Source organism: Acipenser ruthenus, chromosome 3 (genome assembly GCF_902713425.1).
Source record: "Acipenser ruthenus chromosome 3, fAciRut3.2 maternal haplotype, whole genome shotgun sequence".
Classification (NCBI taxonomy): Eukaryota; Metazoa; Chordata; class Actinopteri; order Acipenseriformes; family Acipenseridae; genus Acipenser; species Acipenser ruthenus.
Genome location: NC_081191.1, coordinates 8,917,396 through 8,989,484, shown reverse-complemented (window position 1 = coordinate 8,989,484; position 72,089 = coordinate 8,917,396). Strand labels below are relative to the sequence as shown.

At 39.1% G+C, this 72,089-nt stretch overlaps 1 protein-coding gene across 2 annotated transcripts; it reads right to left on the bottom strand.

The window, feature by feature from the left end:
* Positions 1-18,871: 18,871 nt before the first annotated feature.
* On the bottom strand, positions 18,872-67,449 carry LOC131709374 (D-ribitol-5-phosphate cytidylyltransferase-like). 2 transcript variants are annotated; one of them, XM_059011885.1, is made up of 3 exons: positions 67,361-67,449; positions 63,931-64,062; positions 18,872-19,752 (listed from the first exon to the last, which is right to left on the bottom strand). In XM_059011885.1, the coding sequence occupies exons 1-3, from the start codon at positions 67,412-67,414 to the stop codon at positions 19,648-19,650; spliced, it is 291 nt and encodes a 96-aa protein (XP_058867868.1). In that variant the 5' UTR covers positions 67,415-67,449; the 3' UTR covers positions 18,872-19,647. The 2 variants fall into 2 exon arrangements, with proteins under 2 accessions (XP_058867868.1, XP_058867877.1); XM_059011894.1 differs by lacking the exon at positions 18,872-19,752 and adding an exon at positions 47,656-47,722.
* Positions 67,450-72,089: the final 4,640 nt, after the last annotated feature.

Genomic DNA, 72,089 nt, shown 5'->3' with positions numbered 1-72,089 from the left:
TAAAAAAGAAGAAAAAAGCCAGTTACACTTTTACATTTTGTATTTTTTGTATTCTCTGTTGATGTACATTTCTTTATAGAAACACCCAGAGGTCTATGAAAGATGCATTGTAAAGAACTGCAAATATTTGGCAGCTACCTGTTTTATTTTATTATTTTTTTTTGGGGGGGGGGGTCTACATAATGCCACCTCCGCTTACACCACCACAAGGCCTTTGTGCCTTTTCCAGAAAGGAAATTGAAAATATGAACTGGAGTCTAGAGCTATTAATTATTTTTACTAAATTATTATTAGTACAGCAGCGCATTTGCCATTTTATGTGAAAGTTATCTATGTGATAATTTAACAGCAGTTCTCTCAAACAGGTTCCCTGTGTACTGACAGTCAGCCACTGCAGAAGAGGAAACCTGAACCATCTGAGTCCAGACTCATTAGCATAGCACCAGAAGTCAACTGAGACTCTTGTTTCCTGCTTTTTGTTAATGCTTCCCATGTCTACTACAAAATATAGAGCTGCAGAAGAAACTGAGTGCCAATGTCTAGGAAACCTTTCAAAATCATTTGAAGTGCTCACATCACTATCACCCAGGGTTTCATTAATCCAGAACTCAGACTGTATTTGAAGTGCTCACATCAATGTTACCCAAGGTTTCATTAATCCAGAACTCAGTCTGTATTTGAAGTTCTCACATCACTGTCACCCAGGGTTTCATTAATCCAGAATGCAGTCTGTATTTGAAGTGCTCACATCACTGTCCTCCAGGGTTTCATTAATCCAGAACGCAGACTGTATTTGAAGTGCTCACATCACTGTCCCCCAGGGTTTCATTAATCCAGAACGCAGACTGTATTTGAAGTGCTCACATCACTGTCACCCAGGGTTTCATTAATCCAGAACGCAGTCTGTATTTGAAGTGCTCACATCACTGTCCCCCAGGGTTTCATTAATCCAGAACGCAGACTGTATTTGAAGTGCTCACATCACTGTCACCCAGGGTTTCATTAATCCAGAACGCAGTCTGTATTTGAAGTGCTCACATCACTGTCCTCCAGGGTTTCATTAATCCAGAACGCAGACTGTATTTGAAGTGCTCACATCACTGTCCCCCAGGGTTTCATTAATCCAGAACGCAGACTGTATTTGAAGTGCTCACATCACTGTCACCCAGGGTTTCATTAATCCAGAACGCAGTCTGTATTTGAAGTGCTCACATCACTGTCCCCCAGGGTTTCATTAATCCAGAACGCAGACTGTATTTGAAGTGCTCACATCACTGTCACCCAGGGTTTCATTAATCCAGAACGCAGACTGTATTTGAAGTGCTCACATCAATGTCACCCAGGGTTTCATTAATCCAGAACGCAGACTGTATTTGAAGTGCTCACATCACTGTCACCCAGGGTTTCATTAATCCAGAACGCAGACTGTATTTGAAGTGCTCACATCAATGTCACCCAGGGTTTCATTAATCCAGAACGCAGACTGTATTTGAAGTGCTCACATCACTGTCACCCAGGGTTTCATTAATCCAGAACGCAGACTGTATTTGAAGTGCACACATCAATGTCACCCTGGGTTTCATTAATCCAGAACGCAGACTGTATGCTATGGTGATAAGGTTTTGTATCCCCAAACCTGTTTTTGAAGTTAGGAACATATATTTTTTTAGAGAACAGCTTTGGTATTACAAAGGAACAAACTGTTAGTGTTGGTAAATATACTTTCACTACCTCAAACAACCTCAAAAGTAAAATTCGATATTAGGCCTAATTTTTGTAGTATTTCATTTATTTTAATGAATGATAAAACCATATGGAAGCAGATCATATTAAATATGATCTTTATCGATGGTTTTGAATTGCTATATGTGAAGGATCTTTCCTTCATTACTTTACTACTGTAAAATAATATGTGAAGATGTGCTTGGCCATTAGGTCTACTTTATACACAGTCCATAATATTGTGGTGTTTCTGTATATGTCTATGAGAATGGCAGGAATGGATGTAGCCTATTAAGGTACAGTAGGATAAACAAAAGCTCATTTAGGTTTTATTGAAAATAAAGAAGGAAAAAGTGTAAACTATTGCAGCATACAATAATTGCACACAGTTGATTATTTTCTTTGTTATGTAATGTAATGGTGTTTTTTCCAGTTATTAGGTAAGTTAGAATAGCCTGTCCTTTGTTTTAAAGGTCTCAAAACACAGATAATCAGTCACTAATGATACTAAAAGCCACTGCATGAGATAATCACTAGCAAATTACAAAAGGTGATTGGAACTCCTGCCAACTGTGAAGAAGGGCCCACCCTGAACATTGGCTGCAAACAAACATTATAGGATTGTAGTCACGCTAGCTTGCGTTGTCTACTGCCCACAGGGAAGTTGTCTGCTAGTACCCTGCTGATACTGTTAAAAAAGAAGATGAAAATGCCCCACAAGTGGAATTGTGACAGCTTTGTCCAGGAAATATGGAACAGATTAATGTGTCATGCTAAACAAATCACTCCTTAAGTTTTGTTGAGAAAGTGGGTTTTAAACACACTCAGTTTAAAGACATTTTGAGAAAGAGCCTTGGTAATATACAGCCTGCATGTGTTGCTGGTAAACCCACAGGCTGTTTGGAAATGGTAATGGTCCGTGGGGTGTAAATGCGTTCAAAAGCTTTTTTCACACAGATGTTTCACAAGCCTGTTTTCTGCAGACAAGGAATTTCCACTTGTAGAATATATTTTAAATTATGTAAGTTCATATTTGTTTAGCTTAACGTACTGGTCCTCGTATATTGCATATTGTCTGAAACAGAGGTCAAAACTACAATCTGTAAAAGAGCATACTGAATGAAAGACCTGCCCAGGCAAGACACCATAAAAAGCCCAATAGAATTTGTAAGTATTCCACTTTGTTTGAACAGTTGACATGGGTTTGGTTTTATACAAAGAAATCTATCGAAAACAATAACTTTGATTTAACAACTCAAAATATTGAGCCAGTAACCAATAGTCAGCCTAGGTATCAATATTCTATTATTTTACTTTTTTATTTATTTATTTATTTTTTTAACAATTTTCCAGAAGACAATCTCTATCTTAAAAAAAAAAGAATCATAATTTGCATGTACTGTTCAGTTCAACTAGCGCTGGAAGTTATTATTATTATTTATTTCTTAGCAGACACCCTTATCCAGGGCGACTTACAATTGTTACAAGATATCACATTGTTTTTACATACAATTACCCATTTATACAGCTGGGTTTTTACTGGAGCAATTTTAGGTAAAGTACCTTGCTCAAGGGTACAGCAGCAGTGTCCCCCACCGGGGATTGAACCCACGACCCTCCGGTCAAGAGTCCAGAGCCCAAACCACTACTCCACACTGCTGCCCTAGACAAGTTGATTCAAACTTGTCTAGGTTGTTTTGTACAGTTTCCAAATCATAGTTTGTGGTTTATAACAATATTGACCGTGGCTGTATTATTTATTATTTGAATACAGTACATAGATACACTTAAATGTTTATTGCATATTGTACATGTAGAATTACTACACTGTATGGTATTATGTAATGTATATATTTCCATAAGTTGGTTATGAGTAGCACAGAATTAATAACTATTAGAAAATGGTAACTTCGGTGTAATAGCAAGTGGGTAAATGTGCCTGTTTTATTGATGTGTTCAGAAACATTGTTTCCACAAAATCTATGTCACAAACCATAATACCAACTAATATAAACTAGCAATTGATTTAGTTTTTCCAATATTATTTAACACCATAAAGAAGTCAATATTCAAGTTCATGTGTAAAATTGGTAAATCTATAGATTCACCAGTAAATGTGTAGATTTACCTGCTCAGTGGTCAATGTATAAAATAATTAAGGAGATGGTAGTAAACAATCTCTTTCACTTACACTTAATAGAGGCATGAATAGATGTCATTATAGAGGCATGAAGAGATGTCATTATAGAGGCATGAAGAGATGTCATTATAGAGGCATGAAGAGATGTCATTATAGAGGCATGAAGAGATGTCATTATAGAGGCATGAAGAGATGTCATTATAGAGGCATGAAGAGATGTCATTATAGAGGCATGAAGAGATGTCATTATAGAGGCATGAAGAGATGTCATTATAGAGGCATGAAGAGATGTCATTATAGAGACATGAAGAGATGTCATTATAGAGGCATGAAGAGATGTCATTATAGAGGCATGAAGAGATGTCATTATAGAGGCATGAAGAGATGTCATTATAGAGGCATGAAGAGATGTCATTATAGAGGCATGAAGAGATGTCATTATAGAGGCATGAAGAGATGTCATTATAGAGGCATGAAGAGATGTCATTATAGAGGCATGAAGAGATGTCATTATAGAGGCATGAAGAGATGTCATTATAGAGACATGAAGAGATGTCATTATAGAGGCATGAAGAGATGTCATTATAGAGGCATGAAGAGATGTCATTATAGAGGCATGAAGAGATGTCATTATAGAGGCATGAAGAGATGTCATTATAGAGGCATGAAGAGATGTCATTATAGAGGCATGAAGAGATGTCATTATAGAGGCATGAAGAGATGGCCTTATAGAGACATGAAGAGATGTCATTATAGAGGCATGAAGAGATGTCATTATAGAGGCATGAAGAGATGTCATTATAGAGGCATGAAGAGATGTCTTTATAGAGGCATGAAGAGATGTCATTATCATTAAAATATTACTTGAAGCCAGAAGTGCCATCTTAGTTTTGTGAACCCATCTCCAGAGTTACAGTATGTCCAGCTCCAAATAGGACAATAATAAAGAAAATCAAAATGCAATGTCTCTGATTGCCTAAAATAACAAGTACTGTAGTAATAATAGTGTGCCACAAGTAAAGGTTACAAAAGTATTACTTTGAAAATGGTTTCCAAGTACTCTGATTATATGCATACTGCACAGTGTCTGGTGGAATAATTAACAACATGCCTTATCAGGCAAATCAAGGATCCCATTCTACCCCTTTGTTTAATTGCATTTAGAATTGTTAACAAACACACGCACACACATTCTGTTTTCCTACAGTTTCTTTCTTTAACTCCTCAACAAGCTCTGTTTGATAAATGATTTGTGTATTGGCATACTTCAACACAGACTCTGTTGTTATTAAATATCCTTTGAGTGTAAATTCATGCAATAATTGTGGTGAACATGTGTATAAAGAAACGCTAACATAATAAACAAAAAAAGTGGCACCCAGATTGCAAAAAATATTCTGTTTATCAGTGCTGGAAGGAATCGCTGGTCATTAATGGTAATTATAACCAGCTATTCTCAAAACAATCTCCATAGAACTATATTCTTGTTGCTAGATTCTGCTATGTAGAAAGCTTTAACCATGGCAAAAATTAATAATGTATTTTTCACTGTGTTTAATATTCAAAATTCACACCCAGTACATAACTAGATGTTATTAAAAAATAAGATCTAGCTTTAGCACAAAAAAAACATGAAATACACAGAGACAGAAATTCATATTTTTTAAACGAGTATTCACTGGAACCGTTGTTAATGTGTGGCATCTTTACACTTTGTTTTTTAAATAATGCTAAACAACATACTGTAGACTGAAGATGTTTAAAGATGGCTCTCACATTAAAAAATGGGAACAAGTGGGACTGCACAGGATTCGAAACACCAGAAAAAAAATAAAATGTGACAATTTCAGAAATATAGTTCCATCAAAGGTAAAAAAAAACTTCTATAGTAAATACAGTACTTCATTTGTGATCGTCACTTATGGGCAACATTTTCATCTTTTAGACCCTTGTCTTTTAACTGTGGAAAATAAGTAGCCCATAAAAAAAATATTTGTACTCCTTTTCTGGTTTGTTGTGTTTGGGGGTGGGCCCTTTTTTGCCAACTGTACCCCACTCTATATTAGTGTAATATACTAAAAGAGTAGAGTCATGTGCAGATAGTTATTGGATAGATTCGATTTGTTTTGCCTAATGGGATCAAAGAGTAATACAGGCATAGTTTTGTAAAATAAATAAATAAGTACAAATAATCTGCTTATTTCTGATCAAATAGCCATTGCACATGAATAATCTATCAGCATTCAGCTTTGTTTTCAAAATGTTTCTTTTCAAGGAAGCGTTTACAAGTTTGCTGTGCTGCCATTCGGCCTATCCCTAGCTCCTCGTACGTTTTCAAAATGCGTGGACGCTATCCTGGATCAGTGTAATAAACTATCTCGACGACTGGTTGATCTGTTCCCAGTCGCGAGAGGGAGCAGTGTTCCACACGGCGGTCGTGACAGAGCATCTGGCGAGGCTGGGCCTCACCATCAACAATGCAAAGAGCTTACACCGGTGCAGTGCGTACTTGGGGCTCTGGCTGGACTCCATTACGATGCACACATACCTGTCGGACCACAGAGTTGCAGCTATCCAGGGTTGCCTCTCCCTGTTCAACAGGGATCACAGGTTACCCTCCTATTGTGCCAGAAACTATTGGGTCTGATGGCCGCAGCCATATCAGCCATTCAGCTGGGTTTGCGTCGCATGCGCCCGCTACAAGTGTGGCTCAATGCGTTCCACCTCAATGCCAAACGCGACAGACACCGTTGGCTGACTTTGTGTCACGTGTGCTCGGCAGCTCTACTCTGGTCGAGGACGACCTCTCACATGCACGAAGGTGTGCGAATGGGAGTAGTGTTGAACAGCCAAGTGGTGACGAGGAGCGGTCTGGGAAGGCAGAGGAGTACGCAGATCCTGGCCGGACCGCTGGACATCCCTGCACATAAACATGCTGGAGCTGCAAGTGGTATCCCTTGCTCTCCACCACTTTATCCCAGTGCTGAGCGGTACACATGTGTTGATCCGGACGGACAACATGACAGTGGTGGCGTATGTCAACCACCAGGGTGGCCTACAGTCCCCGGGGTTGCATCGCATGGCCTTCAGGCTATTGACATGGGCTCAGAGGAACTTCCTGTCCCTACGGGCGACGCACATTCCTGGAGCAGTGAACTGGGCAACGGACCTCCTCTCATCTCCAAATGGCTACCTGTTTTCTTAAAGGTGCTCAGCGATTATGCCCTCTCAGGAGGACTGTTCTCCCCGAATGGAGCCTTGATTTTGTACTGGAGGCTCTCACGAAGGTCCCGTTTGAGCCCATACACTCCATAGAGCTAAAGCACCTGTCTATGAAGACAGCCTTCCTCTTGGCTATCACCTCCGCTAAGCGGGTCAGTGAGCTGCAGGTGCTGTCTGTGCACAGCTCCTGCATGCATATTTGGGAGGATGGCAGCAGGGTGTCTCTGCGCACCAACACTGCTTTCCACGTGGAAGGCTGTGATCACAGCCTTCCACGTTAATCAGTCTGTGGGACTGGAGTCCTTCCATCCACCTCTGTTTGCTTCAACAGAGGATGAGAGATTGAATTTCCTCTGCCTGGTGCAGGGCATTGAGATGTTACGTGCATAGGACAAGAGCTCTGCGTCAATCTGACCAGCTCTTCGTCTGTCACGGGACACAGACCCTAGGACAGCCTTTCTCTAAGCAGCGTCTGTCACATTGGATTGTGGAGACAGCCTCGACTGTGTATGATGGTGCTGGCTTGCCCCCATCTGGTAGGGTAGCCGCACACTCCACTAGAGGGTTGGCTACATCTTGGGCCCTCTTCAGAGGTGCCTCAATGTCTGATATTTGTACTGCCTTAATATGGTAGGCCCTGCCTTGCCTTCTGTAGGCACAAGGGTCCTTGAAGGTGTAAGCTCACACCGCTAACCTCAGGGTTAGACAGTGCTTGTGCGTCCCTCATATGCTGCCGTTCCTTCTCCCTCGCGATGGCTCTGGTATACATTATCCCATACGTAATGTCATTGGTGGTCGTCTTCAAATTGAAAGGGAACGTTAGGTTACTTCCATAACCCTGGTTCCCTGAAAAAGAAGACGACCACCAACCGTGAGGTCACATCGGTCGCCCTCACGGGTTCGATGAAAAAAGAGAAATGGCTTCCTTTGGATGATAGTTTTATTCCCTCGGTGGGCAGGACAGAGTGCATCATCCCAGGAAGGGGCCTATCGGAAGCTCTGGTATAGAGAGCTCAGCAATACCTACCCAATGGGCAGGCATATTCTATACGTAATGTCATTGGTGGTCGTCTTCTCTTTCAGGGAACCAGGGTTACGGAAGTAACCTAACGTTTTGTCCCAATAGTACAGATATGTGTATAGAATGAAAAAAAAAAAAGTCAATTTTTGGTTTAATATACTGTATGTGTGCGAGATTATGCTTTCAGCAAACATACAACATTAAGGGCAGAAAGCTTCAGAATCGAAATCCTGCGCCTGAGCTATCATGGTCAAAACTAAAGCATGTAAAAGCTGCATATACAGCCCCAATTGCCAGTTCCTATTGTTTTTTCTGTTTTTGTTATGATAAAAATCAGGATATAATAATTGAGCAATAGTTAATTTGATTAATATTCTTGTTTACTGAATTGCAGAGTTCTTTGAAATTCTTCAAAATAAATGTAATTGACATATTGACAGTGGTTTCAATAGAGCATTTTATATACTAGATTCATTCGAATTTAAGATGCAGCCCAAATGTCCCACCCTCAATTTAAGAAAAAAATAAAACATCAAATAAATCTGCATTTACAAAGATACAACCTCAATTACGCATATGGAGTCAGTTTGCGGCCATCTGCTGTCACACAGAGTATTACAGTTATGCGCTGCTTCTCATTTCCAGTCCTGATTACTCACACCTGTTTTTCTCCCAATTTGTGAACTGTAGTATTGCTTGGCATGTCAAAAAATACGGGGGTCCGATTAGCATTTCCGATCTGTCCAAGCCTAGTAGTGTTTGTTAAAACAATGAAATAGTAAAAGCTTCGCTTTGAATTCCTCAGGAAGCTAATGACGCTTCTTTGAAATTTGCTGCCTGTATGTCATGTATGATTCGAGATTGGACAGTAACATTTTAGTTGGTATTTTCTCTGCAGTAAGTCACGTTGCGGCTGACACCATGGGTCAAGTGCACCAGAAATGACCACCAATAACCTAGACTCCAGATAACACTATTGTATTTGGCAAATTCACAATGGTTTTAAGTTTATACAGTTGTATTTGTTTTGTGTAACTGTAACAGGGAGATGTTACCTGCATGGATCATCACTGAATAATAATGAGTCAGATACAGAGCACTAGTTGTCGACACGACGCACAGATTTAATAAACAACACAGGCTTGCTGCTAGAGTACTAGGTAATCCTAGTGCCTGATTTAAATAAATAAATACCAGTTTGCCACACACGGTGAGCACTAGCTCCATTAAAAGACCCTCACTGTATGGGCAAATCCACACCAGATGCCAATCCACAATGTTGCATGCTTGCCTTTAAAAAATGATATCACTCTGTTTTAGTAAAGAAGCAAGTACCTCTATTTTTAAGCTTTTATAGTGCTCTGAAATATTAGGTGTATTTAATGTTTAAACAGGTCCGCAAAATGTCAGTGAAATCCTAATTATAATCCTAATCCTAATTCGATGATTTGACCATAGGCGTATGATTGAATCCATTTTTTCCCCCACTGCATTCGGTACTTGCACTTCCTTTTTTGCTTTTTAGTGACAGGCTCGTCAACAACACCAGCCATCATGACACTTCGCCAGTAAAACGGGACGCACAGGCGCGCGCACCAAGAAAAACACATGACGCATACCACATCATATGACTGCAGGTTAACGTGATTGGATAGCCGCATAGATGCAATGCAAACACCTCACTCAAACAACACAACCTAAACCAGTAGAGTATGCTGTTGAACCGCGAGACAATACAGCAGCCACATATATGAAATTTCATAATGAGAAAATAAAAAAAATTCACATTTTACGCCTGGGTTTTCAACGTTTACTCTGAAAATCTGGACAAATTATGTCCCGACAGTACCTCAATCGGGACGTGGGACAAAGCCCCTAATATCGGGACGATCCCGATTTCATCGGGACGTTTGGTCACCCTAATTTGGTTTCTCAGAGATGTCTCCAGCTCTCTCAGCGCATGCTCTTTACACAGGATCCTTCCTGGCTACTTCTCCCTTCCTGGGTAATGACAGCTTCCTTTTGACTCTCTAGGAGGTGGGAACTTCCTGTTCCTAAACCAATCAATTGAGGCCAGCTCAGTAGCTTCTAGAACCCACCAACATGCCTGTTTTTCCTAGACTAATGGCCACTAGTGGTGGGTAGGCCAATTAACATCACAACTTAAAATCCCCATATACAGTCAGCACTTGGATATCCATTCCCCAGATACACGTCAGTCGTGTTTTACCACCCTTGTATTAAAAATAAAGTCAATTCCCAGTATATATATATATATATGTAACAAATTAACGCACTTACCCATCACACGTGATTCCCAACTCCGTCACCAGTATTCTGATACAAAGCCTATCTCTTCAATGATAAAATTTATCTGAAATATTCGTCACAGGTGTTTAAAAAAAACCACCAGATTTAAAAGTATGTACTGTATTACAGTTAACGTGCCATCTCTTTAGTTTTGGCAAGTGATATTTTCAGAATCCTATCGTTCTGAATTAAAATACTACTGTTAAAAATATAGTACTGCACCAACAAAACCAATACAGTACATCTAAGTGGAAGCCTACTTATTCTAAAACACAGTCCTTTCAGATGTGTATTTTTGATATTTTCCATTTTTCAGGGAACAAAAAAAAGATACAAGGGTTGGAACAGGCTAAAATGAAATCATAAGATATGCATCACATGCATTTAACCATCACTGAAGTCAAAATTTTATAGGGTCGGATATGTGAGTGCTGACTGTACTGTGACAATACCGGTAACATGAAATAAATCACGCTGCTGCATTTTGCACATTACTGTACAGTGTGAAAATAGCAAAAGATTATTTTTAATTAAAACTAAATTATTTTAGTGCATTTTCTTTTTTTACTGTAGCCGACTTAGTACACAATTAACAGAAAACAGAACACACACTTTACAGGAATAATCATTTTTAAATGTACATAGAAAATTTGACAATGTGCTTATTGCAGTTTTTTAGATGTTCTTTTCTTCAGTTTTTGACATCCAGGTGTGTGTTTCTTTTCATTTGGAGGTTCCAGAGGTTCGACAGGTTGTTGATGGTTTAAAATCGTATAATTATAACAGGCATTTAGGCGTTATGATAATAATAGACACTATGATAAGTCTTGCTTGTTGGAAAGTAAATGTGTCAATTATACAATGTCTTTAAATGGCACATTTGTATAATTGTATGTCAAGATCAGCTAATAGCTTTCGTCTTTATGAAGAACTGGGGAAGACTGCACTGTATGCATACAGGTTAGTTTAGTTTAGTGAACACTAAACATTTCTAGCCCTAAAGGATAGGTGGCACAGAAATAGTACATTTAATATTTGCACTTTTATTTCTGTATGTGTATGAGCCCCAGGCAAACACGCCCGGGTGCTGACGCCAACCCATATTACAATATACAGGGTTTCTTCTTTCTAACTATATAGTCTCAAAAAAGAAGGACATTCTTTGCAAAAAACTTTTAATTGATATTAACTGATATAAAAAATATGGCAATGCAATGTTAAGGTTCAACCCTAGCTTTGCACCCTCCCCTTACAAGCAGCAGAAGGGGCAACACAAGCAACCAGACATCCATCATCAGGTAAGAAAACCACATACAACTCCCTGCAGATAACGGGGGGGAGGGGGTTAGGGTTAGGGGGGGCGCTGAGCTGAGCCAGCACTCACATTCATAGTGAATGTGAGTGCTGGTCCTCATACCAATGTATGAGGTCCACTGTTATGATACATTGTTTACAGTGAGTGGAACGTGCTGTGTCATGTCAGTTTGAAAGGGCAGCACCAATAACATTTGTGTATTCCCCATTTGTCCAGTGTTTTAGGATTATATTGGCAGACAGCACCGACATTGTGTTCTGTAAATAGCCAGCCACAACCCCGGAAGCCTCCCAGAAGCCAGAAGGTCTCTAGGAAGCACTTTGGACTGCAGTACATGCAGTGCCCTCCCCCACCCCCCCACCCCATGGTGTCCAGCATGCGGGCGTCCCGTCCCCCCCCCCCCCCCCCCCAACACATAGCCGCGGACCTCATACACCTACAGGACGATGGATGTCTCTTGTGTTATCTGCAGAGAGTTGTGTGTTGTTCATCTTACCTGATGATGGCTGTCTGTGGTTGCTTGTCATTTTAATATCAACCCTAACTGATGCATTAATGAAGATTTTTGCAAAGAATATATATATATATATATATATTACTGTACCACTTACTTTTTTATGGTGTTCACAAGCATTCAGAGTGGTTCTTATTGCAATTACTCAGATATAGTTGTGTGGTATTCACTTTTTTATATAGTATTTTTGATAAGGTATTGACCTGAGTTCAAGATGAGCTCTTGAGTTCTAGTTTCCAGATTCAATTCTCTTTTCCCATAGACACATGTAACACAAGCCGTATGGAAAATTGTCTGCCAAGATCACTTGAATAAATAATGAAAGCAATTGCAATCTTTTTTACAACCAACAGAGTTCAGTGTTGTCTAAGAAACTAAAAAGGACTTCCTTGTGAAGAACAGAAGTACCTAAAAATGTTATGGATGAAAACATTAATGCAGGGGTTTCCATTTTTTTCATATATTTCTCTTGTTACGTGATGCAGCTTTCCTTACAACAGGGAGTGCTTATTAATAATGTTGTATTGCTGACAAGACAATAGATCGCTGTTCAAATATATGCAAATGACTTTAATAAGCAAGCCATTTCACAAATGGAGTGATAATCCTGAATGTGTTCATTATTTAGGAAGGGTAACCTGGGGGTGGAGCATTTATTTTCCATTGGACCTCTACAGTAAACCCCTTGTTCGAAAAACATCTTGGTATCCCTGAACAAGTACATAATCATGCCATAACATACAGTGGTACCACAAATGTTATCCGTTTACTACCAATTCAGAACGACTGGTGGATAGAAACTTGATGGATAGAAACAGTGCAAAGAGGCCATACGTAGCTGTTTAACAATCCTGTGTATACGTTTGAATGTGGTATGTGTGTTAATAACAAAGATCAGTTTAATACGGGTCACAACAGATATAACTTATTTATTTTATCATGGCTGAGATGTAATCTCTATCTTAGCAACAAACACTACTCTCCAAAGGTATCAATTATTATAACAGTGTTGTGGATGCTTTGAGCTTTCCAGTGTGGTTCTTGAAAGCAGTTATGTTGTGTGGATGGTGCCTAATTGTTTAATTCAGTATTTTATTAAAGTGTTAATAAACAGGCTGTAGGGTTTAAAACACAACGCATTACTATCCCTAGATTTAGATATTGTGAAAAGTGTTGAATTTAAATCAAGGGAAGTAATGTTAAAACTTTACAATGCATTAGTAAGACCTCACCTAGAATATTGTGTTCAGTTCTGGTCACCTCGTTACAAAAAGGATATTGCTGCTCTAGAAAGATTGCAAAGAAGAGCGACCAGAATTATCCCGGGTTTAAAAGGCATGTCGTATGCAGACAGGCTAAAATAACTGAATCTATTCAGTCTTGAACAAAGACTACGCGGTGATTTGATTCAAGCATTCAAAATTCTAAAAGGTATTGACAATGTTGACCCAGGGGACTTTTTCGACCTAAAAAAAGAAACAAGGACCAGGGGTCACAAATGGAGATTAGATAAAGGGGCATTCAGAACAGAAAATAGGAGGCACTTTTTTACACAGAGAATTGTGAGGGTCTGGAACCAACTCCCCAGTAATGTTGTTGAAGCTGACACCCTGGGATCCTTCAAGAAGCTGCTTGATGAGATTCTGGGATCAATAAGCTACTAACAACCAAACAAGCAAGATGGGCCGAATGGCCTCCTCTCGTTTGTAAACTTTCTTATGTTCAAGAAGCTTATTTCTGCTTTGTTGTACATATTCCTACAATATATATATATATATATATATATATATATATATATATATATATATATATATATATATATATATATTTCAATATAATCACAATCGTTTTGATATTTAGATTAACATATCCCTGGTCATAGATCAGTTTTGACCAGTTATGCATCGGGTCTTCCAGTCAAAATGTCTTCTGAATTCACAACATCAGCTTAAAAAATGCAACCTGTTCAATCAGAAACATTTCATTGGTTCCTGACATCTCAAAATTCAGCATTTTTATTGGTTAATTTGTCCATCATCTTTGCCAGGATCTTCCCGGCTCTCTCCTCAACAGGTTCAGGAGGGGCAGAAACATGTTTATGAATATTATTATTATTATTTAGTCATTTAGCAGACACTTTTATCCAAAGCGACTTACAGAGACTAGGGGGTGAACTATGCATCTGCTGCTGCTGCAGAGTCACTTACAATAGGAGATCAGTTTTAAATCTCATCCGAAGGACAGAGCACAAGGAGGTTAAGTGGCTTGCTCAGGGTCACACACAGTGAGTCAGTGGCTGAGCTGGGAACCTCCTGGTAACAAGCCCCTTTCTTTAACCACTGGATCACTAAGCATGATAAGCCCCATACAATGGCAATAAATAAATCACATTTTGAGTACAAACATAAATACGAATATGGTTGGAGGTACGTCCCCTGTACATCTTTCATCTTCACTCTTATCGGGCGGGGGTCTGTAAAGCGGAAGTTGGGATTATACAGTGATTGTCATGCTTGTTCATAAACCTGATCTCACCCCTTTGAAACTGTGCTAGAGTAAGCAGGTTGGACAGATGAACAAAATGCTGAGCTTTGTAAGAGGAGTTGGGAACCAGTGAATTGCTTATGATTGAACAGGAAGTGGTCGATGTGACTGTAGAAGACATTTTGACAGGAGGACCCGATGCATACCAATATGAAAAGAACACAACTGACCAAAACTGTCACAGTCGAAAAAATGTTGCCGGAATACATACAACAAAGCAGGAAGCTGGGGAAAGCAATGTGTTGTGTTTTAAACCCTACAGCATTTCAGTAACACTATTAACAGTATATCCAGGCAGCACAATGACTGACTGAATAACTGAAACCACAGAATGTCAATAATGACTCCTAAGGCAGGTATAGATAGTATTGAATGTAGTACTAGTCTAGGCAGTCAAAATTGCAGACATTGGTATCTGTTGTTCAGTTTAATTTATTGGTAAGGACAGTAATCCCTCAGAAAGGTTATTTCAGTCATCAGACAAGAAACAGCAGGGGAAGGATTAGGAAAGACAAACAAGCCCCAAGAGTTAAATCCATATAAATTCTGGAGAAAAGCATGTGAAAATGTTGCTTACATTTTTGAGCATCTTCAGTTCAAAGGAACCGATCCCTTAGAAATCATTTGTCATTCAATCAGTTACTGTATCTTCATAAAATATCCACTAGGGGGTGCCCCTTTGTTCCTTTAAACAAGCCTTTCCTGCTGAACTAATTCATTCAGTCAATAGACAAAATTCCAGGTGCAAATGGCAGGCTGACTTCCTTAAAACCCAGAAATAGTACAAAGCCGGATTAAAATCTAGCCTGCAAATTGTAGTTATACTAGACTCGTCTTAGTTAGAAAATAAAAACAGAAAATGTGATTCCCTTACTGTGCAGGTGAAGGATTATAGTCTATATTTAAATGCACTGTCAAGCATAACTTCTCTGATCTGCTGACAGAGTCCTTCCTACTAATGCATGTTTTACAAACACAATGTAGCTTTTATTATCTTTCCCTGCCTAAAGCATTTCAAGTTGCTAGTTCTTTTTGTTGTAATCGTTTATACATTAGGGCTGCAACAATTACATTTTGTAAACCAACTAAAATCAGTAGAACGGCTGAATACTTGCCACAGGAATCCAGCTTCATTTTTAAATAAACAAGACCTTACACCCAATGTAATTAATAGGATAGAGATGTTCAGCTTTACCTGTGCATTCTTTTCACCCACTGTCCATTTGTATGGGCCTATATACTGTGTCAAAACCAGGCCTCTGGAGATTGCTGATTAATATTGATATCAGCTGCAGCACCAGGTGTCTCATCTATCTTCTAGATCAGGGGTGGGCAATCCTGGTCCTGGAGGGCCGGTGTCCCTCCTGGCTTTTGTTCCAACTGTGCTCTAAATTACTTAATTGTACTGATTATTGCCAATTATTGGTCTAATTAAGTAATTTAGAGCACAGTTGGAACAAAAGCCAGGAGGGACACCGGCCCTCCAGGACCAGGATTGCCCACCCCTGTTCTAGATGTATTTACTGTAGTAGTAGACAATGGAAATGTATTAGATCTAATTAATTCATATAATTATATTGTTAAATTGATTACTTCAAAAAAGTATTTAACTTCAGAGACCTGTGACCTCTGACCTAGGAGTTTATGTTGACTCAGAAATGTCTTCATCTAGACAGTGTGGGGAAGCTATGAAAAAAGGCCAACAAGATGCTTGGATATATTGTGAGAAGTGTTGAATTTAAATCAAGGGAAGTAATGTTAAAACTTTACAATGCATTAGTAAGACCTCACCTAGAATATTGTGTTCAGTTCTGGTCACCTCGTTACAAAAAAGATATTGCTGCTCTAGAAAGAGTGCAAAGAAGAGCGACCAGAATTATCCCAGGTTTAAAGGGCATGTCGTATGCAGACAGGCTAAAATAATTGAATCTATTCAGTCTTGAACAAAGAAGACTACTGGGCGATCTGATTCAAACATTCAAAATCCTAAAAGGTATAGACAATGTCGACCCAGGGGACTTTTTTGACCTGAAAAAAGAAACAAGGACCAGGGGTCACAAATGGAGATTAGGTAAAGGGGCATTCAGAACAGAAAATAGGAGGCACTTTTTTACACAGAGAATTGTGAGGGTCTGGAACCAACTCCCCAGTATTGTTGTTGAAGCTGACACCCTGGGATCCTTCAAGAAGCTGCTTGATGAGATTCTGGGATCAATAAGCTACTAACAACCAAACGAGCAAGATGGGCTGAATGGCCCCCTCTCGTTTGTAAACATTCTTATGTTCTTGTGGTGAAATATTAATTGAAGGCTTGTTCAAATGTATTTATTTATTTATTGTTTTAATTCAACCACACTACCCTCAGGTAACAATTTACAATAAATTTGTATTGGATAGCCCCGCACTAAAGTTTTGTCTCATTAACTTTCTTGAGTTTATGTTTCACGTGTCCAGCAGGTGGCAGTGATATAGTGTGTTGTTTTAAACTCACTTGACCACTTTTGAACTGATGCTGAGGAAAAAGAAAAGCAGAAAAATGAAAAATGGTGGTGTCAAAGATTGCGTAACAAGATTTTAAGACAACCACTACAGGTTACAGAAACTACTCAGTGAAGCCTGTAACTGTTGAGGCAGGTTCATCTTGTGACACCCATGAGACCAGCTTAACTTACAGTTCAAACACAGCTCTAGCAGCCAGTTTCTCTTGCATGGCCACAGTCGCATGACTAGAGACTGGAAATCTTCCTCCGTGACAGTCGCATGATTGATGTATGAACCAGCCTTTATAACTTCTGTCACAAAGTGTAAGGCTTCCGTGATCCAACACAATACAGTACGCAAAACACCTGATGGATAGCAGAGGTGCAAAGAGGCAATAAGTGGCTGTATAACAATCCTGTACTTACATGCAGTAGACTGATCAGTTTAATACTGTTTGAAGGTATAAATAATTTTTCTTTTCATGGCTGAGTTCCAATCTGAACCTTAGCAACAAACACTGCCAGCCGCAGGTGTAAATTCTAAATGCACTGTTCTGCACAGCAATATATTTTGTTTTTCTGAACTCTGTTAGTGACCTTGTTTTGTTCAGTTAAAAAATATGTATCTTCAGGGCACTATCGACGCAAGTGGACAATGCTTTGGAAAAATGTGTGACAAAGAGCTTGTGAAATATGACTATCCCTCAAAACTGTAAAGTATTTTAATCCTGTAAATAAAAAACATGGTGGTGCAAAGTCTTCGATCATAGTGAATTTACCGAAATATTTAGCAGAACGGTAGCATTTTACTTTCATAGCACCTTTTGTAAAAATGTTAGCTTAGTTTTTCTCCACACAGTGTAAAACCACTGTGTCCAATTTATCGCAAATGTTTCACTCACAGTAGTTTCTAATTGGAGAAAATATTTTCAACTCGTTTGGCATAGCAGTTTTCAGTGGAATGTTATCTATAAAACGATCATTTAATTGCTGGTTTCTGACTATTTATCTGAACAAACACATCTTGAAAACGGAAAGGGGCTTTCTGGTTCACCAAACAAACTGGATGCATCTAAAAACAAGACTAAATTAGAATGCAAGTTTGTTTGACAGTAAGATAACAACGTCCTACTTCAGTTAACCCCCCTCCAGAGCTAGGCCAGTCTAAACTGGTAAAACTAACTGACAGCTAAACTAAAGGTTATCATTTGCTGTTAAATTGTATCTTTTGAAAGTGGTTCGATTTGATTGCTGTAACTGCTGGGCATGTATAGGACCTTTCATGGACAGATTTAATGAAAATTGTGAATGAGTTTAATTGTATTGCAAATGACATTTAATAGAGAAAAGTGTAAAGAATTGCACGCAGGCAATGCAAATGTGCATTATAAATATCATATGGGAGATACTGAAATTGAAGAAGGGATCTATGAAAAAGACCTAGGAGTTTATGTTGACTCAGAAATGTCTTCATCTAGACAATGTGGGGAAGCTATAAAAAAAGGCAAACAAGATGCTCGGATATATTGTGAGAAGTGTTTTATTTAAATCAAGGGAAGTAATGTTAGAATTTTACAATGCATTAGTAAGACCTCACCTAGAATATTGCGTTCAGTTCTGGTCACCTCGTTACAAAAAGGATATTGCTGCTCTAGAAAGAGTGCAAAGAAGAGCGACCAGAATTATCCCGGGTTTAAAAGGCATGTCTTATGCAGACAGGCTAAAAGAATTGAATGTATTCCATCTTGAACAAAGAAGACTACGGGGTGATCTGATTCAAACATTCAAAATCCTAAAAGGTATAGACAATGTCGACCCAGGGGACTTTTTTGACCTGAAAAAAGAAACAAGGACCAGGTGTCACAAATGGAGATTAGATAAAGGGGCATTCAGAACAGAAAATAGGAGACACTTTTTTACACAGAGAATTGTGAGGGTCTGGAACCAACTCCCCAGTAATGTTGTTGAAGCTGGCATCCTGGAATCCTTCAAGAAGCTGCTTGATGAGATTCTGGGATCAATAAGCTACTAACAACCAAACGAGCAAGATGGGCTGAATGGCCTCCTCTCGTTTGTAAACTTTCTTATGTTCTTAATATCTTATTTATTTTCAATGCATTTACTGCGCATCCTATAATTGCAACATTAACCAGCCTTTACTGTAAACAAAGGCAATCAGATTTGGCTTGATAGTATTTTGTAGTAGTTTCCTCTTAAATGTACAGTTGTATTTAATTTAAATGTATCGGGTAATAATTTGGTACTAGTAATGTACATTAATGAAGACAGCATCTTGAATGATGAGGAGAAGAGCCCAATCCATGATTTTGAAAATATTTAATGGAAACCAAAGGTAAGAAGAGCAGTTGTGTCGCACTTTCATGCAACAAAGAGCTGCCCATCTAGGACCGCGTTCCTGTCCTTGATGAGCGTGCCAGCGATTAAACATACATTTTCCACAGCATCGTTCCATTTCTCTGTGCCCTAAGAAAGAACAAACAAAAAAAACCATTGAATCCCTGATAAGATTAAGTGAAAAAAACATCAACAAAAAAAAACAATAGTAAACATTAGCATGATTAAACATTTAATTAAATATCTGTAGGAAAAAAGGATGCATATTTTACTTCAGCTACTTCCATGGCTCAAATTTCTCCCCACTGCCCTCTACTGTGTTAAAAAAAAAGATTACACAGAAATCTAAACCGCTTCTTATCCCCTTTCCATGGCACAACAAAATCTGTCTCTAAAACCACCTTACAAAATTACACTTAGCTTGCTGACACACAAGATTATTGAATTATTAAAGTTCAAACTTTTCACAATACACGTTCAGGTATTTCCAATAACATCGATGGTAGTTATTTTATTTGGATGAAATGCTGTCACACTGTAGCAGATGATAAATGTTCTAAAACAGAATGTGTTTCAATTGCTAACTATCACTGCTGTATTTGTATCTAGTTGTTTACTTGAATGGCTGAAACCAATCCTTAAACTTCTGAAGATACTAAATTGTTTCCAGACATGATGCTTGCTTCCAAGGTTAATCCTATTGTCAAATCCATGTGTTACAGCTGGTCTCCAAAGAAAATGCACTCGGTCCTTTAACATAATGTCTTCTGTTGCACCCATAAGTTTCAAAGTAATAACATAGTGGCGTCAAATACAGTGTTTTGTAGGAGAAAAGACTTATGTCTTTACCAATTAAAGGCTCCAATTTTAAAGTAATATCTTTACAGCCTTAATAGCATTCTTCTGTGACTATCTGAGAGATTACATTCCTTCTAAGGTCTCACATTTTGGGGAAATTAGATTTTACAGAATGTAAATTCCTAGTTCCAGGAATACAATGTTATGCATAGAGTAACAACTAAACATTAGTTATTAGTGTGTAGTCAACAGCAATAAAAACAACACCGTGTAACATTTTTTTTTTTTTTTTTTTGGTTCCTGGGTAGTAAGTGTTATTTCCTAATTGCTTATGCCTCAAAAGTATAGAAAATGGCTATTATTCCCCACAAATTTTGCTTTTGTGACCAGGACAGTGATATTTTGAAATTCACCTATTTTCCAGAACATTCCAGATAGATTCAGTGCTGAGTAAACTTGGAGTAACTTCTAGAACTTTCTAGTAATATAAATAGTAGTATAAATACAGGGGCCTTAAGCCCACCAGTTCAGTTTAGTTCCAGCTGCCTAAGTGGATACATATCTGCATTTTTCTGAGATGGCATCAAGGTCATAGGAGACTTCAAAATGGTGGCATTCCTGATGGGTTTCTGTGACAGGCTGGCTGCAGGGAGGAACTCAGACCAGAGAGAGAAACATACAGACAGACGGTGATGATGAGAGAAACTGAGTGCGATGGTTGCACTCAGCGTTTAATAACAAATAAATAAAAAGGTTTAACAAACAGAACACAGGACACGGCACTTCACGCCAAAATAAAGAGACAAACAAAACGGACTATACAGTAAACAGACAGTGCACGGACAGACACACAAACAAACACGTGAGTTTTAAATAAACAAGTATCGTGCTGGTCCTACCAGCACGTAATAGCAATTGATATTTAAACTAACTTTTATTTCTCCTTCTCTCTCACCTGTTCTCCACTCTCTAACACCCAACCCCGAGAGAAAGAAATGTGCATCTATATACAGACGTTCTCAAATTTGTTGGTACCCCTCCACAAAAAACGAAGAATGCACAGTTTTCTCTGAAATAACTTGAAACTGACAAAAGTAATTGGCATCCACCATTGTTTATTCCATATTTAATAGAAATCAGACTTTGCTTTTGATTTTTTATTCAACATAATATTGTAAATAATAAAACAAATGAAAATGGCATGGACAAAAATGATGGGACCGCTAACCTAATATTTTGTTGCACAACCTTTAGAGGCAATCACTGCAATCAAACGTTTTCTGTAGCTCTCAATGAGACTTCTGCACCTGTTAACAGGGAGTTTGGCCCACTCTTCCTGAGCAAACTGCTCCAGCTGTCTCAGGTTTGATGGGTGCCTTCTCCAGACTGCAAGTTTCAGCTCTTTCCATAGATGTTCGATAGGATTCAGATTAGGACTCATAGAAGGCCACTTTAGAATAGTCCAATGTTTATTATGCTTATCCATTCTTGGGTGCTTTTAGCTGTGTGTTTTGGGTCATTATCCTGTTGGAGGACCCATGACCTGCGACTGAGACAGAACTTTCTGACACTGGGCAGTAAGTTTCGCTCCAGAATGCCTTGATAGTCTTGAGATTTCATTGTGCCCTGCACAGATTCAAGGCACCCTGTGCCAGGCGCAGCAAAGCATCCCCAAAACATAACCGAGCCTCCTCCATGTTTCACTGTAGGTATAGTGTCCTTTTCTTTGAAAGCTTCATTTTTTCGTCTGTGAACATAGAGCTGATGTGACTTGCCAAAAAGCTCCAGTTTTGACTCATCTGTCCAAAGGACATTCTCCCAGAAGGATTGTGGCTTGTCAATATGCATTTTAGCAAATTCCAGTCTGGCTTTTTTATGTTTTTCTTTCAAAAGTGGAGTCCTCCTGGGTCTTCTTCCATGGAGCCCACTTTCACTCAAAAAGCGACGGATGGTGCGATCAGACACTGACGTACCTTCACCTTGGAGTTCAGCTTGTATCTCTTTGGCAGTTATCCTTGGTTCTTTTTCTACCATTCGCACTATCCTTCTGTTCAATCTGGGATCGATTTTCCTCTTGCGGCCGCACCCAGGGAGGTTGGCTACAGTTCCATGGACCTTAAACTTCTTAATAATATTTGCAACTGTTGTCACAGGAACATCAAGCTGCTTGGAGATGGTCTTGTAGCCTTTACCTTTACCATGCTTGTCTATTATTTTCTTTCTGATCTCTCCTTTGCTTTCTCTGGTCCATGTTCAGTGTGGTGCACACAATGATACCAAACAGCACAGTGACTACTTTTCTCCATTTAAATAGGCTGAATGACTGATTACAAGATTGGAGACATGTGTGATACTAATTAAAGAAACAAAATAAGTTTGAAATATCACTATAATCCAGTTATTTATTATCTTTTCTAAGGGGTACCAACAAATGTGTCCAGGCCATTTTAGAATATCTTTGTAGAATAAGCAATAATTCATCTCTTTTCACAGCTTCTTTGCTTTATTCTATGACATACCAAAGGCATTCAAGTATACATGATAAAATAGCTTTTAATTTCATCACTTTTCAGGAGGAATGAATCATTATTTCAATGAGCTGTAAGGGTACCAACAAATTTGAGCACGTCTGTATACTGTTGTGCTGGGATTCAATTACTAATTAATTATTCACTTGAATCCCAGCACGTGAATTAATTCTGTGCAACCCCGTGCTCACATACTATACTTTAAATGCATGTGAAGTGCAATCCCGTGCCTAAATACAAATAAACAATTTTAAATACACGTGAAACACAGACCCGTTTATATCCCGTGTACCAATGACTATACACCAACATTAACACACGTACCATACAACACATCACACAAATGCACACAGGGGCGGGGCACATTGCCACAGTCTCCAAGGCGGTTTTACCAAGTTTCCCTGCTATCTTTGCCTTTGGGACAGCAGGGACACCAAGGCGCACTACTACAGGCGGGACTGGCCACAGTGGACCGAGTTCTCTGTGTGGAGGAACAACGTCAAGTGGGAGCCACTGGTGGACCCCCGGAAGGTGCTGATGCCACCACTGCACATCACATTGGGCCTTATGAAACAATTTGTCAGAGCTCTAGATAAGGAGTCGGCAGCCTTCAAGTACCTTCAAGACTTCTTCCCTAAGCTGTCTGAGGCAAAGGTCAAAGCCGGTGTCTTCGTCGGACCACAGATAAAGAAGATCCTGGAGTGCAATGAATTCCCCAAGAAGCTCACTAGTAAGGAGAATGCGGCTTGGAACAGCTTTGTCGCAGTGGTTCGGGGCTTCCTGGGCAATCACAAGGCCGAAAACTATGTGGAGCTGGTTGAGACTCTGGTGAAGAACTACGGCACAATGGGCTGTAGGATGTCCCTCAAAGTCCATATCCTTGATGCTCATCTTGATAAATTCAAGGAGAACATGGGAGCGTACTCGGAGGAGCAAGGCGAGCGCTTCCACCAGGATATACTGGACTTTGAATGCCGCTACCGAGGACAGTATAACGATAACATGATGGGAGACTACATTTGGGGGCTGATTCGTGAAAGTAATTTACAGTATAATCGTAAATCTCGAAAAACTACTCACTTCTAAATCTTTTGTAGTCATTTTTGTATTACTTTAGTATAAATACATGTTAATTTGGATTCATATGTTGTTTTTTTCTGACTTTATGTGAACGAAAAGACACAAATTTGCCCGTTTTCTCATTGGAAATAAGTAAATTTCAAAATATCACTGTCCTGGTCACAAAAGCAAAGTTTGTGGGGAATAATAGCCATTTTCTATAATTTTGAGGCATAAGCAATTAGGAAATAACACTTACTACCCAGGAACAAAAATTGTGTTACATAGTGCAATCATTCAAAAATATTTTAAAACTATTAATCTTACCACTTACTAAAGCCAAGTTTGCTTGACAACAATACTATAGTGATTGCTTATGTAATTAGAAGTAAAGTGCACATGCTTCAGTGAGATTTCATATTTTGGTTAATGTCTTGTAATTGAACAGCAGTACAAAACTGTACAAAAAAAATGTGAAGTGACTTTTTTATTTGAAGAATTTAATGTTTCATATTCTTATAATCCCCAGACACAGCCTTCAATAGAGCATCCAATTTTGAGTTACTATAACATATTGCATGATGAGAAGAGCTAATCCATGATTTTGAAAACAAATATTGACACAAAACGAGCTGTCCAGATAGGGCTGCATTCCTGTCATTGATGGCTGTGCCAGCAATTAAACTGATATGTTATAGTGTAACACAAAATTGGTCTAACTTTAATTGGTCAACAAACCTGTTTAGTACTCATAAAAGGTAATCATAGCCTATATTATGCCAAAGGTCCATATAAAGTTTAACATGATTGGAAGAGTGGCACAGTTCAAAACTTCTAATAATTTGCTAAATTGATTCAAATATACAAATAACCTTTTTGGACCTCACTCTGCTTTAAATATGTAGCCTATAACATAAGTTATGCCACATGTAAGCAAGGTATATTTTAAAAACAGAGAGTCTATGGCAATATAATAAAACACATGAGATCTCTCCTTTGTATTAGAGTTTTTTTTTTTAACTACCAGTTTCCAGTGTTTTCAAGTCTCAGGTCATTTTAAACAAAAATACGTGTTTGTGTAACCGGACTAAAAGGAGCTAAATATAAACAACCTTAAAAAATATATGGTTGTGGTTTTGTTTCCCATACTGTTCCATACATGTCTAAGTTATGTACAACAAATCTATAGCACAAACTGCTGGCCCTGCTATCTCACTGTACATGACTATGTTGTATGTCAGAATGTTGTTAAACCATAAAAGCCCCGCACATATAAAAATTGGAACTTTTCAGTGTCTTATTACATATTATCTTCAAAACCACTAAATGTACAGTAGGTATGTAGCAGGGTGAGGTCTGTGCTGGCTATCGGACACATGCATTCTCCTGCAGGGGGGAGCTGATGGCCCTATTGGACCTGCCTGCCAATCATGGCGATGACACAGAGCGGTTAGGTGAGGGTGTGTCACCTGGTTCTCTCTGACTGGCTGGGAGGCGGGTCTTTGGGGGACGATCAACCAATAAAAATTACGTGCTATGATTCCCTCTGTCTTGCCCATGTAGGAGAGAAGCCAGCTGGAGGCTGTTTCGGAGAGTTGGAGTGAAAGAAAAGACACCCAGAGACCAGAAAAAGAAAGCGTGGCCAGTTTGCGGACAACACTGGGGCACGATTTGAAAAGGCAAAATGACAAGACGGATAGCGGAGGAAGACAGCCACGAGGCAGCACCACTTTACGGACCCAGACCGACAGCCAGACGGTGGCTGGGACGTACAAACCCTAGTTAGCAACAAGGACCCTTGTAAAACCCTGTTTCAGTTAAGTGGGGAGAGACCGAACTATCATGAACGTTTGCGCCTTATGGATTAGCGGAGGCACTGCTGGTAGCAGAACTTTTACTTGTAGTTTTTCTTAAAAAGTATTTGTTTTCTCGTGTTTTGTTTACCTTTGGATTACAATTATTATTTTCATACCACACCTAGGGAGGAATACCATTGTTGGTAAACCTCCCAGGCACATTCCTGGTGCCACCCCACCGGGGTAAAACAACAAAATAAATCTTGTGCGGCGTTTTCTGTTATCAATATCTGACTCATGGGTGTTTAGTGAATTCCCCACACCCTCCCACACGTGATGTCAGAGAAGTGGGATTCACTGGTTCTGCTCATACACGGCAGTATCATACACGGAGAGGCAGAATGGACCCAGAACAGTTTGCCGCAATGATGGACCTACTGCGCCAAATCTTGACGGCAGCCGTGCAAGGTCTGTCAGACCTAATCCAAGATTACAGCAGCCAACTAAGATGACAGCAGAGGACCGTCCAGAAGCTTATCTGGACGTCTTCGCGGCCTTGGCGCTCTTGACCCGGTGGCCCCAGGCCCAATGGGCTAGTTACCTCCTGCCACAGTTGACGGGGGAGGCACAAGCAGTGGCAGAGAACTCTGTCCCTGGCCAAAATGATGGATTACCCCACTCTGAAAGCAGCTATCCTCACTCGAGTGGGGGCTACTCCCGAGGGCTTCTGAAGAAAGTTCCGGGAAGAGGTCTTTTTGGCAGAGGAACATCCCCAGACCATCGCCTCAATGATTATGCCATGGGCTAGCTTAACCCAGATGTGACCCCCAAAGCCAGGCTGGCGGAGCTGATCGTAGTCGAGCGGTTCGTGGAATGCCTGGCACCAGGGCCCCATCTGTGGGTGCAACGACAGGCACCCGAGACCTTGAACCAGGCAGTACAACTGGCGGAACGGTACCAGAAAGCAGAACTGACGCACGCTAAGCCGCCTGGAAAACTGGGTACTCCGGCATCGCCCCCACGGCTGGCCCAAGGGAGAGGGGCAGGGTGGGGTTACCCACGAGCTACTGCAATGTCCACCCTACAGTCGAGTCCCTTTAATGGCTCCTGTTTTCCAACCTCCTGGTGAAGCTTCATGGCGAGTGTTGGACATGCCAGGAGGATGGCAACATCGCTCGGGATTGCCCCGCTATGGAACATGACCTTATCTGCCCAGGTAAGACTGTTCAGTTACCTCAGTCACTCCAGCAGACGAGTTTTGTCATTCCTGTGACAGTGGATGGTACACAAACCGAAACTCTCTTGGATTCAGGGTGTGGTCAGTGACTAATAAAAGAAGGGTTAATCTCACCGGGTCATAAACAAGTAACGGGACAGGTTCATATTAATTGCATTCATGGGGATATGTGTATTTATCCAAAGGTTACTGTAAACTTTAAAATTGGCCAGCAGGTGATGCGAGTACAAGTGAGTTTGTGTCCTCCAGTCCAGTGCCTGTCATTCTGGGGCGGTACTGTGAGAAGTTAAAAAATTGGTTAGCTGCTGTGATGGCCCCGTCCTCCCTATTGGATAAGAAAGAGGAAGTAGTTGTAGAGATCTTCCTCTTTCGTGACCTGGCGTGGTTTTGCCATAGATTTAAACACTGAAAAACTAAACAGGAATGCCGTGCCGCTAAGACTGAGTGCTGGCAATGGAGGGAGTCTGAGAAGTTTCAGGTGGGGGTGATTGGTGAAGGTCCTGGGTTGGAGACCGTGGAGCCAGCACAGCAGTCTGGTGCGGCTGCCTCCGCTCAGGACCAACCTACTTCCGAGTTGGAAGCCATGGGTACTTATTTTTTGGCTCGCTCCCATGGCTTCCGCCTCGAGCAAGGGTGTGACGATGTCCTGGACAGGCTCTTTGACCAAGCCATTGTGATTAATGGTCGGGTGGTCGCGCCGCCACGTACCCTCACTTTGAAATTAATCGAGATCTCTTGCATCGTGTTGAACAAATACCCCACACGGGGGAAGAGTGTCACCAGTTGCTCATTCCTCATCCTTTTAGGGAAGATGTATTGCAGTTGGCTCACGCTATTCCCGTGTCTGGTCATTTGGGAAGGGACACAATCAAAGCAAGGCTTGTGACAAGGTTCTATTGGCTGGGGCTGGATGGTGCTGTGCGGCATTTTTGCGAACACTGCAAGGAATGCCAGATGGCCAGCCCTAGAGCCGTTCCACAGGCCCCTCTGGTGCCGTTGCCACTAGTGGAAGCTCCGTTTGAGTGTATTGGAGTAGATATAGTCGGACTGCTAGAGAGGAGTGCGGCAGGATACATGCACCTATTGGTTATTTTGGGTTACGCTACACGTTATCCGGAGGCCATCCCACTCCGCTCTGCATCTGCTAAATCTGTTGGCAACGAGCTAGTGAAGGTTTTTGTCTCGGGCAGGGATCCACGGGACCAACTTTATGTCCCAGCTGGTCCGCGAAACATGCAAAGTGTTGGTGATTAAGACCATTAGGACCTCAGTTTACCACCCCCAGTACGATGGGCTTGTAAAACGTTTTAATAAAACCCTGAAAAACATGTTACATAGATTTATTAAGAGTGATGTGCGCTGCTGGGACCAGCTGATTCCTCCCCTCCTCTTTGCTATCAGAGAAGATCCCCAGGCTTCCACAGGGTTTTCTCCATTCGAGCTGCTGTATGTTCGAATGGGAGGAGCAGAAGGATAATTCGACCAATACTGTCCGGTATGTGTTGGACCTGCACAAATGTCTTGAGTCGCTTGGTCGATAGGCGCATGACAATTTGCAGAAAACTCAGCACAGACAGGACAGCCAATACAACAGGGTGGCCCGGTAGTGCACGTTTCAGCCGGGAGATAAAGTTCTTCTATTATTATCTAGTTTGGAGTCTAAATTACTGGCGAAGTGGCAAGGACTTTTTCAGGTTACATAATGGGTTGGAATGGTGGACTATGAGATCTTCCCTGGTTGCAACAGGAGGTCCTGTTAGTGGCACAAGCAAATGAGGTCACAGACCTGGGGCCTGATCTTTGTGCTTTGGTGAAAACAGAGTCGGTACAGATTGGCAGACTCGAGTAGCCCATCATCACATTGCTGTAGAGCCGGGGGTGCAAGTTCACCAGAGGCTGTACCGTATACCGGATAAGCCAGATGGATCGACCCGGTTTTGCATTGACTTCAAGAGAGTCAATGAAAAATCGAAGTTCGATGCTTATCCCATGCCCTGGGTAGATGAACTGCTGGAGTGTCTAGGCATGACTCACTTTATGACGACACTGGATTTAATGAAGGGGTACTGGCAGATACCCCTGACACCAGAATCCCGAGAGAAGACAGCATTTGAGACTCCCGGCGGACTATACCAGTTTAATACCATGCCCTTTGGGTTGCATTAAGCACCAGCCACTTTCCATCGGATGATGGATTGCATTTTGCGACCCCACCAGCAATATGCCGCTGCTTAGATTGATGACATGGTCATCCACAGTGAGGATTGGGCTCTGTGTAAGGTAGCAGCAGTCCTGAAATCCTTGCAGGAGGCTGGGCTCACTGCTAACCCAAAGAAGTATGCAATTGGGAAGAGTGAGTTGGAATATGTGAGGTATCGAGTAGGGAGCGGCCAGATGAGACCGCTGATTGCAAAGGTGAAAGCCTTGGCTGACTGGCCGATTCCTACAACTAAAACCCATGTGCGCTCCCTCTTGGAATTAGCGGGCTACTATAGGAAGTTCTTCCTGAACTTCGCCACGCTCGTTGCTCTGTTGACGGACCTCACCCGGAAGGTTGCCCCAAATACGGTCCAGTGGACGGAGCCGTGTCAGAGGGCCTTTCTCGCTTTGAAGTGAAGGATGTGTAGCAAGCCAGTGCTATGCAGTCCCGATTTCAGTAGGAGGTTCACCCTGCAGATGGATGCATCAGAGACTTTGGATCAAGTAGCATAATCTTAAAAAACAAAACAATCTTACACAGGTTCATACTGTATGTTGGCTTTATCCCAGTTTCTGTTTGGTAATTACAGTGTCTTTCATCCAAGACAAAATAAATAACTATATGATTGATTAAAATGCAATAATAGAATGCAGTGTCTCACTGTTTAATTCTATTTTACAAATCATATAATCCATTAGAAACTGAATCACACACATTTAATTCATATATTAATTTGCAAACATTGATCTTGACTGCCTGAAGCTGGCAACAACAGTCAGTAGTTCATCAGTTCTTCAAATACATTTAAATAAATAGTACAGTGCTAGCAGATCAAAACTGATGTTTGCAGTGGTGGTTCTAAAGCCTAGCCAATGTTCAGATAATTACAATAAGGACTTCTAGAAATCTAACATGGCCACTATGTTCTTAAATGCTTACTAATAAAATCCAGTTTCCAAACTCATATGACAAGGATTTTCCACCATGACTACTAATGTTTTGGTCCAAAAATTTGGCTAGAGCGATTGCAGTCGTTCATTGATTAAAGTAATATAAAATTATATAAAAAATATAATATGAATGCTTTGAACATGATCCAGAACTTTGTAATTTTGTACATGTCCTTTTATTAAAAATATGTTTTTCTTTGTGTACATTTGGCTCAAGTTTTAATACAGCAAATAATAAAGGGTTCCTGTTTTCTTTTAAAGCTAAGATACTGTTCTGTGTGCTGATTACTAAAATGTAAGAATGGGTTGCAAGCCAATGCATCTGTGAATTGTCAAACAAAATGTTGTTGAATTTGCATTCTACCATGAAAATGTTGAGTCAATATCCTTCAAAAGTGGCACATTCCTTTCCCTCATAACCATCCTGTTTATATAACAGGAATGTGGACCCTTTTATAGCTATTGTATATGCACCAGTGTGATAGCAGACACAAGTCAGCCAGGCAGGAATCACATGAGGTGTGTTGATTTATTTTTATTTTGTATAACAGTATGCATGTATTTGAGGTACTCACAATCGTGTTTCAATTTTAACAAATGTTACAGGAGAAACTAGGCACATAATCAATTACACAACATACAATAAGTATAAATACATACATCTAAAATCAATGGTCTTTTCATTTCAAAAGGGGGAGGGGGCAGCTAGAAACAAGCTTCACCTAAGACCATGCATATTTAGTTAAGTATAGGGGAACTGTCACCCTGCCTCATACAGTATACACACAGGTTTGGGACTCCATTATAAGAGGGGGGATAACTAACTCCGTTATACCGCTATTTTATGACGTTTGCCTTCATTGTGAATGATCCAGAGTTTTGTTGCTTTGCCTATTTATTTGTTTTGCCATGACTACTCAAGAACCAGGAACCAAAAGGATATTTTTTGTAAGGCTAAGGCAATGCATTGATTTATCGATGCATCGTATTGTTTGACAACTATCGATAGTCAAGCCTGTGCATGTTTTTATGTAAAGGGTTTACACAAAGGAAAGCTTTTGTTTTTTATTAAATTTGGAAATCTGCAATTATTTTTTGCATTAAGCTGCAGAGCATCTCTGCTCCCCTCAGGTCTGACTCACTGAATTTGCATGCAATTCAGCTCACCTTCTCCCCCTTTCCCAGTCCACTGTGAGTGTTTACCGATGGGATTGGATCTGTGCAGGAGTCTTCAAAGTAACAGAGCAAGTTAAGAGCCCCGTGTTAGAATTACAAATACTGTATCGACTGGGCTACAATGCCTTTCAATGTTTGGCAATTATTTTCTAAAGTAAGACGGCAAGAAAGAAAAGTAAAGAAAGTAATGTTTGGGATATTCCGGTAACACAACTAATTTGTGTGACCATTTAATGAGATGCAGAGGTCGCGCTAACCTTAAAAAATTAGCATTTGTAAAAAGCATACCATCTCAGAATCTGCATTTTCAACCAGAACATCTGCATTTTTACATATTGCATCAGATTAATGAAGTTAACATGCAAAACAGTACACAGTATAAATAATGGTAGTAGAAATAGGCATAAACAAGTTCACCATGAAGCATGTTCTTTTGAAAATCCCTCGTTCACAACATAAAAATCAGTGCTGTGGAACATGTACCAATGTCTCTGCGGGTAGCTGTCAACATCATAACGGTTTACAGTTTTGCTGTTTAAAGGTTCTTTAAATGTTCCTTTTAGCACCCAAGACCAAAATGACTCGCGCTCTTTCCAAATCAAAGTCTTAATAATTCTCAGGACCTTCCATTGAAATTGTCATGTTTTAGGTGATCCTCACATAAACGAGAGTGTTTGCTGGTCTGCACTCTGTTCTGACACCTAAACCCTGTTCTGCTGGTATACATACAAGCATCGTAATTGCAATTGCTGCAAGTTTTGCGAAAGCAGGAAAGATGTCGGAATAGTTCTTAATAAAAACCCTGCAGGCCTCATCCATGGTCTTGCATGTGTTTTACTTGTCCAAATTCTTGCCTGAGAGTGTCAACAGGTAAGATGCTCTGATACAGACTACTGAGTCACTCTAATACCAGGGACATGCGCAGTGGTATATGGGATACTGAGACCTCCACAGGATGCAGGGAGCAGTGGAACCATTTTTGCATGTTGCATTGCATAAAACTACTTTGTAATATAAACAAAATTATTGGATAGGGATGAAAAGGGGAAATGTTGTCTTTTACATCTGCGTTTTAGAAACGCACTGCTGTTATTATTTTGTGTTTTATTAAAATGTCCTGCTTATATAATGCAACATTCTGCGTAAAAGCGACCTCTGGAGATGGCACCCTACAAATCTTCAAACAAAATCTGCATTTATTCATTTGAACTACCCTTGGGTAAAAATTAAGAAAAACAACCAAGATCGTTTCAAAAGTTGTATCTTTGGTCAGAAGTATTAAGCATCCTGGCAACGTCAGTCCCCAGGTAACCCCTACCCCACCCGAGCAGCGCACAATTGGCCAAGTGCTGCTCAGGCGGGGTAGGGGTTAGGTCAGCTGGGGAGTCCTTGGCTAACCAAACACCAGAGACCCCTGTGACTGGCCAGGCACCTTCATTGAAATGTAATAGGTGCATTGTAACCCAAGTCTAGTATGGAGAAAATATGAAATTTCAGTAAATGCTTTTGTGCCCTTAAAAACAGGTCACTTAGGTGTGATTGGGGCTTTTGAAATAACCATTTTTTCCACACAATCTGATTTTAAAATAAATTTTGTGCCTATGATGCAATAACTTCAAAGATAATCTTATTTAGAATTAAGTGAAAAGGATCAATCAACTACTGAATAAACAAGAGAAATGTTATACTACAATGCAGTAATCTACAAAGACATAGCAAAATGAAAAACAAACTAAGCTTTAGCAATAGTGGCTAGCAACCCTAGTGGCTAGAGCAGAGGATTGGGAGACATGTATTGGTTTCAAATCACATGTTCACAGGTAACTGCGATTTTGCAGAATTGTTTTATTAAAGGGCTTTGAAACTTGTGTATGTTCTGTACTATATAGTACAGGGGTGTGGCTTCCAATGACCGTTGTGTAAGCAACATAAAAGCCCACCCTCCTTAAACATCTCATTTGCTTGGTCCCTATTTGAGTATTCAGTATTTCAGGGCTGACAGATTATTTTTGTGTGTGTGTGTTGACATTTTATTAAAAAAAAATAAAAAAGAAGCAAATGTTCTACATTTTTTAATGTTCCATACATCAAAGCGCACTTTGGAGCTGATAAAAAAAAAAACAAAAAAAAAACTATAAACTCTATTCAATTAAATTCCCAGATGCCCCGTGAGTTCCTGATAAACCAAGGAAGTGTACGGTTGTACTGAGTCAGCATCTGCAAAAACACTTTAAGTGACAGTGTGCTTTGGCTGGCGGAAATAAAATCTTAAAACAACAGTTGCATCATTATAGTTCTGTTGGGGCAGTCGCAACAAGATCATTGTTTAAAATGTATATTTGATTTGAGAAGAGTTAAACAAAAAAGAGAATGTTGTATAAAATAATCTAAAATATGAAACTGTAAATAGTGTCAGGATGTAAACATTGAAAAACAAAAAGAAAAAAGACTTAAAAGGTCCATACATACAGTATATTTGTTTTGTAGCCTTACAACAATTGCTCTTTAATGTTTTTTTTTTTACAATAACTGCTGTGTGTCAGTTTTGAGTGGTTGACAGGAGATTAAAAAACATTACTACATCTGTAATTTGGACAACAAGACACATTCTTGTATTCTTTTTTAACAGGTACAGACACATGCAGTCCCTAATTAATTCCAACTGGTAATTATAGTGGTGTTTGCGTTACATAGTTTATGAACAAAAAAATCATTTAACACTGCCAAACTGTTATAAATGTACTGTACATACATGTCTTTTTGATTTTGAAGAATTAGAATGTAAAAAAGAAAGTGAGAACACTCTTTTATTGACGAGTGCCAAATTTAAAAGAATGGGAATTAGCTCAGTGTACATGTTAAGACTGAGAGCACTGTATGGATGTCTTTATTAAGTAATCAAAGTTATGTTCCCAGTAATTATGTGAAGTGTTAGCGAAACTTCCTTCAATTATCTACAGCACAGTGTAATTTATTCTGGTTTCCACTTCCTCAACTGGAAATGCTTAGCCAATTTTAAGACCACCAACAATCACTCAGGGCTCAGCAGAACAGCATGTGAAGATAAACAAATCTACTAAATATATGCACATTTGAAACCAAGCAATGACATTACTGTTCGAGATTATTTAACTTACTAGTTAGACAACGATTATTACTACTATTACCCCCCACCCAATTTATTTATTTATTTTAAATACCTTTGGAGGTAACAAGATCCTTTTGATGTTACAGAGAAACACAATGTTATACAATCACTCTTGAAACACAAACTTAGTAGATATGGATAACCACAAGAGGTGAACAACATATAATGAGTTGCAGGAGTAAATGAGGAGAAATAAACTACTTCCTTCTGAGAGATATGCTGAGATAAGACTGCAAAGTCAAGTGGGTACATGCTATGTGAAATCATTTTACGCTGTTATAAATACAAAATATCGTGTACTCAGAATCACACAATGGAATTCCACTTTTGAATAATAATCTCACAGTATGTATTAACAGTTAGTTCAGCTTGTAATTAAGCTGTTAATGTATCTTTTGGGTATTTTATGTATAATACAAATATATACACATCCAACTTAAAAAGTATGTCCTTGTGGCAAAGTGGTGAGTGAATACAGGTGAGTGCAGTGCAGAACGAATATAAAACAGACAGACAATGATTTCCAGGTGCAAGGGTGTTTATTGATTTAATTAATAATGTCCAGAGCCTTATGGCAAACATCTGTAAAAAATAATGTTGGAGTGATATAGCGGCGTGTATCACTCGGTATTTGTAATTCCCCGGGTTTGACCCGTAACCAAAAAGTCCAGTTTTACACACCAACACTAAACACAAAACACAACGGCCTAACGGCACTCGAAACGGTGAATTATTTTACCGATTCAACACTTACCGTGGTTTATCCCTTACGTAACTGTTCCCCCATCGAAATGTCCTTTGTGCTAGAGGTCTCTAGCTCGGGGCCCAAATCATCCTCTATATTGCCTGGGGCTATAAATAAGGTCTCCCTTGCCTGCCAGGGCTTTAATAAATTGATATGATAAATTTATTTTTCATTACGGGGATCGGGCTGTCTAATTTCATAATTCACCTTTCCTATAGCCCGAATCACTTCATATGGCCCCTGCCATTTAGCGCATAGTTTTGATTCTGAGGAGGGAAGCAGCAGCATTACCTTGTCTCCAGGTCGAAAGGTTTGAATTAATGCATTTTGATTGTAATGCTGCTGTTTCATTATCAAGGGGCAATTACTGTATAGAGTAAACCTTGCCACAGGCACAGGACAGCCTGTAACACAATTATTGGTTCCCCCGTCTTGTCGACTGGAGGTCATGAGGCTGGCGCATGATATCCCTTTTGCGGGGCACCTTTCCCTGAAAGGCGAACTGCAGGTACTTCCTGTGTGCTGATTTTATGGGGATGTGGAAATAGACTTGAGGTCCACAGTGGTGAACCAGTCGCCTGGTCTGATTGACTGCAACAGCTGTTACATCGTCAACATTTTGAACCTCCTTCTACTCAAATACGGGTTGACCTGTCTGAGGTCGAGGACTGGTCTGAGGCAACCATCCCGCTTGGGAGTGCCTGGAGTAGAACCCTTCCTCCAACTGGAGGATGTCTATCATCCGAATAGCCCGTTTTTGCAGCAGAGCTGCTACCTCCTGAGACACCACCGGTTCTGAACACCACCTCTGGCAGCAGGTGCAGCTGGCTGGACCAGTCTGGCTGTGTGGTCCAGTGGTTAAAGAAAAAGGCTTGTAACCAGGAGGTCCCCGGTTCAAATCCCGGCTCAGCCACTGACTCATTGTGTGACCCTGAGCAAGTCACTTAACCTCCTTGTGCTCTGTCTTTCAGATGAGACGTAATTGTAAGTGACTCTGCAGCTGATGCATAGTTCACACACCCTAGTCTCTGTAAGTCGCCTTGGATAAAGGCGTCTGCTAAATAAACAAATAATCTTAGGAGGCTGATGGGGCCTAGGGCACCAGATTGCTGCTGGTTTGCACACTGAGGGTGGTTGCTTGGGAAGCAAGCGCACCAGCTCCTTTGTGGATTCCCGCGCTGCAGCATCTTGTCCACCGCAGGACCAAAGGTATGCCATGGTGTAATAGGGGCATCCAACAGTGGTGCTTTGTCCCCATCAGGCATGCGTGCCTGGGAAAGCCAAAGCTGCCTGTGTGCAGCTACCAGCGCAGCTAGGTTTCTACCTACAGCCTGCCCATTCAATTTTGACAGATGGAGCAGGTTCTTATTAACACTTGAGGATAATCTCGAGACGCGGCACGATTTGTTGGAGCAGATAGCATACCTGGACAGGAGTGTTAAATTAGGCACCTAACTAGCGTGGCAATTGAAGCCTCTACCGGCAGAAATTGGGCCAGGCCCAGCTTCTTAGCATTGTGCATCCTATATAGGGTGTCCATAGACTGTGAAACTGTAGCCGGGTGACCCCAGGATGACTGGATCTCAAAAAGAAAGTCTGGATGCACTGGGGGGGAAATGGGAGAGGTGGTAGGCTCATCATCAAAGATGGTCTGCCTTGTCTCATCTTCCCTAGGCCAGGGCACTTGCAAGACTGCAGTGGCCCTTTTGATCAGTGGAAGAAGCTCTGCCGACAGGGAGAGTTAACCGCAGGGGATGTGCTGTCTGACTCCACGTCCTCAGACGGGAACACCAGCTCCTGTTTGCCCACCTCCTCAGAGGCGGCAATGGACAGCATAACATTCAGCTGCCAATCTGTGCTCGTAGCCCCCTGGGACTCCAAGGGGACAGGTGGGGCAGGCACTGCCATATGCTCATGCAGTAACTCTGTGAGCACCGTTCCTTGTTGGGAAACTGCTGCCCAGAGCTTCTCCATCTGCTCTGAGTCCACCGATCGCGTAGAATGGTGTCTCTTCTTCCTCCTTTTCCTTGGAGAAGGAAAGGCAGAGGAGGATGAGGAAGACATTAAAGACGGCTTCCTGCGCGGGCTACTTTCCCAGGTGCGTTGTCCGCTGTCCCTTGGCACAGAGCCAAGGGGGGAGGACGCAGCCACCTCTGTAACAGAGATTGATGGGGAAGAGCTCTGTGCAGGAGTGAGGAACGCAGAGCGATATGTAGAGCTATGGCAGAGATGTTTCTCAAGCAACTGGGTAAACCACTCAGACTGAGGGAAGCCTGCTTGTTAGAATGAACTAACAGCCCTCGTAGAGAGTGCAATCAACCACAACCTAAACAGCCTCTTGGTCCTGCTCAGCGCTGCTGTAGCCCAGCATCTGCTCTCACTACACGTGTGCAGCAGCACGCAATGCAGAGAAGCCTGTGTTTAGTCTCTGTGAAAACAGAAAAACACAATGATAAAAGAAAAATATTTCTCTCACGCAAAATACACTAATAACAATTACTTTATTATACAAACAAAGCCAAAACGAGAATAAAATAACTCCAGCTGGAGCTATTGCAGCCTGGGGGAAGAACACAAAGTCAGTCTACCTACTGGGCACAATGCCGCTGCAGGACATAAAAAGCAACAGACTGTAGTGCACAATATATGTGTAATTAATTCTAACAAAAAATGATTACAGCATAAATAAATTATCGCATAAATTATGTAAAACACAATAATTAACAAAAGGCTCCTCCTCAAGTCAGTCTTGAAAGGAAAAATGGTGCTGTGAGGTCTGTGAGCGCTGTCATTTTATGCCCTCGGGGGCGGGCCATGACTGCATCACAGGCTCTGCAAGAAGCTTTGTTATATTTTATTCAGGTTTTGGGTCTTTCGGAGGTAAATACCCATTCGTAATGGTCACATTTCGTACTTGAAAGGAAACCTACTTTTAACACCAGCGATGTTGCTATGTTTGTTTGTTTGTTTATAATATGCCGCCAGAGCCGCCTGTTTGCACACACAGGTCTTAAAGATTTCAGAATCAGTGAAGCAGAGGTATTAAATAAGCTACAGGTGCTAAAAAATAACAAATCACCGAGCCCAGATGAGATTTATCCAAGGGTGCTTAAGGAAACAAGGGTAGAAATATGTAGACCACTGGCTACTATCATGAGTAGTTTTATAAAAACAGGTGAGGTCCCTGAAGACTGGAAGCTTGCAAATGTTGTGCCATTATTTAAAAAGGGGGCTAAGACAGACCCAGGTAATTATAGACCTATTAGTTTAACTTCCGTAACATGCAAAATAATGGAATTAATATTAAAAGGTAAGCTTGAAGACAATTTATACAGAAACAATATTATTGGGGATAGTCAGCATGGATTTAGAAGAGGGATGTCATGCGTAACTAACCTACTTGACTTTTTTGAGGATGTTACAGCTAATGTAGATGATGGCAATGCTTATGATTTAATTCATCTACATTTTCAAAAAGCCTTTGACAAATGAAACACTTATACGTAAATTAAAATCAGCAGGAATACAGAGGAGGACATGTAAATGGATACAGAACTGGTTAAAAAAGTATATATTTAATGAGGTGTCACAAGGGTCTGTACTTGGACCCTTACTGTTCCTCATTTATGTAAATGACTTGAACCAAGATACACATTGCAAGATTGTTAAATGTGCAGATGATACCAAAAGTTGGGGGAGTAGTGGACTCTAAAATCGCAGCTCAGCTAATTCAAAGGGATGTGGACCTTCTCTGTAACTGGGCAACTTGTGCCAAATTAATTTTAATGTTAAGAAATGTAAAGTATTGCCTATTGGTCATAATAATACAGGTTATATGACTAAATGAATGGTATGGAAATAGGGGATGAGGACTTTGAAAAGGATCTCGGGGTTATAGTGGAGTCATCATTAAAAGTATCTCGCCAATATGGTGAGGCAATTAAAAAGGCAAATAGAATGTTAGCGCAGAGAGGTTATGCTAAGATTATACAATGCCCTAGTTAGACCCCACCTAGAATACTGTCTGCAGTTTTGGTCACCTTACTACTAAAAAGACTCAATCATTAAACTCGAGAAGGTACAGAGAAGGGCAACTAGGCTGATCCCAGGACTTAATGACATGAGCTATGAAGACACGTTAAAATAATTACATCTCTTCATCCTAGAAAAAATAAGGGAAAGAGGAGACTTGACTGAAGTCTTTAAAATCATAAATGGTATAGATAAAGTTAACCTAAGACATTACCGGTACTTCAAATTGAGTGAGAAGAACAGGAAGCTGAGTAAAAGTAAAGTTTAGAAGAGAAGGATGGAAGCACCTTTTTAAACAAAGAGTTATAAATGCATGGAATAGCCTGACATAGTAAGATCTAAAACACTGGGAACATTGAAAAATTACACACACCCCCCAAGGAACAAACATTGATGGGCCAAATGGCCTTTTCTATTAATCAATATCTTACTTTAAAAATGATACTATTGCTATTTTTCAAATGTACACTGCACAATCAGCCTTGGATTGAATCTGAGGTTAAAACAATATATGGTATATATACACTGAGTGTACAAAACATTAGGAACACCTGCTCTTTCCATGAAATAGACTGACGAGGTGAATCCAGGTGAAAGCTATGAGCCCTTATTGATGTAACCTGTTAAATCCACTTCAATCAGTGTAGATGAAGGGGGGACAGGTTAAAGAAGGATTTTTATGCCTTGACACAATTGAGACATGGATTGTGTATGTGTGCCATTCAGAGGGTAAATGGGCAAGACAAAGGATTTACAGTAAGTGCCTTTGAACGGGGTATGGTAGCAGGTGCCAGGCGCACCTGTTTGAGTGTGTCAAGAACTGCAACGCTGCTGGGTTTTTCATGCTCAACAGTTTCCCGTGTATCAAGGATGGTCCATCACCCAAAGGACATCCAGCCAACGGCAGGCCAGTGGTCGAAAACGGCTCATTGATGAAAGAGGCCAATGGAGGCTGACACAAATTGTGCAGAGCAACAGACGGGCTACAGTTAGTCAACTGACAGTCCAGTACAACATTGGTGCTGAAAGACCCATAAAAGAATGCATAACTCGTCGTACCTTGACACAAATGGGGTATGGCAGCCGACGACCTAACAGAGTTCCACTTCTTTCAGCAAAACACAAGAAACTGCGGTTGCAGTGGGTTAAGGAACGAAAACACTGGACACTGGAGGATTGGAAAAACATTGCCTGGTCTAATGAATCCTGGTTCCTGCTGTTTCACGCTGATGGGAGGAATATGGTATGGAGAAAACCACATGAGTACATGCATCCATCATGCCGCATGTCAACATTGCAGGCTCATGGTGGTGGAGTGATGGTGTGAGGTGTGGCACACATTGGGCCCCTTGATAAAAGTGGAGCAACGTTTGAATGCCACAGAATATCTGAACATCATTGCAAATCAGGTGCATCCCTTCATGGCAGCAGTGTATCCATCTGCTAATGGATTTTTTTCAGTAGGATAATGCCCCATGCCACAAAGCTAGGATTGTCCAGGAATGGTTCCACGAACATGACAGTGAATTCAGCTTACTGCAGTGGCCTGCCCAGTCACCAGATCTCAATCCAATTGAGCATCTGTGGGATGAGATGGAACAAGCTATTCGGAATAGAGATCCACTACCAGCCAACTTGACAGAACTGTGGGAAGCATTGGAGTCAACATGGGCCAGCATCCCTGTGGAACGCATTCGACACCTTGTAGAGTCCATGCCCCGACGAATTGAGGCTGTTCTGAGGGCAAAAGGGGGTGCAACTCAATATTAGGAAGGTGTTCCTGATGTTTTGTACACTCAGTGTGTGTGTATATATATATATATATATATATATATATATATATATATATATATATATATATATATATATATATATATACAGTACTTTGCAAAAGTTTTAGGCAGGTGTGAAAAAATTCTGTAAAGTAAGAATGCTTTCAAAAATAGACATGTTAATAGACTATATTTATCAATTAACTAAATGCAAAGTGAGTGAACAGAAGAAAAATCTAAATCAAATCCATATTTGGTGTGACCACCCTTTGCCTTCAAAACAGCACATCTTCCGTTTACCTCAGAAAATGTTGTCTTTAACCTGTAACATTATTACATACTTTATATCACATATTGTATATAGGGCTTGAAGTTTAGTGATTGTAAATATAAAACAGCTGTAAAGATGCTTCTACAAATGCATATTAAAGTTGTTCTTGTGCATAGCAACTGCCTAAGGCTTTCTTACACTGTGCTGTATGTGCTCCATGTGCTGCCATTGCTGGTTGTGTCACGTGAGCTATTCAGTGTGTTGATATGTAAATAAATCCTGTTATCACAATTCTCGGATTCAAAATGCACCCGGTTGTCCTACATTGCTGGAATTCTAATGTGGACATCCTCACTTCAACACAGTAAGTTAATGTTGGTATATGTATTAATGTATTAGTTAAACGTACATTCAATGTATCATAGAAACTGAAAATTGATGTGTTTGAGTGGTGTTCATTTTTAATAACCGAAAATAACTGATTTTGCCAAATAATAATAAAAACCGATAACCCCCCCCCCCCCCCCAACTGAACAAAAAATAAAAAAAAACCTACATATATATACCTTTTTAAGACTACTGTACAGATATGATCTTATCTCTGAATATCAGCTTTCTGTGTGGTAAAAATTAGGAGTTACATGACATATGCCTGCCATATACTAATCATGAATTCCCCTGAGTTCCCTTCAGCATTCCACCTCTGTTTTCTCAGAATTTACTGATAACATCATTACATATGGCTGCTTCAAAAACATATTTGCCTTTAATGTTTTTGGACCTAATTAAGGAGTTTGACATAATTGATCATTCTATTTCATTCTTAAACTATATCCAAGGTTCCTCGCACACAATAGCTTCCTGGATCGAATCTGTATGTTTCAGATCATATCTAACCGAGATAATGTGTGGGAAACATCACTGGAAGTCGCTTGGTTACATTAAAATCATAACTCAAAATTTCCTCAGGACTTCACTACCTAGTTTATAATACACTGTAGAAACTGTTTTCTTATGTCCCCAGATAATTCTAAAACATTGTTTAGTTTTTTTAAACAGTATGCAAATGACTTGCGTACAGTCAGCACTCGGATATCCGTTACCCATATAACACGTGTCATGTTTTACCGCCCTTGTATTACGAATAAAATCAATCCCCATGATTTATGTAACAAATGAATGCACTTACCCGTCACACGCGATTTCCTACTCCGTCACTAGTTTTAAAAGACATCTCTTCAATGTTACAATTTATTTTAATATCCGTCACAGTCCGAGACAATAAATCTACCCGCTACCAAACCACGCCACAGTCTTGAATGCTCATGGATATGCATGCAGTGGCAATTGCTTTATATTTTATCTTTATCTTTAATTATATATTTGTTGTATATTACTGTATTTTGCTTTATATTTTACTATTTGCGTTTATTTTTGTGTGCGTTTTTATTTATTTATTTATTTTTTGTGGTAAATAGTGAGACCCCTGTGCAGTTATACAGCGCTTCCTCTAGTTTCACCTGACGAAAATGCAGCCAAAACAAAGCGAAGAGACAAGCTACAGTAACGTAACAGTTAATGATTAAATTGTTTTAGATACTATGTCTTTTTTTTTTTTTTTTTTTTTAATAATTTAGTCATTGCCCATTAGTTTTTATTATTTTCTCCCCAATTTGAAATGCCCAATTATTTTATTATGCTCAGCTCACCGCTACCACCCCTGCGCACTCGGGAGGGGCGAAGATGAACACACACTGTCCTCCGAAGCGTGTGCCGTCAGCCACCCGCTTCTTTACACACTGTGATCTCACGGTGCAGCCGCCTCAGAGCTACAGCGTCGGAGGACAACGCAGCTCTGGGCAGCTTACAGGCAAGCCCGCAGGCGCCCGGCCAGACTACAGGGGTCGCTGGTGCGCGGTGAGCCGAAGACACCCTGGCCGACCTAACCCTCCCTCCCCCCGGGTGACGCTCGGCCAATTGAGCGCCGCCCCCTGGAAGCTCCCGTCCACGGTCAGCTGTGGAATAGCCTGGACTCGAACCCGCGACGTCCAGGCTATGATACTATGTCTTTTTTTATCTGTTATCTTTAGTTGTTTTGTGCATTTTCATTTGCAAGTTAACTATGACATTAGGGCCTTATCGACCACTATATTCTGCAATTTTGAATACAGGTGTTACGACGAATTCAATGCCCCCTAGGATTCATGTGTCCCCGATGGATGTGCGCATGCGCTTGCAACAAACCTTGCTATCTGCCAACGGGAGCATGTGATTCCTCGCTCACGGCGCAAAGCGCGTAATTAGGCTTCCAAGCCAAAGGCTGGGGAAGCCTATTGTTATTGTTATTATTATTATTATTATTATTATTATTATTATTATTATTATTATTATTATTATTCCCAAACCACATCACAGAGTTATGAAAACGCATACATAAGTAGATGCCTATGGCTGAACAACCAGACTGGCTTTCCCAAATGAAAAAGTCACATGGTTCGACCGCCATCTTGGATCTCGTGGAAATTTTTGGAATTTTTCAAAACTCTTGCCGTTAAAAACAACTTAAGGAGGAACTATGACAATGGCAGCAGATAGTGCAGCAATGGCCTATAAAAACCATACGTTCAATCGAGGTCGATTGAACAATTACTTTGGCTGCCACGCTGGATTGGCGCCAAATATTCAACAATCTTCTTTTCTTAAACCGCAACGTCAATCGACACTTAAATTGGCACGCATGTTCATGACCAGGTCCTTTCTACCATTTGTAAAATCCACGCTTTTTCGTTACAAAACATGGCCGCGAAATGTACGAAATTTGACACGGATGTAGAGGACTATGGGATGTTGTGCCATGGTCAATATGACGGCCTTTGGTCACATGGTGTGACAGCCATCTTGGATTTAATGAAAATTGAGCAATTTTCTAAAATCTTCTCATGAATTGTAAGTACCACAGCTGTGAAAAATGTTGTACATAGTGCGCTAACCAATTCGCTTAAATTTCACGATAACTGCTTGGAAGCCTTTATAGTTGCTAGTAACTCTAGTTTGTCATTGTAATCCACTAAAATGGGAACAAGTTTATTTTATTTGGACGGAAGATGTTTGTGTAAACTTGTGATTTCGGCAATTCTACATCCAGAATAGATTGTTTAAATACAGTAACAACAACAACCATATATTGTGTTTCTTGAAATGTGTATAAATTAGCTAGTTAAACTTACTCTTATTAGGACGGAAGTATTGTATGTACTCTTACTATATTGTGATTATCGAACTGTACATGTATATATTTTAGTTAAAGTTATTTTTATCAGGACTGAAGTGAGTGTATATTTTATCTGCTCTTACAGTATTGTGAAATGTATATTTTGTGACAACTGTAAGTCGCCCTGGTAAGGGCGTCTGCTGAGAAAATTATTATTAATAATAATAATAATAATAATAATAATAATAATAATAATAATAATAAAAACAACAACAACAGCAAAACGCAACGGTAATTAAATGAAGTCTTGTGACAAATTGTACCTGTATGTTTCACAGACCACAATAAACAAATTGAAACACTCTCGTTTATATGTATTTATTATTATTACTACACAAGTAATCTACCACGTGTAAATTAATCCAGTAATTTTATAGTTCAGTTAAATGCAGTACAATCTTCTAAATGTTTATTTACTTATTTATTTGTAAGTAATTTCACTCTTCACAACTGTCACACACACAGATAAACCAATAGAAACGTTGAACTTGAAAGGAGATTATAATTATTTTTTATTTGCCATCTGAATGCATACTCAGCAACTTTTGTCACTCTGCTGTGCATTTGCTCTCAATAAACAAGGGGGCACAGTTTTTTCCAGGGGCACCATTTTTCACAGTTGCCCTGGAATATTTGGTGCCCCCTCTGTAAATCAAGCAGGAGCTTTCCAAAAAATACCAAACTTATACTGTTATTGTGTCTCTCTCTCACCTGCATACTCAACAACGTTTTTGTGATCAAATGTTTTTATTGGAGGAGCAAACAGTACAACATAACAAAAAGGATTGCAACAAAAACTCCCCCCCTTTTTTATTTTCACCCTCCTTACCATAAAAATCTAGAAACCTAAGCATGTATTTTGCCCCACTATTTAGTAGGAGTTAAAAGAAGAATCATTGAACTAATACAATATTAACAGCAATTTTATTGGCGGGGGCACGGTTCTAGCGTGGCTGGCCCAGTTGCGCCGGCATTTGTGTGTCCTCACATTGTGCATGCTACACAAAAAAGGTGAATCTGAAAAATACAAAGGAAAGTAGAGGGTGTAGAAAAACTAATGTAGCGTAGAGAGTTTAATAAGGAAATCGTTACCAAGTATGGAAACCATGTACATTTCATTTGCATACACTTTTAGAAAACATGTACTAAAGTTATTTATTTATTTATAATTTTGAGTCGAAGATGTTTGGAGTTGCAGTTGAAAAAGTTTAAAAATACAAGTGTTCACTACTAAATTACCCATTCATCTTGTGACAGTGCATCCCCCAGAGTGTCCTGCTCTCCACAAAACAGGCAAAGACTGCTCAGATCATCTGTGGAATAATCATATTTGGGCGCATATTTGAGAACGTGCACAAATAGGCACATCTCAGGTACTCTTACCTGTTCTCTAATTGATCATCCCCCTCCCATATATAAATGCGTAAATCCATCATAAGTCCATTTGTCTTTCTTTAAATATTCAAGACTGTATCAACTATTCATTCTTCGGTAAACACTCATTCCTGACAACAGCAACTTCTTAGTGGCCCCCAGACATTGCAGTCTCACATGTAAGTTAGAAATAGTTAGAAACCCCACCACCAGACTGTTTCACTACTGTAGATTAAGTAGTTTGTTGTTCATGTATGTATTTACCAATCATTTTAAATGTTTAGCTGCACATTATTTTCTTTTTATCATGAAACATCACTATACTGTACCATGGACAATACAAGATTAACATGGCAACGCTGCTGCTCACCCAAAAAAGTACAATTAAGTGATCAATTTTAATGCAATAAACCTGGCTAGATTTAACAAGCACACTGAACTATTACTGTATTGTCAATTGTGAGAATTTGAGCTAAAACTAACTTATTAAAGGCAGCTTCATGAACCAGGTCCCAAATTAATCTGTGCAGTAGAAAGAGCTTAGAATATTGCAAATGCATCATGGGTGCCATCAGTATTAACTTTCTCATACTGTACTATTACCCTATATACCTGATTCCCTTAGAAGGTTGATCGCCATTTCCATTCGGATAATGGCAATGGACTCCCTTCGGGGGGAAAAGTTGCTCTGTCTGCCTTCAAGAACATCCTCTGCAAACTGAGAAAATAGAGGGTTTTTTAATTTATTTTTTTAATCATAAACTGGTACACGTTATGTGGATAGTTTATTTTATATTACTTAAAGAAACCATTTAATGTCACCCAGTGTGGCTGTATTTAAATAATCATTGAAGAACTGATATAGTAGCTGTACTGTATGCAGACGTTACAAACAAAAACACCACATGATGTGCAGTCTGACTGTATTGGGTGGGAGACAGTTTCACAACTCCATCTTGAAATTTGGCACCCTTTTGTTCTCACGAAGGCCCCGAGGACAAGATTAGTATTTGTTAATTTATTAGTCTGCATGTAAAAATAGGAAAGGTCTTCTGGATAATCATGTCTTTCATTATATCTTTTTTTTCCTTTTGGCAAAAACAAACAAAAAAGTCACACAAAAAGTCACTCTTTTTGGGTAAACAAAGTTTCTGGACACACAATACCAAGGTTTGCTATTGCTTTTATAGCTTGTGCTATTATCAAAATGTCATACTGTAGGAAGTACCTACCAACATTTCAATGTTCAATTTCAAAATTATGAACTTTATACCTACCATAACCTACACACAAAACCACCATTTCTACCCTAACATGCCATAACTACCACCCCAAACACACCCTGCAATAAGATCTAAAAGTTATTTCTTTATTATTTTCTAGCATTTAAACTCTCCCCAGCCATACCAACCCTGCCCTTCCATACTTACCCTGCAATACCACACCTTGTCATACTATACACCTGTACAATTTTAGTAGTATTATGTTAATATTAAGTCTATGAAAATGCTCTTACATGCAGACAATGTATACTTTTGTGATGCTCCAAAAGTAACATTGACAAAACATACATTTTTATTATTCTGTTTGGGAACTCAGCTATATTATTATTACAGATTGCTAGAGTCTCAAAATAGCAATGTCATTAAAGGCAAAATGAAAGATTTACCTTGTTGTCTCAAGGCACTTCCTCACTTTTTCTTTGGACTCTCCCAGTGGATCCAAGAAAATGGATATATGACCTGAAAATAAATTAGCTTTTTAAATATATCACACACACGCATGCAAATGCACACCAGAGTGACACATGTTGTTGAGTATGCAGGTGAGAGAGAGACACAATAACAGTATAAGTTTGGTATTTTTTGGAAAGCTCCTGCTTGATTTACAGAGGGGGCACCAAATATTCCAGGGCGACTGTGAAAAATGGTGCCCCTGGAAAAAATGGTGCCCCCTTGTTTATTGAGAGCAAATGCACGGCAGAGTGACAAAAGTTGCTGAGTATGCATTCAGATGGCAAATAAAAAATAATTATAATCTCCTTTCAAGTTCAACGTTTCTGTTATTGGTTTATCTGTGTGTGTGAGTTATGAAGAGTGAAATTACTTACAAATAAATAAGTAAATAAACATGTAGAAGATTGCACTGCATTTAACTGAATTATAAAATAACTGGATTAATTTACACGTGGTAGATTACTTGTGTAGTAATAATAATAAATACATATAAACGAGAGTGTTTCAATTTGTTTCTTGTGGTCTGTGAAACATACAGGTACAGGACTTCATTTAATTACCGTTGCGTTTTGTTGTTGTTGTTGTTTTTATTATTATTATTAATTTTCTTAGCAGACGCCCTTACCCAGGGCGACTTACAGTTGTCACAAAATATACATATTTCACAATACAGTAAGAGCAGATAAAATATACAATAACTTCAGTTCTGATAAAAGCAACTTTAACTAAAATATATACATGTACAGTTCGATAATCACAATATAGTAAGAGTACATACAATCTTTTTTCTATTTTAGTTTTTTAAAACACTGGTAAACAGGCTGTCAATATGCCGTCTGAAGGTTTTTGACGTCCAAAATGACCGACAAGCTGCTGGCATGTGACTTGTGACATCAGGTGCAAATCATGAATAGCTAATAAAAAGCCGGAAAATAGTGGAAACTGTTACTCAATTCATGTTGACCACCCTTTTGCCATTAAAAAAAAAACAAAAAAAACACACTACGACTACAACTACGACTACGACTACAAAAAAAATCAAACTACCATTCCCAGTGCAGCTGGGCAATGTCCTTCCTTTGTGACTTGTCATTGATTTGTTCTGAATATGTTAAACCCACCCCAACTACTGAGTGGCAGCACATTCCTACATTTCAACTGGAGACTCCGCTTGCCAGATTTAAAACAAGATTACAATTAGGAATGGAGGCTGGTTCGCAGGATTTAAAGTTGTATTACAGTTAAGATACGGGGGATTTAAAACAGAATTGCAAATTGTGGCGAAATGTACAAAAATGCCTTCACACAAAAACCCCAGAAGAATGTGCCGTGGATTTCGTTGTGGAAGACAGCACAGGAAAGAAGGTACAACTTAAGTGTGCAAGTACTGTCAAGTTACTATACATATTTTGACAGAAAAAAAAGCACCAGTATTTTGGAAAGTAACCGAAAACAATAATTTCATACAGTATATAAAAAGCGATAGCCCCGAACAAAAACAATTTACATAAAACCCGAAATTAGCAAAAAATAAAAAACGAAAAATTAAATTAATAAAAAACAAAAATCAGAAGCACTAATTATAATATAGACTCTATATTTGTGGCAGTGTATACTGCATTTCATTATTTGCACATTTTTTTTCTTTAATGATTAGTAACAGGAGAAAGCATGTATACTAGGTGGGAATTTCAAATAAGATATTCAAATATACAAAGAATAAAAGTCTCGAATACTCAACCTCTAATTAACAGTGGCAGGTCCTTAGAACGTATTAGCAGCAACCACACATAGGAACACATAGATCTTAATGTAGCTAGCGATGAACACAAAGGACACCACGGATCCTCTCATACCCACAGATTAAGGTTCTGTGGTGATGGGAGAACATCATATGTTGACCTGATCATATGTTGACCTTCCATAGGTTTTGCCAGCCGATCTTGCGTTGTTCCACACTCTCCCATCTCGTCCATTCTCCCTGCTTGGCCTGGGAAACTGCCTTTACGCACATCATCCTCTCCTCTTGCTTTTGCACCTCGTTGACTACCAGCTTCCTCCGTTGAGCTGGGGCTGCTTTGTGCCATGTAGGAGGAGCTGAACTGAGACCAAGGCCTCCTCTTCCATGCTGTATTGCCCCATGATATCACTGATACGAAGGGCAGCCTTTGCATCTTCCTCAGCTTTCTTTGCCGCCCATTTGGCAGTAGACCAAACTGAAAGTATCAGAGTTTAAGTTTGCCCAGTAAAGTACTGCTGTCTATATTCTTCAACCCTTGCACTGCTTGTTGTCTCACTTCTCCCACACAAACTGTGTCCTTTAGGTCCCCATCATACCCCATCATGAATTGCGTTTGTGCCCATTCAATGTGATTGATTAGTTTGCCCAATAACCGATTAGTGCAGGCTACTGTTTTAGTCATGATTGTCATGTCATCCATGTATTGGTGGCAGTCGCATTCCAGAAGCCAAGCGTTCTCCTCCCACTACCAATTTTACATAATAATTACTTCCATTGCCATGATAAAAGCCAGTGGAGAAATGGTGCATCCTACCATTATTCCAATTTCTACACATTGCCATGTAGTGGTGAATTCTGAAGCTGAAAAACAAAATTGCAAATCTCAGAAGTAGGCTTTCACTAAGTTTGTTATTGTCCTCAGTACACTGAAAAAATCAAATGCTGCCCAAAGAAGCTCATGTGGTATTGAACCATATGCATTAGCTAAATCCAGGAACGTCACATGGAGCTCCTTCCTCTCCTTTTTAGCTGTTTGAATTTGCTGCCAGATCACACTGATGTGCTCTAAGCATCCTGGGAAACCTGGAATACCGGCTTTCTGTACTGAAGTGTCAATGAAGCAGTTCTTCAATAAGTAAGTTGACAATCTCTGAGCAACAATGCTGAAGAAAATCTTGCCTTCCACGTTCAACGGGGAAATAGAGCGAAACTAACCGATACTCGTAGAATCTTTTTCTTTGGGTATAAAGACCCCACCTGCTCGGCGCCATGCTCTTGGTACAACCTGTTTTTCCCATGCTACTTTCATCAATTTCCACAGGATTCGTAGAACACCAGGGACACGCTTGTACACTCTGTACAGAACTCCATTAGGCCCAGGAGATGATGAGGCCCTTGCCTTTTTCACAGCTTGCTCTACTTATTTCCACTTAGGTGCACAGTCTTCTATTTGGTATTTTGGTGGATTGATAGGTGGGATGTCTGAAGGAATCGACATAGGCTCCTGCTTTTTGAATCTGTGTGCATTTCCTCGAGCTATCTCTCCAGCTCAGACTTAGAACATAAGAACATAAGAAAGTTTACAAACGAGAGGAGGCCATTCGGCCCATCTTGCTTGTTTGGTTGTTAGTAGCTTATTCATCCTAGAATCTCATCAAGCAGCTTCTTGAAGGATCCCATGGTGTCAGCTTCAACAACATTACAGGGAAGTTGGTTCCAGACCCTCACAATTATCTGTGTAAAAAAACTGCCTCCTATTTTCTGTTCTGAATGCCCCTTTATCTAATCTCCATTTGTGACCCCTTAGTTGATTTTAATTAACTAAGTGACACACATTGACGAATAGCTTACAGAAATTTAAAATATTGGTACATTTTATGAATGCATGTTATCAACAAGGGTATTCTGTATGCCTTGTATACTGGCTTTCACCACTTGATTAGATGTAAAAGGTATTGATTAGATAAAAGAAAACATACTATAGTCAAGCTTAGCTGTGACATGTCTGTGAAATATCCATAGGGTGCGCTGCTGAAGCCCATAAGTATTGTATCTATTATGTGTTTAATTAATTATAAGCAGATATACAGCTGTGTGTTTGAGGCCTTAGAGCATTCAGCACTTCATCACATAGTGACGTTAACATTGGAGCAAAGGATTAAGCTTATTAATTTGATATGCACATATGGGCTTCAATGATGCATTTCATTCCGCAGCCTCAACAGAAGCAACAACAGTTGATTCCAGGCTATTATACAAAATATGAATATAATAACTGACAATGCACAAAGAGGTTTCCAGGAGATGAGGGCACGAGAATAAATACACTAGTTCCTATAAAAAAAAGTATTATTTCCACAGCTCTTACTGTACATATGGCACCAGATTGGGATTCAATCACAATGATGGGATAGTGCACTGTAGTACGAAGTGATTCTGTTTTTCTTGTGTTACAGTCTTTTAATACATAACATTTTGTCCATTTCAAAACTCTTGACACATATTCTATGAAACAATAACCAGATAACTGAAAAAGTACTTCTGGCTTTTGTTTTAAGGAAACATCCAACAGAATATGGTGCCTGGTTGTCTGCATTCCAGATTACTTTGTATTTCCATTCAGCCAATTTTTTTTTTTTTTTGTTAGTTTAAGTATGGATACGCTTTAGCTTTTCACCCTAGTGCTTTTGTATATCCATGACTTACTTCATCATTTCTGGCAGGAATAATCAGCAATTTATTGACTCACAGCTTTCAGGTTTCCTTTACACAATTGAATTCTTTGTAGTGTACTTGTCAAGGTACACTGGAAATGCACTTTTTTAGTATCTACACACATTTCCGTACTGGACCAGTGAATAAACATATCTATAGAATTCCACTTGTAAAAGCCAAACAAGAAAAGGTTATCACACTGATTGATTTTAAGAATAATGGTATTTTATTCAGTACCGTTTACAGTAAACTGTGGATCTAAACCAAATGTAATAGGTATTGTACAATAAAAATAAAAAAAAAAAAACAGAAGGAAATAGGGGTTTCTGCCTGCAACTGTGAGGAATTGTTTTATTATTTTCTTAAATGTTATTGAATGTAACATATTTGAATACATAGATACAATGGTATAATAATAATAATAACACTATGTAACACAATTTTTGTTCCTGGGTAGTAAGTGTTATTTCCTAATTACTTATGCCTCAAAAGTATAGAAAATGGCTATTATTCCCCACAAACTTTGCTTTTGTGACCAGGACAGTGATATTTTGAAATTGACCTATTTCCAATGAGAAAACGGGCGAATTTGTGTCTCTTCGTTCACATAGTCAGAAAAAAACAACATATGAATCCAAATTAACATGTATTTATACTAAAGTAATACAAAAATGACTACAAAAGATTTAGAAGTGATTAGTTTTTCGAGATTTACGATTATACTGTAAATCACTTTCACGAATCAGCCCCCAAATGTAGTCTCCCATCATGTTCTCGTTATACTGTCCTTGGTAGCGGCGTTCAAAGTCCAGTATATCCTGGTGGAAGCGCTCGCCTTGCTCCTCTGAGTACGCTCCCATGTTCTCCTTGAATTTATCAAGATGAGCATCAAGGATATAGACTTTGAGGGACATCCTACAGCCCATTGTGCCGTAGTTCTTCACCAGAGTCTCAACCAGCTCCACATAGTTTTTAGGCCTTGTGATTGCCCAGGAAGCCCCGAACCACTGCGACAAAGCTGTTCCAAGCCGCGTTCTCCTTACTAGTGAGCTTCTTGGGGAATTCATTGCACTCCAGGATCTTCTTTATCTGTGGTCCGACGAAGACACCGGCTTTGACCTTTGCCTCAGACAGCTTAGGGAAGAAGTCTTGAAGGTACTTGAAGGCTGCCGACTCCTTATCTAGAGCTCTGACAAATTGTTTCATAAGGCCCAATGTGATGTGCAGTGGTGGCATCAGCACCTTCCGGGGGTCCACCAGTGGCTCCCACTTGACGTTGTTCCTCCCCACAGAGAACTAGGTCCGCTGTGGCCAGTCCCGCCTGTGGTAGTGCGCCTTGGTGTCCCTGCTGTCCCAAAGGCAAAGATAGCAGGGAAACTTGGTAAAACCGCCTTGGAGACCCATCAGGAATGCCACCATTTTGAAGTCTCCTTCAAAGACCTCCCAGCTGTACTCATCATACTTCAAGGCGCCCAGCAAGGTCTTGATGCTGTTGTAATCCTCTTTGAGGTGCACCGAGTGAGCCAGGGGAAGAGACAGGTACTTGTTACCATTAAGGAGCAGCACGTCTTTGAGGCTCTGAGGCTCCTGGATGAGCTGTCAATGAAGAGGCGCCACTCATTCAGGCGATTCCGATTGCCTCGAACAGACTGGTCACATTGTGGCAGCAGAGCCCATCTTGACGGGTGAAGAAGCTGGAAAAAGGTTGGTGACGCTTCCTCTGATCTGCGACTTGCACACTTTCATCCAACAAGTCCACTGCTTGAGCCTAGACGTCAAAAGCTCGGCATTGGACTTGGTGAGACCAAGATCTCTAATCAAGTCGTTGAGGTCTTTTTGGTTGGGGTAGTATGGGTTTCTCTCCTCAGCTCCACCTCTGAAATTGTCATCTGGATCTACAACGTCTTCCTCGCTCTCTAACTTGCTGCTCTCTTCTAAAGACGGCTGCTCTCTCTCTGGAGGAGTGGGTACGGGGAGCTCATGGCAGTGTGGCACCGGGGCGATGGATGAAGGAAGGTCCGGATACGTGATAGCAGGTGCATTCTTGCCAGTCCGACGTTTGGAAGGGTCCAACATGCAGAAGTAGCAGTTGCTTGAGTGGTCAGTGGGTTCCCGCCAAATTCTTGTGATAGCGAACTTCATGGCTCTCTTTTCCCCTCTGTACCATCCTACAAAAATACATTTATTTCACCCAGCACTGAATCTATCTGGAATGTTCTGGAAAATAGGTAAATTTCAAAATATTACTGTCCTGGTCACAAAAGCAAAGTTTGTGGGGAATAATAGCCATTTTCTATACTTTTGAGGCATAAGCAATTAGGAAATAACACTTACTACCCAGGCACCAAAAAAAAATAAAATTGTTACACAGTGTAATTAAAATTAGAATTTAAATATCTAAGGGAAAAGTAAAAAAAGAAGAAATCACAGAGAAAATCCTCCTTCAGAAAACAGAAGTTTCACCAATGAATGACACACTTTTAGTATTCACTACTTACTGTTAAGGATACAAACTTCCAGTACACTGTGTTCTTTTAATGTCATCAAGGTGTAGCTGTGCAGTTCAGTTCAGTTCTGTTCTGTTCAAAAGTCTTAGACATGTTGCATTTTTCTATTCTGATGCATTATGAGCATCAACAGTTTACTCAAAGCCTCCACTAGTGTTTTCTACTTTTATAATAACCTTGACTTGCATAAACAAGGAAAAACATTGAGTGAAATAGCTCGCATCAGTCGATTTTCAAGGTGTGGTATCCAAAGTATAATCAACAAGTACAGAGAAACATTATCTATAATTGACAAACCCAGGACTGGACGAACCAAAAAGCTGTCTAACAAGGATGAGCAACACTCAATAGCCTTAAGGAATAGAAAGAAGACAAACACTGAATAGACAACAGAACTGGCAGAAGGCACAGGTGTCGTTGTCCATCCAGCAACAGTACAAAGGTCACTCTTGAAATCAGGACTTAAAGGATGTGTTGCAGTAATAATATCTCTGTTAAGAAAAGGGAACAAGACTAAAAGGCTAATATATGCACAAGAACACAGAAATTGGACTATGGAACAATGGTCAAAGGTGTTTTGGACTGTTGATGCAGTGTACATCGATATAACTACTGGATAATCGATTAAATAATTACATTTTTGTAACGTACATAGTTAATAACATTATTTAAGTTTATCAACGAAGCTGCACCGAACGCCCTGCCTTGCTATTTACAGTATTTCTGCCAGACAAGCAGTGGGTGTGCTTTTCTATTCCTGCTCGTGTTAACTAGCATCTGATTTACTGGTCCCATCCTACCAGCGAATCTGTTTTGAAAATGCTTTGCAAGTACGCCGCTCTGTGTATTCAATGTAAACAAACAAAAACGTGCGCAGCCTTGAATCCAGAGCAGGACAACAGGCTTGTATTCCTGGCAAACAGCCTGTAAATAAATTGTGCACATTGAAGAAAACGGACTGTATATAGTGTAACGACCCGGCAGTTTGCGCTAACTAAAAGGACTTGATTTGCTGTTCGGACGCAGAGAGTGTTGAGCAGCAAACACTCCAGACATTTTGAAGAATGGGAGCTTGTGTGGGTCTACAGCCCCCAGCAGAGGAGGGGCCGCCATCCCAAACTCGACAGCCACTGGCTTGGGCCATGCCAGGTCCTGGAGAGGATCGGGGAGGTGGTCTACCAGGTTCAACTACCTCCCAGAGAGCAAAGGGTGGCCCTCCACCGACCGGCTGGCCCCCTACAGAGGACAGGACCTGGCAGAACCTGACCCAGCAGCTCCTGTCTCCCCTTTGCCTGACAGTCCCCTTTCCCCACTTGCTCCCCCTTTCATCCCTGTTTCTGCCCTACCAGGAGTTTCCAGTTCACCCAGGGCTGACAGTCTGCCAGCCACGGCTGCTGGGAGATCAGGGCCACCAGCACTACCAAGGCCCCGACGCCAGCGCAGACTCCCGGGTCATTTTTGGGACTTTGTTGGTCCCCTTGGAACGAGGGACTCTGAGGGGGGAGCTGTGTAACGACCCGGCAGTCTGCACTAACTAAAATGACTTGTTTTGCTGTTTGAGATGGAGGGGAGCTCGGGCTGGCAATGGTAAAAACGGTAGAAGGGTTTAGTCTTGAGAGAGAGGGGAGCCAAAAACCAGTGTTAAATCCAGTATTACACTTAAAAAAAGAGGATCATCATTAACCAGTGAGGTTTATTGTTTTGGAGGCGTATTATTATTATTAGGCATGGATTTCCACATTGTGTGTTTCACAGATAGTGAAGGTTAGGTGATACAGTATAACAAGATGCAATGCGTGATGCTGCAGCTGTCACTGAATAAAAAAATATGTCTTTTACTTAACTGCAATGATATTAAAATAATCACGTTGGAGGGAGAAGGAATGGAGCAAAAATTTATGTGTCCGGTACAATCATCAATATTTATTCGAACAGTTCGATTTTCTGTGCCCAGTTAATCGATTGCTATTTGGAGGCTTAACTGGCAGCCCTAATTTGCACAAAAGACCAGGGTTTGTTCAGTACACAAAATCTCAACAGAGTGTATTATTAGATAAATAAGAGCTCTCGTTACAAGTGGAAAATGCTGTACAAAAGCTGCCAAGTTATTTAGCAATGCAATAAACAACATGGAGCAAATTAACTTTTTAAGTCTAAAAAACAATATGTTTGATTTTCAGTGATATGTTTGATTACCGTGTCTACAGATTGTGATGATATTGAGGTTAAGAATGATTGGAAACTGAATCAACATAATGAACAGAACTATGCAACTATTACATTTAACCAAAAAAATGTAACAAAACAGTCAATTGTGCAAAGAATACTAAAGCATACAAAGGGGGCTAATCACAAAGGCTAAAGCTTTATTTTCCAGTTTTAATATGCAAACAAATTTGTCAAAGCTCTATCTTGCTCTCCCTGTATAAGACACTATCTTATTAAAATATGATTGTCTTCATTTCCAATCACAAGCCTTCAGTAGCTTTCTAGTCTATTGCAGCCTTTGGCTTCCAGTCAAGTAGTTTCTTCTATTATTTGTTTATTTAGCAGACACCTTTATCCAAGGCGACTTACAGACTAGGGTGTGTGAACTATGCATCAGCTGCAGAGTCACTTACAATTACGTCTCACACGAAAGACGGAGCACAAGGAGGTGAAGTGACTTGCTCAGGGTCACACAATGAGTCAGTGGCTGAGGTGGGATATGAACCGAGGACTTTCTGGTTACAAGCCCTTTTCTTTAACCACTGGACCACACAGCCTTCTAGTTTTATCTCTATATTAAACTTCAAGTAAAGCACTGGCTATCCAAACCTGGGAATGTTATGTCGACCTGTTCCTATCCAAAATGGAAAATGACCTACATGGTAACAGTATCCTGGCAGACAGTCAGCATAGTTTTAGGAAAGGGAAATCGTGTCTAACCTACTTGATTTTTTTGAGGATGCAACATCGACAATGGATCATTGCAAAGCATATGATATACATGGTTTATTTAGATTTCCAGAAAGCTTTTGACAAATTCCTGCATAAAAGATTAATTCTCAAACTGAACGCAGTAGGAATTCAAGGAAATGACATTTAATAGAGAAAAGTGTAAGGTACTGCACGCAGGCGATAAAAATGTGCATTATAAATATCATATGGGAGATACTGAAATTGAAGAAGGAATCTATGAAAGACCTAGGAGTTTATGTTGACTCAGAAATGTCTTCATTTAGACAATGTGGGGAAGATATAAAAAAGGCCAACAAAATGCTCGGATATACATTGAAAAGTGTTGAATTTAAATCAAGGGAAGTAATGTTAAAACTTTATAATGCATTAGTAAGACCTCATCTATAATATTGTGTTCAGTTCTGGTCACCTCGCTACAAAAAGGATATTGCTGCTCTAGAAAGAGTGCTAAGAAGAGCGACCAGAATTATTCTGGGTTTAAAAGGCATGTCATATGCAGAAAGGCTAAAAGAACTGAATCTATTCAGTCTTGATCAAAGAAGATTATGCGGCGATCTTATTCAAGCATTCAAAATTCTAAAATGTATTGACAATATCGACCCAAGGGACTTTTTCGACCTGAAAAAAGAAACAAGGATCAGGGGTCACAAATGGAGATTAGATAAAGGAGCATTCAGAACAGAAAATAGGAGGCACTTTTTTACACAGAGAATTGTGGGAGCCTGGAACCAACTCCCCAATAATGTTGTTGAAGCTGACACCCTGGGATCCTTCAAGAAGCTGGTTGATGAGATTCTGGGAACAATAAGCTACTAACGACCAAACGAGCAAGATGGGCGAATGGCCTTCTCTCATTTGTAAACTTTCTTATGTTCTTATGTTATAATAACATTATTTATAGTACATACACTGCATTCACTAAATAAACTGCAGTACTGTACATGCATGTGACTGACCATCAGGGATGCAAGAGTTCAACACAACTTACTGTACAAACTGCGGATGTTGGAACTGAGCCATGCTTCCTAGCTCCAGTCTTTTGTCCTAACCCTTGTAAGTTTAGGATTTCAAGGTTTCGAATGCTACCTGTCCTCCTGAAGTTAGGTCACCCTGAACTCCCACACACATACACACCTTCAGAGACTGCAGGGGAAAATAATATTATATTGCAGATCTCAAGTGGACTCCTGCAGAAATTCTGAACCTCATTTTCAAAAAGCTAACAGTGAAAATTTTTTATTTGTTTTTAAAAACATATTCCATCTAGACCTATCAGTTGCAAAATCATATTTAAATTTCAACACATTTCTTAATGGAGTGGAGTATTTGATTTGTGTGGGTGGTCATTTCAAAGTCTTCAACAAAAACCTGGCTAAAAAAGAATTAATCATGTATATTTGTGAAAATAAATTATTCTTATGCAGATCTCGCAATGTGGCTCAGCTGTTTAAAATATTTAGGAAGTCATACTGTATACCAAGGATCACCAGTATAAATTTTTTTTTTTATATTTTTTTTTTTTTTAATTGCTTTAGGAATGTTGTTCTAGAATTATTCATAATTATTTGAGACCGTGAAGATATTAAATGTTTTGTGTTTGTGCTGTTTTCAATCAAAGCTGAACAAATAGTAATTTATACTTCTTTTTTAATTACAAATGTGTAACAAAACCTACTGCATACTAAACACTGTGTATTCCACATAAACAGCCCATGTTATTATTCCTTTGACTCTACTAGTGATGTCACGGTATACATTTCAAGTTCACGGTAAAGTAGTTGATATGTTTCTGTCCGTATTGGCTAAAAAAGTTCAGATGGGGTAGCGTTGTACCCCAGTCTCTCTCATTCCTTTTACATAAAAAGTATATTGCTTATGGCTCCCTGTGGCAGGATGACAGAGGTTTGAGGCTCAGAGACAGTGAAAGGGGCAAAATAATGATCTTTATTAAACAAAAAATATCAAATAAATAGGCACAAGGGCCAACAAAAAGGTTCAAATACAAATAATACACGTGACAACTTACAAAATAAATGGTCAGGTTCCAAGGCTTTTCAAACAAAACACTCCCTCCTTCCAAACACAAAACTCCCCAAAACCCAGCACTCCCAACAGAAAAAACACTTCCACACTAACGGTTTCACCTGCCCTTTATACTCTGTGGCTGGAGCCCAATTAACTAATAATTAACAATTAAGCACTTAAGGCTCCAGCCACATTCTCACATGTATTTTCACAGGGAAGAACTTAACCCCCTCCCTTCTGATCCAAACCAAAACAAGAATCACAAAAAACATAATGAAAACAGTAAAACTAACAACAATAACAAACACATATTTATAGGGGCAAGCTAGCACCCCATCACACTCCCACATAAAGAAATAGCTTTCTGGCAGCTAAAAAATAACTATTTGCCAGACACATTATGAAAAAACAGAAAAGGCACTGCATAGAACAGAAGAAAGGTGAATTAAATGTATGCATGCTTAGCACCATAACTTGTATTAAGGCTGCTATATTCACTATTGGTGATTTTTTTTTATTATTATTATTATTTTTTTTTTTACATTTAAACATCATCAAAGTTATCATGATATTATTATAATTCTGCCTAATAAAGTTACAGTAATACAACATTTATCATATTTTTCATAGCTTAACTGAAAATAGAGCAGTGGTTTATTCTAACAACTCGATTGCCAGTCTAAAATTAGAGTTACCAAAATAAAATTGATTACAAATTGCTTGTGTATCTCCGGCCTTAGCCTCTGTGGAGATTAGCACACATTTTAGTCAGAGCTTTTGTCAAAGTTTATTAGTTTACTATTTAAAATAGAATGTATTGTTTATTGAGTTACTAATTTAGTGACTACTTTAGTCATTATTGATATATCTGATGCATGATTTTGAAAGTCATGTTTTCAAGCACTGGGCATTCTCTCACTAGAAAGCTACTGAAATATGGATTGAGAATATCTATGGTTTAAAGATTTAATCTGAGTGTAATGTATACCGCATTGAAAATGCATGATTTTTTCAGCTCTTTTTTTTTTTAATGACACAAGCTTAAAAGCATGTTCTCTACAAGGATTCCGTGTTATGTATCCTATTGAAAAAAAATAGCAAAGGATAACATCTATATTAACGTCTATATTATAAAGATAACGTCTATTTTTCTATGGAAAGTAAAGATACTGTGTCTTGGTGTAGAATTTCAACATACATTTCATAATAAATCATTTTAATGAATTTAGGCACAGGTGATGGAGTGGGGCCCTGGTGCTTTACAAAAATGTTTATCTGATCTCAAGTTTAACATTCCTTTTTTATTTCTTAAGCTGGGAGGAAACAGTCTACATGTAAACATCAGGGTACTCGAAAATGAGGATTAAAAGCCTCTATATATCACCATGACAGCCCTTTCACACCAGTGAGACCACAATGTAAAACTTTAAAAGGATTAGGTGACTCTTCTAACACAGGCACATGAGCATGAAAAAATGTTACTGGGGATGAGACCACAATTTCAAAAAGTGACAAAGATTATGTTACTTTCTTTGAAAACAAACGGTGAAATGTATCAACATGAAATCAAGAAACTGCATTGCGACATTTTTAAAAGAAAAGGTTGGAATTGGTGCCTTTTCATTCAGAGTGGGACATTTTTCCGTATTCAAACATCATCCATTTCCATGTTAAAAACATTAAAATGTGCATGTTTTAAAACAGTTTAAACCATTTTGACTTCTCATATTTATAAAGCAAGTCTGTAAGTCCATACGTGAACACAACATCACTCAAATATTGTACCAAAAGCAAGGAAACACAATACTTTTCATTGTACCATAATTAAATACAAGAATAACCCAAAAAGTAAACAAGAATGCCTCTAGAAACTGACCCTGTTTTCAAGAGCAGCAAGTTGCAGTGTTCCACTGCTAGCTGCTTCTAAAACATGTTTCAGAACTCCTTTAAACCTATGCTGCATCTTTACATAACATTGTCAGAATAAATGGGATGAGTCCAGTCTAGGGTTTCATGCTTATAATAAAACACAAAAAGACATTGTGTCTTCCAATATTTTAATGATACTGGAAGACACAGCATAAGTGTGTGTACATGTACTTCTCAGGTATGAATAAATTTTGACAGGATATATATATATATATAAACTGTATATAGATAGATGGATAGATATGTATGTATTTATGTATATATATAAAATGTATTTTTGGTAATCCTTTATGCTACCTAAGCCTCACCAACTCTCTAATTATTAAGCCACATTCTTTGAAACAAGAGGTGCAAGACATAAAAATACTGTTCACACATAGATAGTGGTAACCAGATATAGTGGTAATATAGTGGTAACCAGATATAGGCACACCTACTGTATGGGGTTCTAGACAGCAGATTCATAATTAAAAATACATTTTAGATACAAAATATTATATTGTTTATGTCATTTGCACTGGTTTGTTATCATGGTCCCCTCAATTGTTATTCATTATATGAAGCAGCTATTCTTTCAAACAAGGTGTTTTTGTTATTTCAAGGTCTCGAAAACCTGCAGCACTTTGTGTGCACAGATCTAGGAAGTAACCTTGAACTGTTACATTTAAATAAAAAAAACAACTGCTGTGTCTTTTCTTTTTTAGAAAAGTTTCCTGTTTCCTGTTCTCAAAGAAGATTTCATAATAATCATAATCATACAAAGAATGTCAAACAAATTGTATGAATTATTGTTATAAAACTAAAGCATACTGTAAAACAGGGAAGTACTTAGGAGCTCAAAATGCAATTATATTTTTATTAGGATAAACTTTGGTAAAGTCTTTGTTTATAGTAAGCTGGGTTTTTTTTGTTTGTTTTTTATATATTTTTTATTGCATCTGAAGAGAACAGATCCCAGCACAAAGCTGCCCTCAATTACAACGACTATATTGTATACATTGTACTTAAATGAAACTTAAAACTGGTATATTTCTGTATAACACAGCTTTGAAATGCTTAATACGATATTTATATATATATATATCCCTAACCGTGTATGTGTGTGTGTATATATATATATATATATATATATATATATATATATATATATATATATATATATATATATATATATATATTACTACAACAAGAAAACTGTAAAAGGTGATACCATTTATAAAATATAATGAGCAGCCTTTTACAAAAATTGGGAGAATTTCTTCTGTGTGTTACTGTATATTCGGGGTGTGCGTTACACTGTATACAGTTGACTTTGGTAATAGTATAACACATAGTATGTTGTGGCGTTTTTGATAGGAGCTGATTTATACAAAAGGTACACACAATACACCCAAGGCTGTTCACTGATGCACATTATACAGAAAACATGTTATATAGTAGTTTCTCTCAATAAGCTAAAAGTAAACAACAAGTTTAATTTACGTAATTTGTACCCAAATGGAACATAAAAAATACATATTTTACCCCTGTTGCAATTTAAAATTCCATTTAAAGGAACACAGGGTTCATACATGTTGTTTTATCTTCATAAAAACCACTGGTGCTACTTCAGTCGCAATGAATATGGTATATAGCTGGATTAAGTCTTCCCAGTGAAAACAATTATTAAGGTTGACTGTCCAAAATCCAAACTAGATTGACACTGGTGTTTTTGTGCACAGAGATCCCCTGGCCCCTTGGATAGAATGGTTTGAAGTATGTATCATTAATGAAGTTAAAACAAATGTGGTCAAAAAACTTTTCATTTTCATTAGATGATACCAATAATCAAAGATCGACCGGGAAATTCATGGAGGACACGTGTGTATCAAATTTGAAGACAAATGAAATTGCTGTTTAGATTTTTGAGATGGCCAGAATGTAGAAACTGCTGTACTGTACATGTCTGTAAAAAAAGAAATCTATGGTGTCAAACATTCTACAGTATAACCTCTTAACCTTAGGAATCTTTAGCATGCCTGTGATACTGCAGAGCCATCTCAAACCAACGTAACTAATACAAATAATCACTATACCATAACTGGGTAATTATCAATTATGAATTCAAACATAAAAGATAATTGTATGCATCATTTGTTACCTTTATTTTCATAAAAGCATTGGGTTATCTAGTTAAGTTTTCAACATGTTAACTATTGCCTCCAGTGGGAAAGCTGCAGAACATGACAAGACAAGAGAGCTAAATAATTCAACCGATCACTTTGATTTTCTTTAAAAAAGGACATTCCTAACTGCTATTGCAATTATGACTTATGCATGTTATAGGAAGTGCATACCTTTGGATAATTAACCAGGAGACCATAAACCAAAATATTCTTCTGTTTTGCTTCCTTTGCAAGGAGTCTGATGGCGCCCAGCTCATCCCTATTGTTGCTGAAAGGCATACTTTCTGACATGTTCAAATGCACCTATAAAAACATTACAAGACCCGTTAGGCTGTGCAATGAAAAGAATTTGAGCATACCAAATGTAAAGCAATGAAGCCTTATTGTTCCAATCCTACAACCACAGTCAAAATCGCAAGACTCTGTTTGACAATCAGAATTCAGACAATCTAAAATACCAAGATAAAACTCTTGTGATAAGATCGGGTTTGTCTGTCGTCATTTTGTCACATTATCTTTCAGTTATATAAACCTGGTTTATGTCAGCAGCAACTGTAGCCCACATACAATGAAAATAAAGTAGCAGGCAGAGATGGGGGGTTAAGTACAAATGTTTACAGACTAATTTTGTTCCATTGCACTATTTTTTTAATGATAATGAGCTGTGCATGTACTGTACCGGGTGATTATAGGGTCACTTAGGGACAAAACAGCGATGGTGGAGAAAAAGTCAAAGGCACAGCGCACTGAAATTTGGTAGGCAATAAATAAATCTGCAATATCTAGTTATATTACACAGCTATACATGCACCAACACTATAGTCATGTTCAGCACATACTATATGCTAACCAGCTTTCAATCAAGAACTACTCTTGAAATGGTACTGGGTATCAAATGTTTAATTGTCAGCAATAATTGTCTTTCACGTCAATGCATACCTAAAAACTGCCACAGCTTGCATCTGCATAATAGCAATAAAATAAATTACCTTTCAAATGACTGAGGTCTGTGGTTATTTTAAAATTCTTTCACCCGGGAAAACATACAGGAAGTAATGTTTCCTGTACGTACATGCATACTTAAAGAAACAATGTGCGTCTTGCTGCATTTTAAACAGTACCTGGGACCCAAGGCTGGCCACGAAACTGGAATTAATCAGGATATTACCTTTTCATTTACAGGTGGGCTCCAGGAACCCCAGCATTCTAAAGAGATATAAAAGCACTGTTCTATTTTTAAGAGACAGGATGTCTACTCTTGTTAAGCCTATTTCAAGTAAAACTGTGAGGATATGCACTCCATTTAAAACAAATAGTATCTTTTTTTTTTGTTTTTTAATATATGTGTACACAGCAAGTGGAAAAAATTAAAGAGTTGAAGTACAAGGACAAATTTCCAATAACAATTAAAAATACAAATTGTAATACTATGCTGTAGTCATGATTCATTATTAAATGAAGGTTGGTTTTTGGTCAAATAAATTATAAATTATATATTTCAAAAACATTTCCTTGAAGTATTATTTTTTTGTTCCGTTGATTTTATTTTATAAGACAGAAAAAAGAAAACAAGGTGTTTTTGTGAACAAACAAAGTGGGCACATTCTAGTCTTTACAGAGCAGGGTTAGGTGGGTGATTTTATAGCATGGATTTGACAGAATGATCAACTTAACATTCTTGACTTGAATTTCTCTATGTATCTGCCCACCAATCAACTCTGTTGTTATCTCTAAAGCCAGGTTATAGCTGCTTGCCTTTCTACTGAAGAATCCATCACTCTACATATCATTAGCAAAGGGAGCTTCTCTGTTTTGAGAAAGTATTCGCTCTGTTGTTGATTAAGACAAAGAACAGAGTGAAAGCAGGTACACTTTGGGGAAATCATGTATAGGGTGTTGATGCATACTGAAGGCCAATCACTTAACACAACCCTTTGTGTATGTTCTTGTAGGAAGTCAGAAAAAAAAAAAAATCAGTAAAACGCTTCACAGACACAACAACATTTTGGAAATTTGCCAAACTTCTCAAATGTGGCTGCGTAAACTAATGCCCTGTTTTTTCTGGCCTACTGGAACAGAAGGTTTAGTAGTAAACTGGCAACCAGAAAATATGTTGTGATTCAGCTGGTGCGTTAGGACATAGTTCGTGGCTATTAACAGCTATCCACCAAACCTGTTATGCCTGGCTTAGCCACTGAATGATGGTTACAATAGCTAGTCCTGTTTGTTATGGAGAGCCTCTGTCCAGTCTACTCTCGGGAAGAGTTCAATGGTTACAAAAAGTGCCAGTACAATTTAAACATCTTGCAGACTCAGGGACAATGGTAGTTTTAATTTCATTAACTCAAAAGCTACTTGTTTATATACTATAATGAACCCTTCTTATAACGAACACCCATTTTTAATGATCCCAACAGCAAGAACTGATTTCTTCAATGCAAATTAGCCCTTTTAGAGCGATCACGTACATGATCGACCCGGTGTTACGCAGATTTCTGCATCCCCATAGAATTCTGTATCCTATTAGATTTGATGCCTGCGTAGATCAAAATCTCTATACGTGAACGATTGATGTTTCTGAAAAGTATTTACATGTAATAAAATTAAAATGTGTTTTAAAAGAAAAATACAGTTTTATAAGGTTACTTTTAATCAAGGGTTTCGTGTATTGAGCAACGCAGAAGATTGAGCATACTGTAGAAAACCAGTGGTGTTAAGTGTGCTGTTTTATTTTGCTACAGAATTAGTTTGTTATCAATATATGTTGTAAGTATGTGTTGTGGAGTAGTGGTTAGGGCTCTGGCCTCTTGACCGGAGGGTCATGGGTTCAATCCCAGGTGGGGGACACTGCTGCTGTATCCTTGAGCAAGGTACTTTACCTAGATTGCTCCAGTAAAAACCCAACTGGGTAACCACATTGCAAGACAGAGACATGGGAGTTGGAGTTGAAATGCTGGTGTTATGCAGATTTCTGTATCCCCATAGAATTCTGCATCCCGCATGATTCCATGCCTGTGCAGATGCAGTTTTTCAAAGCTGGACGTGGATGCGCGATTTTCCTGTGCCCGAGTCCCACTGTGTTCTCAAGGACTGCCTTTGAGTACATGTGACACGAGTACTTTGTCACAATACCATTTAAATGTTGATCAGTGTGAAGGAATCTTCATAAAAGTGCAATATATTGATGTTCAATTCAGATTAGCCGTTTTGTCATTATTCTGATACAGAAAAATGCCAAACCCTATTATACTGAACACCCTGATATAACTAACATTTCTCCAGGTCCCAGGAGGGGTTCATTATAGTGAAGTTAGCCTGTATATACATACATATACACTAAATAGGGACTGGAGTGGAGGACTATAGTAGAAAATTATTGACCCGAGGGAAGACTATTGTTACAGGGGGCCTGAAGCTGCAAAATAAGTGAGGCAAGGTTGGATAGTAAATACAACTATATATTTTTTTGTTTAAATATAGCTAATACAGCATAAGTAAATAAATATTGACTTATATATTTTGTTTAAATATAACTGATACAGCATAATTAAATAAAGAAATAACAAGAGTAAATAACACAAAATGTTTTTGAAGTTCGTACCGTATAGTTAGCAAGGTTTTTCTCTGTCTCCATCTGGTTTTTCGACTGCTGCATAATCCAGTTTATATCCCACCCGTCATATCTGTTTTCATTGAGTTGAATTTGTTTGAATTTCAGAAAGTCAGAAAACAGTGACAGTGACGTTTTAATCACCATTTTATTGCACATATAGTGAAGCAAAAATGTAACTTTCCATGAATCAACCATGCATAAAGCACAATGCAATCAATGCTATATTTAAAAAAAAAAATTTAAAAAAAAATGGTAAGATTCCCACTGGTGGATCATTTTAATTAGCAGTTATTAAACTATAAATAGCCTGGTTAAACGACGGTCGGGAGTTCAGTTCAAAGTGACAGAGAAGGAGAGCGGGTCGGGAGAGGGGAAGAGGGAACGGGCTCACCCTAGGTTAGGCTGCCGGAGCGGGTTGAAGCGTTTCGTCTCCCAGAGAACACCGCAGCTCCTTTCGCAGCAAAAAAGTAAATACATTAGGAAAGAAAACCACATAATAGACCTAATGTTTATTTAGTTATAAAACGAATGCTGAATAAGATGTCTGTGTTATAAAGTGCCAGCGCAGCTTTTCTGCAGTTCAGATACTGCATCAAAGGGGAGAGACATTAACGGAAGTTAGACTGAGAAGTTGTTGAAAGTTTTAACACCGGTACTGTATCTACTGTAGAAATATTGCATGAATCACTAGTATAGGGAATTGGAGGACATGCTGTAGGAGCGTTAAATCTGAGGCGCGTTATAACCGACAACCTTAAAGCGAGGGAGTACTGTATATATATATATATATATATATATATATATATATATATATATATATATATATATATATATACATACAGTGCCATAAAAAAGTATTTGCCCCGTCTGATTTTCTGCATTTTTGCATATTTTTGATGTTATCAGATTTTCAACCAAAACCTAATATTAGATAAAAGGGACCCCGAGTGAACAAATAACACAAAAAATTGATACATATTTCATTTATTTATTAAAGAAAGTTATGCAACACCCAATGCCCCTGTGTGAAAAAGTAATCGCCCTCTTAGACTCAATACGCCACCTTTAGCAACAATAACTGCAACCAAACGCTTCCTGTAGTTATTGATTAGTCTCTCACAGCGGTGTGGAGGAATTTTGGCCCACTCCTCCATGCAGAATTGCTTCCACTCAGTGACATTTGTGGGTTTTCGAGCATGAACTGTTCATTTCAGGTCCTGCCACAACATCTCAATGGAGTTTAGGTCTGGACTTTGACTAGGCAACTCCAAACCTTTAAATTTCTTGTTCTTCAACCATTCTGATGTAGACTTGCTTGTGTGTTTCGGATCATTGTCTTGCTGCATGACCCAGCTGTGCTTCAGCTTCAGCTCATGGATGGCCTGACATTCTCCTGTAGAATCCTCTCATACAGAGCAGAATTCATGGTTCCTTCAATGATGGTAAGGCGTCCAGGTCCTGATGCAGCAAAGCATCCCCAAACCATGACACTACCACCACCATGCTTGACCATTGGTATGAGGTTCTTACTGTGGAATGCAGTGTTTGGTTTTCGCCAGACATAACGGGCCCATGTCGGCCAAAAAGTTCCACTTTTGACTCATCTGTCCATAGAACATTGTTCCAAAACTCATCCAGGTGCTTTTTGGCAAACTTGAGACGAGCATTCATGTTCTTCTTCGTGAGCAATGGTTTCCGCCTTGCTACTCTGCCATGAATCCCATTTTTGCCCAGTGTCTTTCTGATGGTGGAGTCATGAACACTGACCTTAGCTGAGGCGAGAGAGGCCTGCAGATCCCTGGATGTTCTAGGGTTCTTTGTGACTTCCTGGATGATTTTATGCCTTGCTCTTGGAGAGATTTTGGCAGGACGGCCACTCCTGGGAAGATTCACTACTGTCCCAAACTTTCTCCATTTGGACAATATGGCTCTGACTGTGGTTCGGTGGAGCCCCAGAGCCTTAGAAATGGCTTTGTAACCCTTTCCAGACTGATAGGCATCAACAACTTTTTTCCGGAGGGCTTCAGGAATTTCTTTTGTTCGTGGCATGATGTGCCTCTAGAACCTGTGTGCTGACAACTTCACTCTGATGGTATGGGCCAATGTTAGTCAGATTTATATTGGGCAGGGCTGGCCCAAATCAGGCCTGGTTGTTAACCAAAGTAGTCAAACAGTTGACCCTAATTATCCCTTTAATTGGGTTTAGTTAACTAGGGGGGGGGCAATAACTTTTTCACACCTGAAGATTGAATGTTTGATTACCTTGCACACCAAAAAAATAAAAGAAGCACCAAACTTTGGTTTCATTTTTTCTCTCAGACTCCCTCTATATACTACTACAACCCACACAAAAATCTGACCAAATACAATGTGAAAAATGTGCAAAAATGCAGAAAATCAGACAGGGGGCAAATACTTTTTCACGGCACTATATATACAGTATATATATATATATATATATATATATATATATATATATATATATATATATATATATATATATATATATATTAGTGCTGCTGTATTTACTCATACACCAATATCAGTTCATAGTGCTGTGTGCCTATGGTATTCTTCTTTTGTTTTGGTTCCATACAGTAAAATAGCGGTATGTTCCAGTGTGTAATTGTATTCTTTTAAATATTGACGTTTATTCAGTTAATTTTGTTTCTATTTGTAATGTTTTGCCATACTGTGTTTTGTATGCGTTTCTGAATTAAGTGCTGCATTTATTTGAACTGGGGTAGGGAAAAAAATGTCCCTGTTTCATGATTGAGAGCGGCGTTTATTTGAGGGCGGAGCTTATTTAAGGGCAGCGGAAATTCGAAGTAATACGGTATGCATAAAATTGGTGTTGGGTGAATCCGGTAAGCTCTCTACATAAGAACATGTATACACAGTACTGTATTTTTTTCTTTACTTACAATGACATCAATAATATTGCGATACTCTTTCGCTGAAATATTCTGAAGCAGGACACTTCTTCACCGACTGGTGTTGATAGGACTTCCACCTGCGAAGAGGTAAAATAAGAAATTATATTTATTGGGAACACAAACTTTGAAACTGTGTATAGAATAAAGATTAAACAATGTATTTAGGTGAAACACATTACCCTGTTCATTGTGTCATGACACTATGTGGGAAATTCAGAAAGTCAGCACAATTAGCAAGTGTTTATAAAAATAAAAACACCAACTGAAGTTACTATTATTTATAATATTTATAATTTTGAAAGGACACATGCTAATACCCCCTGTATTATGCTGACAATTCCAGGTAGGGTAATTTCAGGAAGTTCCACATGTGTAGCGATACTGTACTGTGCTGTGCACTGTAGCACTGATCAAAGCACTTATGAAATCACTCACCAAAACGCTTGTATACTTAGCTTAGTCTCTTATGTGTTTTACCTTATTTTCTAATAATTACAGTAAACACCATTGAGTCAGGATCCTGTTCAGATTAGTGATTTGTTTAGAGCAGGAGAACAATAATTGGTAATAATTGGTCCAATTAAGTAATTTATGACACAGTTGGAACAAAAACCAGGAGGGACACCGGTCCTCCAGGACCAGGATTGGACATCCCTGGTTTAGAGTTATTATCATGGACCATACGAAAAATGTATTGTCGAGTTTTATGTTTTTGTTTCTAAAGCAGATATCAGCATGGTTGTTTCTAAAGCAGATATCAGCATGGTTTGGATTATAGGCCAGTTTAGACTACCAAGGTTCAGACAAGCAAGAGTATTTGCATTAAGCAGGTACACATGGCTGAAATGGAAGATAGCAGCAATAGAAAATGCATGTTCACCTCTGATTGTTTTATTTATGTAGCTTTTGTTTTACAGTAAAATGGCCTACTGTTTAGTTTAAGATTTAGTTATTCACATAATATCAGATACTGTAAGACATCAGAAAATGAAGTATGCAGGACATTTTGAAAAGCTTAATTAGAAAAAAATGGCTACAGATGTCTCCAGTATAGGCCACTGTGACAGGGAGAGAATTTATCTGAGCTGTAAATCTTCCTCCCGACGCTGTGAGGATGCTGCACTCGAGGGCAGGTAGGACCTGGAGCTGTTGTACTGTCAGGTGTACTCCTCGTGATCAGTGCTGCAGTGTGCACTGATTGGCTAGATTTTGGTGCAGTGTATACTGATTGGCTAGATTTTGGTGCAGTGTATACTGATTGGCTAGATTTTGGTGCAGTGCTGATTGTGAGGAGCAGCCTGGCAGTATACAGTGTTGCCAGATTGGACGGGTTCACGCCCAATTGGGCTTGTACTTTTGTATTGTGCGTGAAGAAATGGCTTTGGGCGGATGCCTATTTTTTAGGCTAGTTTTGGGCATGTGTGCGGATATTAGATTAGGATATATTTTGAATAGTTAAAAGGCTAAAAACTGGGTGCCCCCCACTGGGTGCCCCCCACATCACATTATAAGATATTGTTGAATAACAGTTAGTTTTTACAGGAAGCATTAATTGGTACACTTTCAAATTCAAAGGAAGTTCCACAAACTCACCAGAGTGCCATCAATCAATAATAAACAAACGTAGGCCTACCATTTTACTTTACACATTACAAATGCGTCTGTGTACTAATAATAAAAAACAAAAAATAGTATTTACATTAGTTTATCTCGAGTTAGTCTTTGTCACCTGGATGGATATTGCCAAACTCATTGACACGATATTTAGGCGTGATTTCTAT

Excerpts from the sequence above, each read along its gene's own strand:
- LOC131709374 (XM_059011885.1), bottom strand. The coding sequence starts at position 67,414 with ATGCAGCAGTCGAAAAACCAGATGGAGACAGAGAAAAACCTTGCTAAC. Across the intron at positions 64,063-67,360 it reads AAAACCTTGCTAACTATACG|GTGCATTTGAACATGTCAGA; the intron begins GTACGAACTTCA and ends ATGTTTTTATAG. Across the intron at positions 19,753-63,930 it reads TCCTGGTTAATTATCCAAAG|GGCACAGAGAAATGGAACGA; the intron begins GTATGCACTTCC and ends GTTCTTTCTTAG.